The 72089-nt window shown below is 34.6% G+C and overlaps 1 protein-coding gene across 4 annotated transcripts; it reads right to left on the reverse strand.

The window, feature by feature from the left end:
• Window positions 1-9747: 9747 nt before the first annotated feature.
• Window positions 9748-54252, reverse strand: LOC110103309. Of its 4 annotated transcripts, XM_020831970.2 has the most exons (8): window positions 54062-54248; window positions 53687-53871; window positions 39972-40057; window positions 35833-35979; window positions 11582-11705; window positions 10236-10522; window positions 10035-10165; window positions 9748-9923 (listed from the first exon to the last, which is right to left on the reverse strand). In XM_020831970.2, exons 2-7 carry the CDS (start codon window positions 53850-53852, stop codon window positions 10073-10075), a joined length of 903 nt encoding a protein of 300 aa, XP_020687629.1. In that variant the 5' UTR covers window positions 53853-53871; window positions 54062-54248; the 3' UTR covers window positions 9748-9923; window positions 10035-10072. The 4 variants fall into 4 exon arrangements, with proteins under 4 accessions (XP_020687629.1, XP_020687622.1, XP_020687639.1 ...); XM_020831963.2 differs by having other exon boundaries at window positions 9757-10165; XM_020831980.2 differs by lacking the exon at window positions 54062-54248 and adding an exon at window positions 53952-54057 and having other exon boundaries at window positions 9757-10165.
• Between the last annotated feature and the right edge of the window lie 17837 nt (window positions 54253-72089).

The following is a 72089-nucleotide window of genomic DNA, read 5'->3' on the forward strand; positions in this document are numbered from 1 at the left end:
CCTTTTTTAATAAGTTTATCTCTAAAATTCTTATGAGTCAGTTAACTTATATTCTTCCTAAAATTATCTCTCCTTTTCAAATGGACTTTGTCAAGGGGCAGGTTATTGCTGATAATATTCTTTTGGCTTAAGAATTTTGTCATAGCCTAGATGTTAGGGTGAGACGTGGAAACATTATCTTGAAACTTGATATTTCCAAGGCTGATGAAAACATTGATTGGAATTTTCTTTACACTATTCAGCATTTGTTTCATTTTAATTTGGTTTTTATCATTCTTATCAAAAACTGCATTGATAGATCCTATTTCTTTATTATTATTAATGGTAAAAGTACTTGTTTTTTTTTTTAATCCTCTCATGGTTTAAGACAGGATGATCCTATCTCCCCTTCCCTTTTCATTATAGCTGCTGAGTATTTATCTAGAGGCCTTGCCAACCTCTTTGAGAATCATCGTAGCCTCTACTATAGAACCTTGGGTGTTTTTCCTTTTTTCTCATTTATGTTTTGTTGATGATTTTATTGTTTTTACTAATGCTTCTTAAAATAAGATTAATAGACTTATGGGTTTCTTTCATAATTTTGAAATTGTTAGTGGTCTCTCTCTAACAAGTATAAGTGTTATTTTATTGCCACCAACAAAGTACCTAATTATAATATTTTGGCTATCAAATGTCTGACTGGTTTTATGCAAGGTTATTTGCCTATTAAGTACCTTAGGGTTCCTATTTTTAAAGGTAGAAAGAAAAGTTCTATTTTGATTATTTAATTATTTTCTATACAGAATAAGCTTTTGTCCTCTGATTCTAATTTTCTGATTTTTTGGGGTAGATTAATTCTCATTAGAAGTATTATTTGCTCTCTTCCAGTTTATATTTTCCAAACTCTTCAACCTACTCATACGATTTGCAACATAATTGTAAACTTTTCTTCTTCTTCTTTTTTGAAAAGGGGCTAATAGTAATTCCAAAAATATCTAGTCTTCTTGGGACAAGTGTTGTGGTGTGTTAGATGAGGGTGCCTTGGGGTGCAAGAGTATATATGACTTGGCCTATACTTTTTCTTTCAAGTTGTGCTACAACTTTCATGTTAAAGTGAGCCTCTGGGCTAAGTTTATGTTTGTTAAGTATTGTGTGGGTAAGCACCCTATTAATTACTTTTTTAACAAAGGTGACTCTAAAGTGTGGTAAATACTTTCCAAGGAAAAATGGATTATTGAGCCCCATATTTCATGGGGGCTTGGTGGTGGGAACATTTTCTTTTGGCAAGATAATTGATTAGGTGCTCATTCTATTTATTCCATCAATAACACCTCTTCCTCTACGGTGGTTAAGGTGAACTATTTCATTACTAAAAACTATTGGGATGATGATAAACTTGCTAATATTATTCCTGACTCTATTATTCAATAATTTTGAACCTCCCCCTAAACACTAACTCTGATGATTTATTATTATGCAATTTGTCCAAAGATAGGAGTTTTAGATTAAAGGATTCTTGGCATGCTTTTAGATCCAAGAATGATGTTACTAATATTTTTTCTATGATTTGGCATAAAAGTATTTCTTCTACTATAACTATTTTCATCTGGAGAATTTTGCATAAGTATATTCCTACCGATGATAACATAATTAAAAAAGGCTTTATTTTTCCATCTAAGTGCCAATGTTGTTATCAAGTAGAGAATATACATCATGTTTTTCTCTCAGGCCCTTTGGCTACTAAAACTTGGACTTAATTTGATGATATTTTCAAAGTAAATTTTTTTAATGCTAAACTATTTATTAATGCTAAGCTTAACTCTTGGTTTATTAAGTCTAAAGGCTATATCAGAAATGTTAATCCTTCTCTCATTTTTTGGTACTTATGGTTGGAGATAAATAATTCCCTTTTTAATGGTGTAGATATGTCCCATCATCAGATTATTAAGAGTGTGAAAGACAAGGTTTTGGGACTATTTTCTATTAATCTGCTCTCTGTCAAGAATTTTAAGAGTTACTTCTTTATGGCATCTAATTTAGGTCTCAAGTTGGAGGACAGTCATCTTTCCACTGAACCTAGGTTTGTTTACTTGATCAAACCTTCTCATAACTCTTATAATGGTGCTATTATTAGGGACAGTCATGGGAGATTATTATGGCTTTTGCGGGTCCCTTATTGAATTGTGATGTGAACTTTATCGAGCTCAGCTATTCTTCATGGGATTAGATTATGCATTTATCTTGATATTTCTAACGTTGGTATTGAAGTTGATTCCAATTATATTATTGACTTTTTAAATAATGTTGATGATATTGTATGTAATCCTTCTCTTTTTTATTTAGTGAGGGATATTAGCATTTATTGATCTTTGTTAACTACTCCTCTCATGTGTATAGGGAGGGGAATGCTTGTGCCGAGTATGAAATTACTAGATGCGCCAAGAGGGGGGTGAATTGGATGATTAAAAACTTCTTTAATGAAAAGAAATATCTTGTTATGACTTTATGCGAAAGCGAATTTCATTCACAATAAAAATATAGATAATCAATTTCATCCACGCAATAAATCGCAATAAAAAATATATGCGGAAATAAAGTGCAGGAAAAATAAGGGAAAGAACACACCAATTTATAGTGGTTCGGTCAAACCATGACCTACGTCCACTCCCTGGAGGCACCCTCCGAGTATTACACTAAACTTTTAGTGATTCTTCTTTAGCCCCCACAGCTAGGCGGAGAAGCCCTTACACAATCACTTCCACCTTCCCCGGTGCGGCGAAGGAGGCGAATCATTTGACACCAATGAGATCTTCTTCTTACCAAAACTTCCTTCAAGAAGAACCTTGAATCCGATGGTACTGAGGTGCAAGCTCGCCGGAGCAACCGTGTGAAATCTCCTTCACACTCCCTTAAAACCCCCTCCAAGGTTCTTCTCCCTCTCTCAAACTCCACCCTTTCCTCTCTCCCTTTCAAGTCCTCTCTTCAAGTTTTCTCTAGAAAAATGAAGCCACAATGGCTGCCAAAAGACTTTTATAAAGTCTTATGAGAGTGCTTAAATAGAGGGCTCAAAAAACCCTAAAAGAACTCAATTCGAGCATCAAATATCGTACCGTACGATCGCAAGATCGTCCAGTATGATGTCAAGAAATTGACCTGTTAGTACTGTATGATGTCCAGTTAGTACTGTACGAACAGTTCAATAAACGGGCAGTTCGCCAAAATTGTCTCTATTGATCGTCCAGTACGATCTAGTTCGTACAGTACGATCAATACATCAAAATTAAGCCGTTTTTATTGAATAATTATTGGATTAAATTAGGAAATATTTTAAACATCGTATAGTACAATCATTATCGTATAGTACGAGCAGAACAACTTTAAAATACAAATTCTTGCCTAATTTAATGGACGGCAAATAGATCATACAGTATTATGTGGTGATCGTACAGTACGATTAGTTATACTCAAAAATAATCTTTTCAGAAAAAATAAAATATTTTAATTTATTTCTGTTACATCAGATCGTACAGTACGAAATAAATTCGTAGTACGATGAACAAAAAAGTTAAAATATTTATAATCATTTTTTGCTCCCTCTGTGTGTGTGCATGATCAACAAACTAACATACATCATTACAAGACTTGACTCAATAAATGAAAATTATAGACTCATTTAATACGACCAATTCTATGCAATCTTGAGCCTTGAATCTTCAAAGAACGGTGCAGATATACCTGAAATATTAGTCAACATAGAAAGAAATATGCACTGCAAATACCAGGAGAAATAAAAGATTAATAAATATTATTTGTTATCATCAAAAATCATAAACTCGGAAGCCCGAGTTGCAACATAGTAGCTTGCCAATTTGGGGTGTGAGTTAAATTATTTTACTGATTTTTTTGCTCTTAACTTACCTCCCACCTTAAAAGGGCTTTTAAGATTAGATAAAATTTGTGTTTCCTATGTTAGAATTTAATGTGGTTTGGTGGCTGGAGCTTGAGGTTCTTACTTTTGTTGGTTGGGGGAGGCCTCTTAGTTGGTGCGCTGGAGGTTATCCATGTTGTCTTGTTTCCTGTTTCTACTCTGGTTCTATTTGGGTGCTAGCAATGCTATTTTGTGATGCTCTGTGTTACCCAAAATTCTTTGTTCCTATAAGTTTCTCCTGGGTGTTGTTAGAGCTTTACGGCTGGGCGTTTCCTAGAGCATTTCTGGGATTTTTTTTTTTTTTTTTGCTGGGTTTAGTGGCTTCATTTCTATAGCTTTGACCTTTGTGTCTTTAGGGATCTTGTTTTTTCTGTGATGTTAGCTGGACCGTCTAACTGTGTAATATGGTCCTTTGGAGATATATTTCTTTCATAAGCTTAGTTCATTTATGCCTTGTTGGGGTTGGCTTTAACCTAGTGTAAGTTGGGGTATTTTTTAGCTGTCAAATGTTCTTCTATTTGTTCTGGTTTGGCCTTCTACTTTATTCTTATGCTAGGATGTTGTGGTGCAGTTTTTTTAATGTTGGTATGGCTAGCTATCCTAAGTTGGTGGTTAACGAGTTTTTTAACATGCCTAGTTTTTCCTGTGTCTATGCCAATGTTGGTTGTGGGGTTGTTGTGGATTACATTGGCTGGTTTGCTATTACTGGTTTAGTGCTTGTTAATACCTTGTGCTGCCTCCTTAGTTTTTGTTTTGGGGATAAATTTGGGACTATCAACAAGTTAGCCTTTGATTTTATGTGTGCTTTTTCTTTCTTGGGCATCACTTTTTTTTGCAGAATTTTCTTAGTGCAGGTATTCATTATGGAGTCATTTTGGATGGGAAGATGGATATGGATGCTACTTTTTGGTTTCTTCCTCCTTTTTGTGTGCTTGTTCTTGTGCACCGTAGATAGTACCTAGGTTATCTTATATTTTTTCTTAGGAGGGATCTCAAGCTCTTAGAATGTTTTTTGCTTTCTTTTTGTAGCTCTTATGAGCATTAGTGAGCTTGAGGTCCCTTTAAGGACAGTGTAATTTTTTTCTAAATTAATGTGTAGGCCCCTCTATGAATTTCCCCATAATAATAATAATTTTCAGTTGGGTTTTTAGAATGTTATTAGGCATTCTTGTATTTGTGCTTAGTGGGGATTTTTGGCTCTCAGGTTTTTTTCTTTCTTTTTTTGTAGCTCTTTTGAGTATTGGCGAGTTAGAAATCCCTTAAGAACTTGTAATCCTTTTTTATATTAACACATAGGCCCCTTCGGTGGATTTCAACCAAATAATAATAATAAACAAACAAATAAATAAATAATAATAATAAAAGGTAAACATTGGATCTATCAAAATAGTTTACATCCTTTTTAAATATCTCTATCAATTTCAAAGGGGTATTGGCTTAATTTTTAACCCCTTGAAGAGTTATTTTCTTTCTTTAAAGTCTATTTATGATCATAGAATCAATGTGATTCATAACAAGTTTGGTTTTTCTCATAAGAGATCACCTTTAAAGTATTTAGGCACTCCACTTTTCAATGGTAAGAAGAAATCTCACTTATTTGGTGACATCTTCACTTTTATTCAAAATAAGCTTTCCACTTGGGCTTTTAATTTTCTTTCTTTGATGGTAAATTGGTCTTAATTAAACATGTCCTTTGTCCTATTCCTATTTAAATGTTTTATACCTTATATCCCACTATGAATGTTTGTAGCATAATAGAAAGGTTATTCATTTTTTTTTTTTTTTGGAGCACAGGAGAGTCAGTCGGCCATCATGTGGGATTTTTTGAACTAATTGCTATCAGTTTAAAAAGGATGGGAGACTTGGTTTTAAAAGTATGTGTGACATGGTTAAGGCCTTCTCCTATAAACTTTTGTTTTCTTTAAGAACCAAGAGAAGTTTGTGGGCTAATTTTATGATTGTTAAGTACTGTGCTAGTAGACACCCCCTCATTTGTCATTTTAGATAAGGGGGGTTCTTAAATTTGGAGAAGGCTTTTTTCTATCAAGTGGGAGGTTGAGCAATTTATTCAATTGTGTATGGGGGTTGGCAACATTTTCTTTTGGCAAGATAATGGTTGGAGAATTTTTCTATTGATAACTTATTGAATACTCATTCCACTTCTACTTGCAAAGTTAATCATTTTATTTTGAATGGTGTTTTGAATGTGGATTTACTCATTAATATTCTTCCTCATAATATTTTTAATCTTATTACCAAAATTCCCCTTCAATTGTAAAAACAGGATTGCATTTTGTTAACTCATGTTGATGATGGTAAGTTTGCTATTAAACAAGTTTAGAATTTTATTATGCATTCTTACCCTAATTCTATACGTTATTTGGGTTTATGGCACTGTGTTATTCCTTCGTCTTATTTTATCTTGGTGTGGAGCATTTTTCATAATTATTTGCTTGTTGATTCTATTTTACTGAAAAAACGTTTTTATATAGTTTCTAAGTGCCAATGTTGTTATCACACTGAAAACCTTAATCATGTTTTTGCTCAAGGTCCTATCTCTCTTCAAGCTTGGTTATATTTTCATAACCTATTTAATGCTCATTTTTGTACTAATAATAACTCTATAGCTAATATTTTACAAGCTTGGTTTACTCATACCAAAGTTAATATTCATAATGTTTTACCTTTCACTATTGGTTGGTTTCTATGGAGAAGTAGGAATGAAGCTAAGCATGAGCATATTTGTTTGAATGCTAAGAGTATTATTGCAAAAGTTAAGGATAAAGTGATGAAACAATTTTGGGCTAATATTATTTAGGTCAATTCTTTCAAAGATTATTATCATATTATTGCTGATTTTGGTATTTCTCTCTAATTTTCTTCCCCTTTTGTTAATGAGAGAATTGTGAGATGGCTTAAACCTAATCTTGGTTGGTTTAAACTTAAGATTGATGGCTCTCTCAAAAACTCTAATATGAGTTGTGTGGATCTTATTCGAGATTCTAATGGCCAAGTTGTTGTTACCTTTGCGGGTCCTAGTGCTTCTACTACTGTAATCATGGCTGAGATTCAAGCTCTTCAATATGGTTTGCAATTTTTTTATATGTTCAGGTATCACTAAAGTTTGAATTGAAATTGATTCTAACCTTCTTATTTCTTATATTGAGGGTTACATGATTCCCAATCCATCTAATTTTTATATGATCAGAGATATTAAGCAATGGCTTTCTTTCATTTCTTTTTCTATTTTTCATTTTTACTTGAAGGGAATGTTGTTGTTGATTATCTGGCTAAGATTGGTTGTAATTTACTTGGTTTTACTAAATATTTTGAGACTTCCTTACCAAATAAACTAATGGGGTTAGTTAGGATGGACCATTCTGAGATGCCTTATGTTCAACTAACAATTAATTTTTCTGTCTTTAATTCTGCTGGTTGTGCTTATCTCTTGAAGCTCTCTTGTCTGATTGGTTTACCCTTTTTACTTGTTGGGTTTTTGTTAGTTGGTGTGAGCTTATCCCTTTATTTCTTTTTGTTGGGTTTGATATTTCCATGACTATGCTGGAGGTTTGGACAATGGATTGTTTGTCTATTATGTATGCTTTCAGGTTTTCTTGAACCGTGCTATCATGTCTTTTTGGGGGGGTTTCTTTCTTTAATTTTTTTATGTTTTCTGGGGGGGGGGGTTCTTTCTTTAATTTTTTTATGTTTTCTTTTGTTCCTCTCTTACATTCCTGACAGCTGTTGCATTTTTACTCTCTCAATCTGTTGGCCCGATTTGAAGTTATTAATGTTGTTGGTTGAGGTGATGGGGGGTCGTTCGGTCGTTCTTTTTTCTCTCTTTTGCCCCATGCTGATTTAAATTATATTATTATTCTTTTTGATTATATGATTGATATTGTGCCTATTTATGGGGACTGGTGGAATCATTTTAGTATTCTTATTCCCTTGTTTGGTTTTCTCATGCATGGTATCAATCTTATATGTGGGAATATGCTCGCAAATGGCTGCTCTCTATGCCAACTGGCTGATTTTCTCTGGAGACATTTGTTTTATTCTAGAGAAAACAACTAGATGGCATGGATACACTCATTTAAGATGGATGATGTGAATCTTTTCATTAATGCTTTTTCTCTTATCTTTGTTGTTATTTTATTATTGTCATCTGTTTTTATCAATATCTTTACAGATTTTTTGTGCAGGTTTTTGGAGACTTCTCTTATGTGCAGGCCTCTTTTTAGGGTGAAAAGACTGTGCTGAATGGATCTAGAAGATCTAGAATGTTATTAGGTTTCTTTGTACTTGTGCTTAGTGGGGAACTCTAGCTCAAAGGTTCTTTATTGGCTTTTTTGTAGCTCCTTCGAGTAATAGAGAGATGGAGGTCCCCTTAAAGACCTTGTACTTTTATTTTGATATTAATGCATAAGCCGGTCAGTGGGTTTTATCCAAAATAATAATAATAATAATAATAATAATAATGATGATGATGATGATGAAGGTAAACCCTATATCATCTAATTTTTTTTATGGATGAAATTTCTAAAGATCCTATGGTTAAGATCATTACTTGTGTCCTCACAAATGAGAAGAAGGATGATGGTTTCACTAAGGTTGAAAAAAAGAAGAATATATGTAATAGGAATATTCCCCACTTATACCCCTCAAGTCATTATAGCTCATAACTCTCTGAATAGTTTTAATGGTTAATGTTATTATATAGAATGTGAGGGGTACGAGTGGCTCTATTTCTAAAGCTAGGGTGAGGAATTTGTGTAAGATTCATAATATTTATGTTCTTGTGTAACTATAATCTTTTATTTCTGCTTCTAAGATTTCTTCTACTAGTAAGTGTCTTGGTTTTAGTTTGGCTTTTACTAATTGCACTAACAAGATTTGGAATTTCTAGAATTTATCGGTGAAGTTGGACATTATTTCTAATTTCCTCAAATTGTTCATTGCCAAATAGGTTTTCATCAATTCAATTATTATGGGTCTTTTATTTATGCTTCATGTTCTCAGCTTGATAGAGAGTCTTTGGAAGCAGTCGTGTATTTTTTTTTTTTTTTTTTTATATATATATTTTATTGTTGATGTTCCTTGTTTGGTTGGTGGTATTGCAATACCATTTCTAATTCGTCTGAAAGCTTCCACAAATAAAAGATTAAGACGTGTTTTGAAACTTCTTACTACCTTCTAAAAGAGCTTTTGAATTAGAATTTTTAACACTAAAATTTTTTTTTACAAAACAGTAATAAAACTATCCCAAATGAAAAAAGAAAAAAAAAGCTTCTTATTTGCAATGTAGTAGATAATTGACAAAATTTAAATCATTTTCATATATTTTTATATGCTTATCACATGATAATTTTATATTTTTTATAAAAAATTTAAGGTATATGATAATGAAAATTTTAAAATTAATTTTTTTTATAAATCAAATGATAATACAATCATCAAACTATAATACTATAATGATTTTCTTTAGAACATCCAAATAATAATTTTATTAATTTAACGAATTTAATGCCATTTTATTTAAAACACGAGTACATAATGCATTCTCTTATGTCAAAATGTTCTAGTATGTTTTTAAAATGACTTTAAAATTCTTACAACCTTAATAAAGTTTAATAAATTAACTATTTTCTATTTTTCATTTCACCTCCACAAGAAGATTTTATATGAATACTTCAAAAAATTATAGCAAATGTCAAAAAAAAAAATTGTCAGTATTTTCTATAAATATAATAAAATTACATGAATATCATCAATATCTAATAATTTACCTTCAAAATAATTACAAAAATCATAATTTTAGATTCAGCATAAAAAAGTAAAAAAAAAAAAAATACAAAATCACCATTTTCAATTATACATTTGCTAAACGAACAACCGGATGATCCATAAATCACATTCGTATGGAACTTTGAAAAGATGATTGCCAATCAAGGTTGAATTGCCTGATGAACTTCATACAACCCTTGAAAAATGATAATCAAATTTGACAACATTGCAACTGTGCAAAAAAAAAAAAACTAATTACATTACAGATACAAACTGGTACCTCGTCTCACGACAATAACTATCCATATTTACCAATTCATATACAAAAACATAAACAACTTACGCATCCAACCACTGATTTGTAAGTTTTTACCACTGAGCTCACAGAAGCTTAAGCAGTTTCAGCCGTTCTTCATGTTCTGGGTCCATCTTTGGAGGTGTATAACACCCACGCAGATCCTCCACGAGATATTCCTGAAATGCAGAATATATCAGACTATCTGAATGACATGAAATAAAGATGGTATCAAGGTGAGTTCAATGCCTTGGTAAGCTCCCTCTTTGTTAGGATGTGATAATGCCTTTGCCAGATCCTTTGGATGGCCATGGTTGCTGCAAGAAAACCATAAGCAATTCCGAGGATAGCAAAGACAATAACAAATATGACTACTAAGGCAAAACAAGCCTCCATTGATGCTGGAAAGCAATCCAGTATGCCCCAGCCGTAGCAGCAATTGCGGCAACCAGCCATGCATGGATCATTGCTACCGAAGGATGAACAGTGCAGGATCAGGCCGAAAAATCCCAGTAGCACCAAGAAAATTAGCACTCCTGTTAGCAAGATGGCAGTCAATTCTCTGAAAAAACTGTTCCCAACCAGAACAACTTATCAAAACTATAGGACATGTTACAACAATCAAAAGTAAACACTGTTGACCAAGGTTTCCGGCACCCAATCAAACTTCTCTTAAAATTTTATAATCATAATGGCATTTTAGCTAACCAGCACGCCAGCATTAGCAAAAGAAAGTTCAGTTTCCACAACACTTCATCGCATGGATAAATTTGGTATTTCTTGGTATATGAATGCAGCTAAAGGAATGGTAAGTTGTGCAACAAGTAAAAGAGTGCCTGTACTAGATCAGGCGTATTTATACTTACATTCAAAATACGATGCTGGAAACTTACTCGGGTGATTCAAATATAAAATCAGGCAAATTAAGACCAGTTTTCCATCATATGTACTGCAATGGCGAATGACGATATAATGCAGAAAGATTTCTCATTCGTAGAGATTAATATCAATGGACACACATACTCATATGCAGTCATAATTAGCATCAGTAAATTTTGGGGTGAACCTACTTTGTTTTTAATTGGTGTAAAGTGTTGTATTAAGTTTAACAATTGTTTAAATATCTGTTCGTGCACACTATTTTTTATAATTTTATCTTTGATAGATGCTGCTCTTTCACTATCCAGCCTTTCATTCCATATGAAATGAGGATCATTTAATCTAACTCATGAAAAACCTAAATACTTTAAAGGTCAATTCATGATTCTAGATTGGTGGCGATTCATGCCAACAAAAAATAATAAAAAATACAACAACAACATCAAGCCTTTATCCTCCAATTACTTGGGATCAGCTACATGAATCCTTTTTCTCTGTTGTGTCCTATTAAGTGCCAAATTCTCATTTAAATCTAATAAAAAAAAGTCATTTTTAATATTTTCTAACTAAATCTTTTTAAGTCTACCTCTATCCAAAAACAATAATAACAAAGAAAGAAAAATCCAGATTCTAGTTACACAAGATTCAAGATAAAGCAAGAACAAAAAAGCCTTAACTAAAACTTATATTTTCTTTCTCACAGCAACTGAAAATACCTAAGCAATAATAGAAGGGTATTGGATGCTTAGACAAAATGTGATCCCAACCATCAGTAAAAGAGTTCCTGAAATTTCCATTTCTGTCCAAGAAATATGCAAAACCACTAAGTAAAGCAATTACCTGCAGAACAAAAGACCAAAATAAAGAAAACAATTGCAAAACAAATGGTATTGAAAGTATTCTAGGTACAAACCCCCAACATAAGAGAGAACATAGGGCTTCGACAATGAACATCAAAATAAGGAGAACTAAATTACAGTAGATGCTTCAAGAAAAATAAAAAATTGCATAATACTAACAACAATAAGGTAGGAAATTAGCATATCAAACATTTCAACGAACAAAAAAAGGTAATTTCCTCTCATTTTAAAAAAAATTCAATATACATAGCACAAATGAACTGACATATCAAAATATAGATTTTCTCATGGAACAATAAATGCCAAAGAATATTTGAATTTAACTTAGTTTATGGAGCAATAAACACAAACCAGTTTCATTGGAAAAAAGTAAGGTTGTCTCAATGAAACAGCATCCAGATTACCATCTTTATTCTTTGAAGTAGAAACAGGAAAGTAAAACAAAATAGAAAAGAACCTCATCTGTCAAAAAATATATGATCTTAGAGGCCATCTCACATAGTACACTAATTTTAAACTGCTATTGTAAAAAAGTGCTAAGTTTGCTTCTTACATCCTGATAATTGAGGATATTCTCCTAGTAATCTTCTTTTTGTATTTGACCTATATGCCTATAGGCACCTGTAATCAATCAATAAAAAGTTAGTTCTCTCTGACATTATATCAAAAGCAGTTTTAGTCCTAACCCTAGCTGTCATTACTCTTCTATCATTCCCATAATGATCCCACATGCTCCCACACCCCCAACTCACCCCACACTCACCTATGATACTGCACTTGTGCATGCATCCTGTATCACCCAAATAGCATCATGGCCTCACAATCATACCTCAACAAATTGAAACCCTTCTCTGATATTAGTACTAACATAAAATTCAATTGTAACAATTATGCTCTATGATTGAGGGCCTCTCATTTTCTTATTGGTTCTCACAAGTGCATCATCATCTTGATGCCTTTTCTCCGAATAATATTGATACCATCAAGTTGTCCAAGCTATGATGCACAGACACGGACACGGCAACACAGATACGAGGCACGTCAATTATTGAAAATTTAGGATACGGATACGGATTGGATATGGTATTATAATTTTTATATTTTAAAAATAGTATATAAAAATTGAATAAGTATAATATTAAAAAAAATTAGAAATAATAAGTCATTTAACAATAATTTATGCTTAAAATGATTAATATTAGGATGTCGAGAGTCGGGCATTAGACGATAATGTTGTTAAGAGTCGGACATCGATGTTATGCATTGGGAGTCGATATCAAGAGGGCGTCTGTTGTCAATGTTGAGAGGTCGTTGGTTGTCGATGCTAAGATGACGTCGAACAAAGATGAGCTGTAAAGTTGTCGGTGTAGAAAATTATAGTATCAAGCATCAATGTCAAGACAATGTCAGATTTTGATGTTCATAGTTTTGAAATATTGATGTTGTGATGACGTCATACGTCGATGTCATCAGGTATTGTTGTGAAACTAAAGTCGCAACCCACCAAAGAGAATATTCGATGAATGGGATATTGAGCGAGGGCGATTGATTTGGTGTTGTGGATGAGAAATAAGAAATTTAGTTTTAATATTTAAATTAATAAAAATTTTAAATACAAGAAATTATATTTAAAAAATTCATAAAATATTTAGGACATGCATATTAAACATGTGTATCCAATTTGTATTTAATTTTTTTTTAATCGGACACATTTTCGACTTATCCAACATGTGTCGGATGCATGTCATGTCAGATACATGTGTCAGACATTGCATGCCTCTTTGAGGAGAAGTGTCGGTGCATCATAGTGTCCAACTAACAAACATCTACCAGTATTGTCCTTAACTGGTTACTTAATAGCCTTAAACCTTATACCATTTCAATTATCACATCTAGGATCCTACCAAAAGAATGCAAGAATTTCTTCTCTCCAAATATTTTCAAGAAAGTAACATCTCTTGCATTTACACTATATTATGAGATTTTTATTTCTCTTCAGCAAAATGAAATGCAAATCCAAGAGTACTATAACACAATAATAAAAACATAGGGCAACTTACTTCACTATCTCCCTTTCACCAATGATACCATTACATAGTAGAAATAAATTGAAGAATTCATCGTCACTATATATTCCCAGCGTACATCTTTTTTGCATAATGTGCAATCTCAGTTTATACATAACTCTACTGTCCCTAATATAGCAAATACTCTCATTCAAGTTCTGTGTCATAGGACTCTCTACTCCCCAACATCATCACTCCTGGACAATCTTCATTGGTTGCTACTTGAAAGGATAGTCGAGGATACTTGGTCGTGATGGTCTTAACAGACCCAAAATCTTCATTGGTTGCTACCAGATCATCAAACCTGTCCATCGTAGCAGACCCAAATTATCTACTTAACATTGTTGGGAGATATTCAACAATTCATCCTCAAATCAACATCTTCAATTACCATTCCAAACCTGCTTATTTTTACATCATGTCCTCTTGATCAATGGAGAAAAATGATCACTTGCTTCAATTATATCAAAAATATATCTCAACCTCAACATTTCATAATGTCTCTTTTTCTAGGTCATCATTGTTTCCTCAACTAATATATCTTGGGTCATAGATTTTGATGCATCTTTTGATATCACAATAAAAATAAATTATTTTTATCCTTTATCATGACCTCTCTTTCACTTGTAATTGTCTTTGTTGGCTGTCCAATGATCTCTAGCAAATGGTCCATCCATCTTTCATCTTCCTTAACGATATATAATATTTTATGTGACTCACAATTTCATGTAAATATTCTACGCACATTATCTAACCAAGACTCACAATTGCTTGATAACCTTTTATACTTCATATGGTGTCCTAAATCTCAACATGAATAAGATAATTGGTGGTGTTGTAGCTCCTACTATTTATCATCTCAATGTTGATGTCCGCATTGTCATATCATCATTTTTCTCCTTATCAATACCATTGTCGCCAAGGTCACCCTCTTCCTCACCATCTTCAAAGCTTCACCCATGCAAAACGCTCTCTATGTGATCAATGTACCACCTTTCATTCATCTTCCTTAACCTTAAACAATATTTTATTCCTCTATATTTCTTATAAATCTTTTATGTTCATTTTCTAACCAAAACTCACATGTACTTGATAACATTTCATCCTTTTCACAATAGGGTTGTTTGGTTTGCTGTAAAGTGAATGCAGTGTAAAGTAAATTCTTTGAGGTTGTTTGGTTATTTGTAAGAATGCAAGAGGATTGTTTTTTCTGTTTGGTTTGGTGTATGCAGAGTAAAGTAAAATGAGCCCATTGCCCCCAATTGATCACCAACTAGTTTAACATTTCCAGAAAAATCAAACACTGAAGACAAACCTTGCAGCTCCAGGTTCCCGCACAAACTGGTCTGGATATCCTGTGGCTCCAAGTTCCCGCGCGAAGTGCCAAATCAACAAGTAGAAAGGCATACCTCATAGCAATAAGCTGCAGCAATTCGTAAGGCTTTCACATGATTGACGATCTCGCAGGCTGCAATCGAGCACGACATCCTGTCCAATCCCAAATTTTGCCTTCGTCTGCGTCCGACCCGACACTAGCCTTCGCCTGCACCGTTCGGCTCCTGCACAAGAGAGCGAACCCACACCACCTCCACCTGATCCATGCACAAACGGCTCCCATCCCGCCTCTACCCATTTCACGCAAACGAGACTTGATGTCATTCCTCCCACAGCTCTTCCCACTCTTGAACCTGTACCATCCGTTTTCCCATTGAACAAAGTCGAACAACAATGGAGAAATGGAAAAGATGAAAATCAAACCCTGGATGCCTCCAAAAGTGATGTCAAGTAGGAACGAAGGGGCCGAAGTAAGCTACTGCCCCGTGAATTCCTTTCTTGCTCGATTTTGAGTGGTTTTACTTTATGCAAAAAATAAACTAAAGAGGAGTTCCGAACACATTACGAATTTATTTTACCTTAATTCGGTGGCCAACCAAGCACCCAAAAGTTAAAAAGCAAACCATTTAATATGCATTGTATATACAATTCCTCCAACCAAATAGCCCCTATGCCCTTAAGGATCTCAACATGAATAAGATAATTAGGGGTGTTGAAGTTCAAGGTATTTATTATCTCAATGTTGCTACTCCCATTGTCCTGTGATCATTCTCTTCTTACCAATGATGTAGTCGTTAGGGTCACCTCCTTGCCATCTTCAGAACTCACTTATGTACCATGAAAAGTTAAAAAGCAAAGCATTTAATATGCATTGTATATACATTTCCTCCAACCAAATAGCCCCTATGCCCTTAAGGATCTCAACATGAATAAGATAATTAGGGGTGTTGAAGTTCAAGGAATTTATTATCTCAGTGTTGCTACTCCCATTGTCATGTGATCATTCTCTTCTTACCAATGATGTAGTCGTTAGGGTCACCTCCTTGCCATCTTCAGAACTCACTTATGTACCATGCTCTATTTTAAATTTGTAAATGATACCTATGAATTTGGCAAAAACCAATATGTTTTATTTTTCCTGCCTTCATCATCCCATAGTAGTGCACCTTTTCATTTGATCCACACCAACATTTGGGGAGCAAATCCTAGGTCTACTCTTTTACAGTTTCAAACTATTTTATCATAACAAAAAAGTATAATTTTCTATATAAATTAAAAATCTTTGCACTGATAATATCCCTTAATTTATGTAGTCTCCTACTTGGTTTTTTTGTGTTGAGAATGATATCAAATATCATTAATCATGCTCACATACATTTCAGCGAAATGAGAATTAAATGTAATCATCATCACCTTCTTGATGTTATTAGCATCTTACTGTTTTAGATGCATATTCATAGCTAATTTTAGGCGGCGATGCAAGTCTTATGAAATCTTTAATTAATTGGATGCCCTTTACAATTACATATGTGCAACCACTCCATTTTCCATTTTTATCCCCATAAAACTCCATTTTCATCTAAACCCTCACATCTTTGGTTGGGTGTGCTTTGTAAATTCTCTTCACGAAGGCTGTGATAAACTTTCTAATCAAGCTATTCATTCAATCTGGTGGACTGAAAAATTGTGTCCCAACCACTTTGCATATTTGATGAGTTTTAATGCATTAAGTTTCGAGTCAAATTTTCAAAGCCAGATTAGATAAGACACTACCTAGAGATTTAACATTCATTATACAAGGATTTTAAAATCTAAGTTCATGTTCCACATAGACGCAAGCATCTATAGTAAATAACTCCTCTCAGTAACGAGAAGAACGCTTTCGATTAAGCTAGTCATTTAAAAAATACTTAGTATTTAACGTATAGTAGAAGAAAATTTAAATTTCTAGGATTAAAAACTTTTCACCTTTCACTTGAAATGGATGGTGCGAAAATGATGACGACCCCAAATAAGATCTCATAGTTTCATCATCTCGGGTTTACATGGACCCTAATCTACTTAGTCAAATGAGAGTTGATTTAACCTGATCAAAAGATCTCTCTCAACATTTATAGGTTACTTCATGCAATGGTACTTTGTAAGCTTGGATTGAGTATTTGTTTTAGAGACAATTCAAATCAAACTTAGCTAATAGAAAACTTGTTCTATCAAGTATACCATATGATTCATTATTCAAGAATTTTAGCCATTGGGGAGCAGCCTATGAGCTTTGATTGTGACCATAAAATAAAGGTGCTTATAAGAGGCAAAATAGTCAACCTTTCGAAGACCTGATTAGGAGAGCAAATGTATTAGACTTGGCATATGTTAAGAAAGATAGATGTAGACATAAAAAGTCTTTGTTAGAAAATATTATATATGACCTTTGTTTATTAGATTTAAATGAGAATTTGACTTTTAACAGAGCATAATGGAGAAAAAGGGTTCATGTAGCTAACCCCACATAGTAAGATAAAGACTTATTGTTATTTTTGCTATTGAATATGTGGTGAAAATCACTCGATCAGAGGTCCTGATCATAGTCGTTTATATGTAGAGCAATTTGGGTCAAACCACTAGTCTTATTGAGTCATTAGGTCCTTCAAACCATCGATTAAAGGACACAAGTCACGCCCTTACAAGCAAGAGATTATTTAATAATGAGTTTTAGGGACATTTTCAATTGGACATTTGCTCATTATGAGCTAAAATTATTCTTGAATTCATTGTCTTCACTAGCGATTGCAGAGGGTCAATATTTGGTTTATGTTTTAAGTAATTAAATTTCACCTTAAATATTTGAATTTTGAAAGAGTGGAATTTTAAAATTTTGATAAAATTTGAAAATTAACTCCTCTAGTTAATATTTTATTTTGTTATTTTAACCTTATCAATTATGTTTGCCCGCCAAAAAAAAACTAGGTTCAACTATTGATCTCTTATATTGTTATAATAACATTAAAATCAAGAGCTTGCATTTATATAATGATTTTTTTAAATAGACTTTGAAGGTCTAATGTAAAATTAAAATCAAATATTTCGATGGATTTTATGATCACGCATTCACTTATTAATCCAAGTAGTGTCGCTCCAGTCCTTTCACCAGGGATTGAACTTGGAATTTAAATTAATGTTTAACCCGCACAGTATTTTCAAGCCTTAAGTTTAGGGATTTAATGCATCGATCCAAACGCATACGGGTGATTAATTTAAAAATAGGATCTTAATTTAGCTTGCTTTTATTGCGGATCTATTTTCATGGATAATAATTTTGATGATAGCAAACATTTTTATTTCTCTACGACTGCCTTATCTTCTGACATTTCAAGTCCACACGATCAGACTGCAATTTGGAACCAGCTCAAGAATGGGTAGACTAGGTCTGAGTCAGTTTGTACATTTTTTCCTTTCTTGAGTCTATTGTATTTGGTGTGACTCCTGATGCTTTATAACTTGGAAGATTTCTAACTGTTTCCTAGAGTTTATTGTTTTGGTAACATCATCCGGGACGATTTTATATCGTCCTGAACGATCGGTTCAAAAGCAGAAACCCTAATTAGGGCATCCTCATTAAATCAGCTGTCATTATGCAAAAAACATCGTCCTGGACGATTTTGTATCGGCCAGGACGATAGGCTCAAAACAGAAAGAATCTGCCGTCAGATCTATTTAGGAATTACTTATTTTTGGACATCGTCCAAGGGATCGTCCAGAACTATAAAATATCGTCCAGGACGATCCAGGACAATTTTTTCCAAAATTAATCTGGCATTTAAAGAAAGCAATTATGACTTGATTGGAGGATCAAATCATCCTGGACGATCTCAGGATCGTCTAAACGATACGTTGGAAAATTGGACATCGGACAACTCTTTTTCAGGGCGATGTTCAGGACGATATTCCACGATTTGTACTGATCGTCCAAGACGATATATTATCATCCTGGATGATATGAACAAATTTCTTCTGATCGTCTCAAATCATCCCGACTAATTGGGCTTATTTTGCACTGATCGTACAGGACGATATTAGTATCGTCCTGGACGATAAAGTCGGCAACTTGCATTAATGAGCTCGTTTTGAGATCTTCTATTTAAGTTATGACATGACACTTGGTAAGTGTCTTTGGCGGCCATTGTAGCTTCGTTCTTTTGTGGAGAACTTGAAGAGAGCTTGAAAGGCAGTGAGGAACGGGTGAAGTCTTAGAGGGAGAAGATCCTGTGAGGGGGGACTCAAGGGAGTGTGGAGGGGGATTCCACACGGTTGCTCCGGCAGGCTTGCACCTTAATACCGTCAGATTCAAGGCTTGTCTTGAGGGAAGTTCACCAAAGAAGAATATCTCTTTGGTGTCAAAGGACCCGGCGACTCCGCCGCACTGGGAAGGTTGAAGTGATTTTGTAAGGACTTCTCTGCCTAACTGTGGGGCCTAAAGGAGAGACACTTTTATAGTGCAATACTTGGATGGTGCCTCTGATGAGTGGGCGTAGGTTAAGGTTTGACCGAACTACTATAAATTCGGTGTGTTCTTTCTTTATTACTTCCGCATTTAATTTCCGCATTTGGTTTTTATTGTGGTGATATTGGTTTTGGTTTGTGTTTTTATTTAAAGATTCTTCTCCACCAATTCACCTCTCTTTATTAGCCTTGGGCCAGTTCATAAGGGGTCTAACATCCCTAACGAACTTTCAAGTGGTATCAGAGCAGTATTCATAAAATTTAGTTTTTAAAAGCTTTTGAATTTTGATCCATGGCTAAATTTTCAAATCATAATATTACGGAAGATTATTCAATCACCAGACCACTTTTGTTTGAAAATATTACATTTGATTTTTGAAAAATTCGCATGTCTATTTTTTTCAATCAATTGATTTTCGCATGTGGCATATGATTTTAACTGGTTATTCATTACCGTCACGTATTTTAGATGGAATTAAAACTGACATTTCTTTTAGTCAATGGAATAGAGATGAACGAATCGATGCTCAATTGAATGCAAAATCTTTAAATTGCTTTTTCTGTGCTTTAAATTCTGAAAATTTTATGTTAGTATCCACGTGCACTACTGGTAAGGAAATTTTGGATAAACTACACACCATATATAAAGGCACTAGTGAAATCAAGCAATCCAAGTTGAATGAGTTAATGTATAATTATGAAATGTTTTCCATTAAAACTTATGAAACGATCTTAGACATCTATACTAGGTTTATTCAAATTGTGACATCATTGCATGCTTCAGATAAAGAATTTTCAAATTTTAAAAAAGTTCATAAAATTCTTCTTTGTCTATTAGATAAATTTGATACTAAAGTTGTTGCTATTTGTGAATCAAAAAATTTGAATGAATATTCTATTAATATTTTGATTGGCTCACTCATTGCCTACGAGCAAAGTTTGGGTCAAAGACTTTTGGATGCAGGTAAAACGATAGTGCTAAAAGCTGAAGATACGGAAAGAGGTAGCTTAATTGGTGACGAAAGCAATAACTGATCAAGCAAATTAAAAAACTCACCAAAGCATAAGCATCAACAAAAGTGGAATAAAGATAAAAATGGTAAAAAAGTCAAGATTTATTCTGATGTTGTTTGCTTTGGATGTAGGAAGCCTGGACATATGAAAAATCAGTGGCCTAATTTGAGAACTCTTCCTACAAAAGAAAAAGCTAAAGCAAAGCAAATTATAAACTGGTCAAATAATGAAAAGTAAAAAAATTTCTTGGATAGATCTGGTCTCTGAAGCATCAGACCAGAAGCAAGATGGTGCTTAAACCTTTGTTTGTATTTTTTTTTTTGCATGTTTTTTTAAATCTTTTGTTTCTGTGATTTTTTATCTTTTTCTTTCTTTCTTTTTTCGTTAAATTTTTTGGGGTTTCTCTCTGATCAACACACACGATCACTTTTCTAAAAAATGAAAAATCTACCTCCTGTATTTTTCTTGAAAGCTATGATTGATTTCTCTAAAAACAGTCAAAGGAAGAGAACTCATGATTTTGTTTCTCTTTCTCTTCTTAAAAAGGTTATTTTACTTTTGATTCAAAATCTTTATCATATTTTAAATTGGATTTTAAAATTAATTTTTTTCATCTCCCTATATTTTTTCTATCGCATAGGAATCTTTTGCAAGATTGTTGAATCCACCTTAAAATTTTCTTAATCAAGTTATTCGTGTTGTCAATAATTTGGGTTTACTTTAGTTTTAAAAATATAAGAAATAAAGCATATTTTTTGAAAATAATAATAAAAAAAATTGGCTAATGATGCCAAACCAAAAGATGTGCAATTACGCCAAATTAAAAAAAATACACAAAGTGTATTAAAAATCAAAAGATGCTCAAAGAGCCATTCAAATGATAAAGGGCATAAAATGAGACCACAAAAAATGCTCATTTTTTCTAATAGTACTAAAAGCCTAAGAAAATCCTTGATATGTTCGAAACTTCTGCTTGAAAATCTTGGTTCCTGATTCAGCAATTCGTGCATTGATCTTCTATTAGATATGTTTTATGAAAGGAGTTTTGAAAAATTAATGTTTCTTTTTCTCGTTTATTCCTTGATTTAGATATTGGATTAAAAAGTTTATTGAGCCTTTAAAAGAACTTGAGCTTGGATTAACAATTTATGAATTTCTTATTTTTTCTGGATTACGCATTGTCAATCCATTCCTCACTAAGTTTTTGAATAAAATCAAGAGGTAACTTTCTCTTTTTAAGAATATTTATTCTGTTCACTAGATCAGGGATTATTTTTATCTTTTAATCGTTTTGTTCTTATTGTTTGTGTCCATTCTCTTTTTGATAATGTCAAAAGGGGGAATACGTATTGTTGTTGTTGTATTTGTATCTTTTTTCATTTTCAAAAAAAAATTAAAAACAAAAATTTTTTATCTCACCTATTTTTAACAGTTTTATTTTAGTGAGGAGAAGATTAGGAGAAAATGTTTCCTGTTTGCAAATTCAAATCATAATGTTTGCCATCATCAAAAAGGGGGAGATTATTGCGGATCTATTTTCATAGATGATGATTTTGATGATAGCAACACTTTTATTTCTCTACGACTCCCTTATCTTCTGACATTTCAGGTCCACACGATCAGATTGCAATTAGGAACCAGCTAAAAATTTGGTAGACTAGATCTGAGTCAGTTTGTACATTTTTTTTCTTTCTTAAGTCTATTGTATTTGATGTGGCTCCTGATGCTTTGTAACTTGAAAGATTTCTGACTGTTCCCAAGAGTTTATTGTTTTTGGTAACATCGTCCGGGACGATGTTATATCGTCCTAGACGATTGGTTCAAAAGCAGAAACCCTAATTAGGGCATCCTCATTAAAGCAGCTGTCATTATGCAAAAAACATCGTCCTTGATGATTTTGTACCGGCCAGGACAATAGGCTCAAAAATAGAAAGAATCTGCTGCCAGATCTATTTAGGAATTACTTATTTTTGGACATCATCCAGGGGATCGTCCAGGACGATCCAGGATATTTTTTTCAAAAATTAATCTAGCATTTAAGGAAAGCAATTATGAAGAGAGAGCTTGAAAGGGAGTGAGGAACGGGTGAAGTCTTAGAGGGAGAAGATCCTATGAGGGGGACTCAAGGGAGTATGGAGGGGGATTCTACATGGTTGCTCCGGCAGGCTTGCACTTTAATACCGTCGGATTCAAGGCATATTTTTTGAAACTACTAAGTGCTTCTTAAGAAAGTGTCATGCTTCTCAAGCGAATGGCACAATTCGCATGCTATTGTATGTTTCCCAAGACTAGTACACGCTACAATTAGTTTACCTGAATTTAAAATTTACATTTTTAATGCGTGCGAGATTTAAAACATTCAAATTTAATTATTTGCATGTGTTCGGCATTAGAATACATGCATTATTTCATTTTTAAATTTTATAATGGATTCTATCCGCTTGGGCATGTATGTATTACAAATCCGGTGATGTTCAAGAGTTATGTTCTTACTCGTGGGCCAACTGTCTTGTTCATTACAAGTCCCATATAATTAGTTTAATTTTCCAAATCTTATTTAATTGTATTTTAAAATTATCTCTTTAAGTTGGATTCATTGCGAGTCAACTCACTCTGAATTTCAGCAACCTCCGAGCTTCTTCCTCATGTAGGGCACATCATTAGGGGGTGCTAGATTTACCCACTACGCTCATGTATAATCGGTGTCATGCAACATCTAAGTTGAAGTCTTCTACCCCACTGTGCCAAGAAAGGTGCATATTGGTCTTCAAATACATGCTTGAAATTATTTAAAATTATGTTTACATTAGGTAGTTAACAACCAGCATAAAACTTGACAAGAATTATTTAATACAATATGTTAATGTTAGAGCGTTCCATGGATGCGACACATTATATGGCGTGAATACAGTGAAAAATGTGCAATGGTTGTTCTTTCAGTACTAGGGTGCAATGTTAAATAAGCAAGAGTTCCGAAATCATAGACAGATGTGGGAAATTAAGTTAATCCATAAAACTAGAATTAGAAAAGAATTTGGAATGTAAGCAATCTTATAAGAAAATTAATGATATTAAGAGATGATATGATTCATATAAAGATAAATATTTCATTTACTCAGGAAACAGAATGTGTTTGCTGCGGCATCTAGGGTTTGGGAGAAAAGATCCTCTCGAAAGAGGATGAATTGTATCTTGCTTCTTGTTATTTGATTTCCTAGCAATAAAATTCTGTTATTTTGTTGAAATTTATTGTTGTTCGCTGATTTTTGTGGTTCAAGACATAAAATTGGTATCATAGCACATTACTAGACCAACATCTAGGTTTTTGTTATTGATTTATGCAAATTGGTATCATAGCACATTACAGGACCAACATCTAGGTTTTTGTTGTTGATTTATGCTACGATCTTCCTTGTTATCTGTTGATTTCTGTTGTTTGGAGGGCATAACCTTATCTAAGTTGTTGTTTTTTGTCAGAAAGAACTTGATCCAGGTACCAATGGCCAGTAAAAAGAGTTGAAGAGTTGAAAGAAAGGTTGGAGGGAGAAGTAAGGCAACCACGAGCGGAAGTAGGATCAATAAAAGAACATATTTTAGCGATAAAAAGGAAGATTTAGGAACATGGAAGAAATGATGAAGCATGTGTTGGAACTTCATACTAAAAAGATTTTGTCGGGAGCAAGAAGAAATCAGGAAGATGACATGCCAAGGAAAGACGAGAAGGTGGAAATTTTAGGGAAGGAGGAAACACAACATCTAGAGCCGATTCCAAGATGGTGGATAGGTAGGGAGTATGTAGGAAAGAGGGAATGGAAAGAAGAGGATAGGCGGGCTGGATTTGGACTAAGAATGGGATATGAACGGTGAAGGGAAGATAGGGAGCCGCGGAGGGACCACCACGCTCATGCCATGGGAGGTATAGGGAAAGGGGACATTGGGTCGGAGGGGATCAGAAAATTAGGAAGCAGAAAATTCCTGTATTTAAATGAGATGACGCACATGGGTGAATATACAGTGTGGAGAGATATTTTATAGTGAAAGGGTTGACAAAAGATGAGAGACTTATGGCCGCCGCCCTATATGTGAAAGGAAAGGCACTGACATGGTACGAATGGCGAGAGGGAAGGTACCCAATCAGTTCGTGGGATGAGTTCAGGGAACGCTTGTTGGAGGGCTTTCAAGTCTAATAGGATAAGGATTATTATATGCAATTATTTGTCTTGACACAGGAGGGTACTATGGAGTATCTGAAAAGATTTGAGCTTCTATCAAAGCGTGTAGGGAGGTTATCAGAGGAAATATTGAAGAGAAATTTCATGAAATGCCTCAAACTAGAGTTGAGGGCAACAGTACGGGTCACAAGACCCCATGTTCTGTGAGAGGCGAGGGAGCTAGCATAGATGATTGAGAATAAGAAGTCACTATAGAAGATTAGTAAATGAGGCAGTGGAGGGGGCTCTTACCGCACAGCAACCGCTTTCCTAGCATTTAGGGTGCAGACCGTACCAATTCAAAGGGAGATGCCAAAGAAGGGCAGTTCGGGAGCCAGATTAAGAGGAGATTTCAAGAGACTAACTGAGACTCAATTACAAGACAATAGAGCAAAAGGGATATGTTTATGATGCAAAGAGAAATTTACACAAGGACATAGGTGTAAAAATTGCACATTGCAGGTTCTCATTGTGTGTGATGGGGAAGAGGTGGATGAAGAAGAGGAATTAAAGGAGGAAGAAGATGAAGAGGAGCCCGTACATTTAGAGGCGGAGGAAGTGTCATTGAACTCTGTAGTAGGATTTACCCCGAATCACACTATAAAGGTAAGGGGGCATATAGGAGGAGAGGTAGTGGCATTGTGGACAATGGGGCTACCCACAATTTCATATCAAATTCGGTGGTAGATAAACTAGGGCTGAAAGTGATAGACATGAGAGGGTTTGGAGTGATGATGGGTATAGGAAAAGTAGAGAGTAGAGAGATATGTCAGGGGTGGTAGAGCTACAAAAGATCCACATCAGGGAGGACTTCCTTCCATTGGAGTTAGGATGTACTGACTTGATCTTGGGCATAAAATGGATACAAAGTTCGGATGGTGAACTGGAAGGCTTTGGCTATAGAGATTCAGGTGGATGGGAGAAGGGTGGTAATTAAGGGAGACACCAGCTTATCAAAGGCAATGGTTTCGTTGAAAATTGTGGTTCGTTCCCTTGAAGGGGAAGGAGGGGGATTCTTGGTGGAGCTCCAGAGTTTGGAGGGAGGAGAGATAGAGGGTGAAGAGGACGTTCCCGACATTGTCCAGCCCTTGCTTCAGTAATTCAAGAAAGTATTCCAGCTTCCCAATGGATTGCCACCCCTACGGGAGCACGAGCACTCTATTGTTCTGAAGTAGAGAGTTTCCCCCAGTAGTATTTGGCCCTATTGATACCCCCAGATCCTTAAGGACGAGATTGAGAAATTGATTTGAGAGATGCTTGAAGCTATTATCATCAGGCCCAGAGCAAGCCACTTCTCAAGTCTTGTATTGTTGGTGAAGAAGAAGAATGGGAGCTAGAGGTTCTACATAAACTATCGTGCTTTAAATAAGGAAACAGTACTAGACAAATTTTCCATAACTATCATCAATGAGCTGTTAGATGAGTTGCATGGATCTGTGATATTTTCCAAGATTAGATTAAAATGCGACCAGGAGACATCTAAGAAATAGCTTTTCGGACGCATAAAGGGCATTATGAGTTTATGGTGATGTCGTTTAACCTCACTAACATACTGGCTACCTTCCAGTCCCTAATGAACAGGGTAATCCAACCCTACTTACGAAGGTTTGTGTTGATTTTTTTTTATGATATATTGGCTTACAGTAGGTACGAAGGGGAGAATTTGGAGCATCTAGGAGCTGTTTTGTCGACCTTAAGGGAGCACTCCTTATATGCCAATAAAAATAAATGTTTGTTTGTCGAACCCAGAGTGCAGTACTTGGGGCATGTAATATCTTAGGAGAGAGTTATAGCGAATCAAAGTAAGATTGAGGCCATGCTCATATGGCCCATACCCAAAAATCTGAATGAAGTGAGAGGATTCTGGGTACTCACCGACTACTATCAAAAATTTTTGAAGGGATACGGATCAATAGCATGTCAGAGGCTGGTGGCCTATTTCAGTCAGGTGTTGACGGCCCAAACCATGCCCAAATCAATTTACGAGAGGGAGCTAATAGCGATTGTGTTGGCCATTCAAAAATTACAAATGTATCTCCTTGGAATACATTTCATCGTCAGAACAAACCAGAGAAGTTTGAAGTATTTTTTGGAGCAAAGAATTGTCACTGAGGAGCATCAGAGGTGGCTTTTCAAGTTATTGGGGATGACTTTGAAATCCAATACCGACCCGGAGTGGAGAACAAAGTAGCAGATGGGTTATCCAGGTGTATGGGGGACCCCAGATGATGGCATTGTCTGTGCCTTTGATGGTTGACTGGGAAGCACTGAGAAGGGAGAGAGAACAGAATGCATGCTTAAAGAAATTTAGGGAGGAGCTAGCAGGAAACAAGTAAAATCATACAACATATTAAGTAGAGGAACAGAAGTTGCATCATGAGGGTGCTTTGTGATTTCAAAGACCTCTTCTTACACTCCTTGTTTACTCTAAGAGTTCAAGGGGACGGCTATTGGGAGGGTATGAAGAAGGATGTCAAGAAGATGATGGCTAGCTATGACATATGTAGAGGCATAAGTATTTAGCAATGTTTCCAAGAGGGCTCCTCCAACCGTTAGCTCTGCCATAAAAGATGTAGGAGGAGATGATTATGGATTTCATTGAAGGGCTGCCCAAGTCAGAAAAAAACACTATGATTATGCTGGTAGTGGATGACTGAGTAAGTATGCCCATTTTATTCCCCTTCGCCACCCGTACTACATTATCAGTAGCGACGATTTTCATGAGGAAGGTGATGAGATTATATGGGATCCCAAAATCGATCATTTTGGATCGAGATAGGATCTTTCTAAGACAGTTCTAGGAGTTGTTCAAGATGTAGGGTACCATTCGAAAAAGAAGCACTGCTTATCATCCTCAGACTGACGGGAAGATAAAGGTGGTCAAACATAGTGTGGAAACTTATTTACGGTGCTTTATATCAGACACACTCAAGTTGTGGGAAAACTGGTTGGCATGGGCAGAATATTGGTATAACTCTTCCTATCATTTAGTAGCTCATGTTATACATAATAGATCCACCACACTTGATATATTATGGATATAGTAGCACACTGGTGACTTCAATAGAGCAGTATTTGGAGGACAGAGATAGAATATTAGTAGAATTGAAAGGTCATTAGTTGAGAGCCCAGCAAATTATGAAAAGGAAAGAAGATGCACTAAGGAGAGGCCTTTAGTTCAAAGTGGGCGATAGGGTATCTTTAAAGCTCTGTCCCTAAAGAAAGAAATCTTTGGCACAAAGACAGAATGATAAGTTATTACCCAGATATTTTGGTCCTTACAAGATAGTAGAGCACATCTGGAGCGTGTTTATCGCCTACAGTTACCACCATCGTTTGCTATACACCTGGTGTTTCATGTGTCCCAGCTGCGGCAGACAATAGGAGAGCATATTCCATCTTCTTTACTTCCCCTAACCTTGACGAACAACATGGATATGTTGTTGGAACCATTAGAGGTCAAAGGAGTCGCTAGGAGTAACAGGAAAAAAGAGGTGTTGATCAGGTAGAAAAACCTACCAGAGCATGAGGCCACGTGAGAGGATTACCTGATTATTCAACAATAGTTTCCTACATTCCACCTTGAGGATAAGGTGGAACTTTGGGGGAAAGGGGGGAGTATTGATACGACAAGGCTGGACAAGGAAAGAAAGGAGGTTAAAGGCTAAGGCCCAGCAAAGAATTAATACATTATATTAGGAGGAAATCAAATAGGAAAATCTTTCCTAATGAGATCCTTTACTAATTGAATTATTTTCAAATTAATGAGAGAGAGATATTAGGAAAGGGGCTAATTTAGGAGGGAGGGAAGAAGCCTATTTTAAGTCCATAGTAGGGTTTATTTTATTCTTATGCAGAATTTTGTCTTGATTGTTGTAGTTTTCTTTTGTGATGAATCCTATCGGCGTCTACGACTTAGGAGAGGAGATCCTCCTCTCGAAAGAGTATCAATTATATCTCGCTTCTTGTTATTTGATTTCCTAGCAAAAAAATTATGTTATTTTTCTGAAATTTACAATTGTTCGCTGATTTTTGTAGTTCAAGATGTATCATGTACTCACCAATTTTCACACCAATAGCTTGGTTCACAACAGGATTAACCGGTTTTATATGTTTATGATGTACTTACTTATCTTTGATGGGTATTTCCGCATTCATCTTCAAGATATTGAAAAAAAAAATTCTTGGAGGATATTTAAATTGACATATTAGTAGAGCGATATAAGATTTTAAAAATAAACATGGTGGCTATGAATTTGGAGTGACTAAAGAAGGTGATAAGATCATATTAAATTCTGATATAGCTTATAATTTTGTAATTGCTAATACTTTTTTTAATAAAAGAAAATAGCATGCCGTAACTTATAAGAATGGATATAATAAATCTTAAATTAATTCTTATAAGAAAAATAGATTATTTAAATTACAAAGACTGTAAATAATTATGAGTAAAAGTTTATGTACACAATATCTCTTATTACATTTAGACTTTAAGATGAAGAGGTGAAATATGAAAAATAAAGTAAATAATTATCCTAAATATTAGATTGGGGTATCTAAAGAATTCTAATAAAAATATATTTTAGAATAAGATTCAAGATCGTAAGATTTAGGTTGTTCATGAGAAAACTAATATTATGCAAAAAAATAAAAAAGAATATGAATGAAAAAGCTGCAAATAATAAAAATAGTAGGTGGAGAAATCAAAATATACGATTCAACAAGATCAAGCCTTTATCCCACTACATGGGATTATTAAAATATACAATTAAAGATTAAAAATAAGAAGCTTTATTATAAAATTGGTTTAGAGGTAAAGCTTGAAAAATTGAAAATGATAGAGAGAGGTCGATATGGATTCTAAAAAAGTAATATGTAATGCTAAAAATTTAGTTTTTAGTGATTTATATAACAAATTAAATACCAAGAAGGTTGAATAATATGTATATAAGTTAGTCAAACAAAGATATCAAAAAAATATGATTTAGTCCAAGTGAAGTTTATTAAGGATGAAGAATAAAAAATACTTTTCTTAGAAGAGGATATTCAAAAATAAGTGGATAAAATATTTCATAAATTTTTCAATGAAGATTGTGAGAATATGACCTTAACACTCATGAAAATAAAAATGTTTATTTTTATCGTCGCATTAATAAAATCAAAGTTGAAAAGGCTTTAAAGAAAATAAAGTATGGGTAAGCAATATGACATAAATGATATTCTAATAAAAGTGTAGAATTGCTTAACAGATTAAGGAATTGACTGGCTTACTAAACTTTATATAATAATTTTCAATACTTCAAAGATGTCAGATGAGTAGAGAAAGGGTGTATTGGTATCTATTTTTTAAGAATAAAGGAGATATAAAAGAGCGTGCGCATTATAGAAGAATTAAATTAATATGTCATACATTAAAATTATGGGAGAAAGTAATTGAGCATAGGTTACAACGTGATACTAATATTTCTTTAAAATAAATTTGGATTCATGCCGAGTAGGCGTACTATGCAAGCTATACATTTGTTTAGAGATTTGATGGAGAAGTACAAAGAGTGTAAGGACCTACATATGATGCTTATTGATTTAGATAAAGCATGAAATTCCAAAAAAGGTGCTATGGAGAGTTCTAAAAAAAAGAGTTCATAATGTTTATATTAAAGTCATTAAGGATATTTATAAAATTGTTATTTGTGTTAAAACACAAGGTGGTTTGACCAAGTATTTTCCTATATCGGTTGGATTACATCAAGTATCAGCTTTAAGCTTATATTTTTTGGTTTAGTCATAGAAGTTCTTTCTAGACATTTGCAAGAGAATATAACTTGGTATATACTTTTTGCTAATAATATTTATCTTGTTGATAAAACTCTAGAGAGTTGAAAAAAATACTTGAATTATGGAGGTCAAACATTAGAGTCTAAAGGCTTTTGCTTGAGTAGAATAAATGGAGTATAATTTTAGACTTTTAGTAATAATTTGGATGACCAAATCATTAAAAAGGGTGCACGTTTTAATTCAAGTTGGATGGTTGAAGTAGAGAAATGCATCGGGCCTATTGTGATGAAAAATATCACTAGAATTTAAGAGAAATTTTTATAAGATAGTGACATCTCCAATGCTTTATGGGGAAAAATGTTGGCCATTAAAAGTGAAGCATAAAATTATGTTCATTGTCACACAGATGAGGAGGCTCATATGGATAAGCATCTTTACCCTTAGAGACAGAATGTGAAATGAGTATATATGTGAAAAGGTCGGAGTAGCTTCATTGGCAGATAAGATTTGAGAATCGCCTTAGATGGTTTGGTCACATAAAGTATCGGCCTTCCAATGACCCGATTAGGAGAATAGATGTATTAAAACCGGCCTATGTTAAGAAATAGAGGTAGACCTAAAAAAACTTGCTTAGAAAATATAAAAATGTCTTTTTTTATTAAATATAAATGAGAATTTAACATAATGAAGATAAATGATTTAATTTCATTAAATCTCCTTTTCACTAAAAAAAATCGACAACATCCCAACATCTTCCCAACATAAAAAAGGGAGAGGGGGCATCATTGAGGGTATTAAGGCCAACCTACCATGCTTATCAATAGCGAGATGGTCGGTGTCATGTAACATTGTGGTCAGGAGTTGTCTACCTATTTGTAACTCACAAATTTCCCACTGCACTAAAAAAGTGCATATATGTAATTAAAGTGTTGACGCCACATTAAAAAAAGCATGTATAGACCTTACGCATACAAGTTTCCCTCACCACACTAGAAAAAGCGCATATACAATCCAGTCGTCATGTCGTACATCATCATCGGGATTTCTAAGAATTTTGAGTTAATAAAGGTTATACATTTGCACGTGCAAGGTGAGAGTGGTGACAATGACAACAAGTTGTGAGGGTAAAATTCAATATTTTTATTTCTCTTTTCTATATATTTTTTCTATCTTTTTTTGTGTTTTTCCTAATTTTTTTAAGTTTTTATTATATGTATATGTATATATATATATATATAAAGAGAGAGTGAGAGTAAAGATAGAGAGCTTAGAGACTGAGAGAGAGAGCAAAGTAGAGTGAGAGTGGGAAGAATATTGTCTATTTTAGAAAGAGAGAACATGAAGGATTTAGAGATAGGGAGAGAATGCTACCTCTCATGAAGAAAGAGAGAGAAAGATAGCTAGAGGGAGAATAGGGTGGACTAGAAGGAGCTAGGGATGTTTATGTGCATGCCAATAGAGAGATGAGTTGGCTGGGAGGCTGTGGCCACCTGGGAGTTGAAGGTTAAGTTGTGCTCAGTAAAAGGAAATTAGTAAGAGGAAGGTCTTCACTTAGAGTCAATCAAAGAAGCTAGAGGTGTGTGAGTGGTGAGCAGGTTGGGTTGCTCAACCTGTGCGTGTAGACCAAAGGTAGAGAGTTGGGAGTGCTAGGCTGAGTGGAACTCCATAGTTTCAATGGGACTAGGAGCAAGAAGTGAAGGGATAGCAAAAAGGAAGAGGGTGCTGTTGGAGTTGTTCCGTTGTTATGTGAGGATAGGGGAAGGAGTGGTCAGCTACAAAAAAATGACGTGCTAGGCCAGTGTGGGTAACTGGCTGCAGGTGGGTTTGGTCAAAGGTACGAGGCAAAGAAATAGGAAGGAAGAGATGAGGAAGCAGCAAGCCATGTAAGAGAAGAGTAGAAAGTTTGGGAGACGGGCTGGGTTCGACACATAGACAAACAAACATAAAGGGCTGCATGTGAGGAAAAATGAAAACGCGAGAGAGCAAACGCATGAAGGATGGGTGATGAATTAGATAGGATATTACTTTTTTCTGGCTGCTGACCTAGCGATGGGATAAGATGCAGAGATTAGGATAGGCAACTAATGCCAAAAATAGGGTAGATAGATATATATATATAGATATAATTTAAATTTTATTTAATAGAAATGTTAATTACCACTTTACATAATTCCTCATTTCTCATGTGCCTCAATTTGTGTGTCACCGACTAGCGCAGGTAAATCCCTATTTTTTGCTTATGCAAATAACTCAGGTAATATTACTGTCATTTCTAAGTGATTTTGACATTCCAAACATGACGAAGTCTATTTCACAAACGAGTGATATTAAGGCGTCGTCGGGCAACATTGCATCCATGGTTCGTCATTTTTTATCGTGGTTGCTCGAGTCATGTGCAAGAGACTCCCCTTAGGTAAACTTGATGTTTCATATGCAACAGTGCAATTCATTTTGTGATCGAACGATTATACAAATTTTACGCAACGTTGCATCAGTCACCATCGTGGTTGTCATAGTTCGATCAAGTTGTGTCAAAGTGTTTCTTTGATAAATTCCGTGTCATGAATACATCGTAGTGTTCCATTTTGCAAACGGATGATGTTTGAGTAGTTTGGATAATGGTCGAGGCATTTCGAACTTGCAACACGTAAAATCGAGGTGTTTCAATTCCGCACTGCACAACGTCATGTAGGTTGGACTTCCTCCCTTTGCATTCTCTCAAAGTAAATTTTATAATGTATATGAGGATCAACACATCTTTTTTGATCTATTCTAAAATTTGAAAGGTTATCAATTTTACATCACTTGTAAAGTAAGATAATATTTTTGTTTATGTTACCTATCATGAAATATCTTATTTTTGTCCCACTGCATCTCTTACCAATAGCCCTTGTCAGCAACTATATTTTTAGCCCCATGCTTGCTTCTCCTCTCTTACAAGCTTATACTTAATGGTCTCACCAAGTACATCCCTCCATCAAGTCTACTATTGTTCAACATCCAATTGACATTGCGGCCTTAGATCAACATCTTCCTATTGCTCTCTACAAAGATAAACACCGACACACTAACCATCCATTACACTAGTTTATATCATTTAATCATCTTTCTCCTTTTCGACGATTTGCATTGTTTTAATCTATTGTCTCTATTCCCTGGGCATAATAGGAGGCACTATATTTTAATTGGAAGCAAGCTATAGATAGAGAAATGAGTGCTCTACTTAATCAACATATCAAAGATTTTGCAAGACCCGCTCCTAAGGTTAAACTCATTTCTTATTGATGCATCTTCAAGTTTATATTTCACATTAATAACTCTATTTATCACAACAAGGCTTGAACAGTGATGAAAAGATATATAATCGATCCATGATATTAACTACTGCATGATATTTTACCCATTGTATGGCTCAATTCATTCGTCTACTTCTCTATATTGCCATTAATCAAGGTTGGCTTATACCCCAAATGGATGACAATGATACTTTCTCTACAAATATCTTATAGAAGTTGCTTATATGGAGCAACCTCCATGATATGTTTCTTAGGGGGAAAACCAAATACATAATCTTCAAATGGCTATATATGACATGAAATAGGTTCCTGATACTTGGTTCAACAAACATTGCAAGGTTCTCGGAGATATTGGACTATAAGGTAGAATTGCTAATCACTCTAGATTAATTCAATATTCTAGTGGCATTTTTATTCATGTTATGTATGTTGACGACACACTATATAATGAGTGTGGCAACTTTTGAATTACTAAAATAAAATAATATCTACTGAAAAAGTTTTCTATTGAAGATTTGAGGAATCCCAAAATACTTTCTTAGTATCGTGTTTGCATATCATATGGAACCAGCCTCTTAAAGAAAATATGCTAGAGCCAGTCTTGAAGAAACCAACCTTCTTGGATGCAAGCCTGCTAAGTCTCTTATAGAAACTCTACAATCACATGAGAATGATAAAAACTATGACAATGCATCTAACTATCGATTCTGCTGATTGGCATAATTATCTATCACTTAATCTGATATATTCTTCACTGTTGGTGTAGTGAGTCGGTATATGCAAAAAAGAAAAAAGGAATCCCAAAATACTTTCTTAGTATCGTGTTTGCATATCATATGGAACCAGCCTCTTAAAGAAAATATGCTAGAGCCACTCTTGAAGAAACCAGCCTTCTTGGATGCAAGCCTGCTAAGTCTCTTATAGAAACTCTACAATCACATGAGAATGATAAAAACTATGACAATTCATCTAACTATCGATGCTGATTGGCATAATTATCTATCACTCAATCTGATATATTCTTCACTGTTGGTGTAGTGAGTCGGTATATGCAAAAAAGAAAAAAGAAATACAAGGATATTGTCCTAAAAATTCCAAAATATATTAAGAAATCTTCAAGAAATAGTTTAGTCTATCAAAAATATAATCATTTAATGATTGAAACTTCATTATGTGAATTATGCTCCTCTATTTAGGATCTAAAATCTACTTTAGAATATTGTGCATTTGAGGGTAAAAATATCTTGTCTTCTGAAAAAGAAAGGATGCTGTTATATAGCTAGATCTATTGCTAAAGCAAAATACAGGGATATAGCTCTTCTGCGGACAAAATGATGTGGATAAAACTTTGACTTTCTTTTACACATCTATGATCCATGGTTATGATAATCAGACAATCATCTATAATAAGCAATCCTATCTTTCAAGAAAGAACCAAACAATTGAAGTGGATTGTCAATTAGGCATACAGAGGACTCCACATGTCTCCAATGAAAAACAGCTATGTGATATCTTTACCAAAACTCTAGAACCATTATATTTTTTTCAATATTTGTAATAAGCTTGAATTCATCGATTTATATGCGCCAACTTGAGCGCTATCACAAACTGTTAAACTGAAAAGTGTTATTGTAGGAATGCACTAGATTAAAATATATATTATTTATAAATGTTTTATATATTTGTAATTGAGAATATTCTTTTATATTTCTTTTGTATTCATCATGTAGTCCAACATATAAGCACACTATATCCAGTTAATAACAAGTTATTTTTCCGTCTCTAATATAAACAAATTCAAACAATGAACAATTTTATAAATTATCACTTTTAGAAAAACATGATTCAACTCAAATAGTAAACTTGCAACAAACATGCAAAAATAAATTTGAATATCAAAAAATTTTCCTCACAGTTTGAACAGCCAGAAATACAAGGAAAACATCTCTGGCCACAAAGATGCGGAATTTCATTTTCCGCCAAGAATTGTCCTCCAATAACGCTATTCGAAGATGAAACTGTGCCTTGCATGTTGTACAATGAGAGAAAGCGAACCCTTCCTGTAAATTATATTTGGTTTAAATTATATTTGATTAGTTGCAGTCTAAATTTTATCGTATAAATAAAGACTAATTATTTGGATGTTACACAAGCGGATGAAAACATTAGAATGATATTTATAAATAGTCACTCCAAATCAGCAATATGGTACTGAAGAGCAATGTAGATAGAAAAGAAGTTCTAGAAAAAATAATTTCATTTTCCCTCATTTTAAGTACTAATATAAAATCATGACGTTCAAGTGATTTTCGAGAAGATTCGTGGTGTTTAAAGTTAATGTTGGTTTATAACTCTGTTTAAAATTGCGCAATTAGAGGCGCGCCTCTGCGCAATTCCTCCCAAAAACGCCTCGGAACCTACGCAATTCCACCTCTGTAAGAGGCGTACGCCTCACTGGGACTGAGGCGCGCCTCAGAGGTGCAATTGCGCAATTCCTGGTGAGGCGTACGCCTCATTGGGATAGGGCCCACTAACTTAAATTGAATCCTTTTCTCCCCCTATACCAGAAGGCACCCGATTTTTCCCCCTTCAGTTGGCTAAACAGAGCTCCCGCACGCTCCAGTTCGCGAAACAGAGCCTCCTGCACGCCATCGGCCTCCTTCCCGCCGCTCCTCCCGCCGGCGCCACCTCTCTCCGGCGAAGTTGAAACTTCCGGCCGCCCTCTAGGAGTACTCCACATTGGATTTTAGGTATTTTTATTAAGTTTAGGGTTATACTTTTCAAGTTTAACTTAAACTAGGGTTTAATTTTTTTTTATTGTTTTTTTGTGTATTTGGTTTTTTGCTTTAGGAGACATGGTTAGAGGTAAAGAAAAGGCGAATACGTCATTGCGGCGTGACCCTTCTTGGAAATATAGCGTGCAAGTTGACGTAGGAGGGGGCGAGAAAACGTATGTCTATTTAAAATGTAATTTTTGTGAGAAAGTGGTGAAGGGCGGAGTAACCCACATGAAAGAGCACTTATCATGCTCTCACAAGAACGTAGCACCGTGTGCAAAAGTGACGGACAATGTGAAGGAAGAAATAAGTGCTTACATGAAGAAAACTACCACTGCTAAACACTTACAACATGAGCAATTTGATGAAAGGATCGAGCATGGTGCTTATTTTGGGAGCGAGAGTGGAAAGGGCTCTTTCTCCACTATACATAGTAGATGTGCACGGAGTCCTATGGATCAGTATATGACTACTCCAGGAGTGGATAGAGGAGAAGCAGAGATGATGCCTGCAGCTGGTACTAGAGAGGGTCGGCGACAGGTTTGCATGGACATTGGGAGGTTTTTTTTTAGAATGCAATACCATTTAATGTTGCTACATCGCCTGCCTACTTCAATATGTTGCGGTCTGTAGGATTGTATGGAAGAGGGTTGAAGGCACCTTCTATGTATGAGTTGTGCACTTGGATTTTAAAAGAGGAGTTGCAGAACACCGAGCGAACCATTGATGAGATTAAAAGGACATGGATTGAGACTGGTGTGACTATTATGTCAGATGGATGGTCTGATATGAAGAGCAGGAGCTTGATTAACATCCTTGTCAACAATCCCTACAGCACGGTGTTCTTACGATCCGTTCATGCTTCAGAGGAGGTGAAAAATGCCACATTCATTTTCAATTTACTTGATGGTGTTATTGAGGAGATTGGGGAGCAATTGGTTGTCCAGGTAGTGACTGATAATGCCAGTGCATACAAAGCAGCTGGTCAGATGTTGATGGAGAAGAGGACACACCTATATTGAACACCATGCGCAGCACATTGTATCGATCTCATTTTGGAGGATCTTGGTGACTTACCTCAGCACAAGAGTGCTCTTGTTAGGGCGAAGAAGATTACAAAATTCATCTACAATCACTCTTGGGTCTTAAGCTTAATGAGAAAATTTTCAAAGAAAGAAATCATTCGACCTGCAACCATTAGGTATGTTCATAATTTTTTACATTGTAAATCATTCCTACTATATGTTCATAGTTTTAACATTTGGGCACTGTGAATCTATAGGTTTGCCACCTCCTATTTGACACTGCAGAGCTTGATGAAGGTGAGGCAACCTTTGGAAGCCATGTTTACATCAACTGAATGGCTAAACTCTGCTTGGGGGAAGAAGAGTGAGGGAAAGGAGATAAGAAAGATAATTCTGAATGATAAATTTTGGGCTACTGTGACCTATGCCATTTTGAGCACGAGACCCTTAGTGCAAGTTCTACGCTTAGTGGATGCAGAGAAGAAACCAGCTATGGGTTTTATTTATAATGCTATGGATGAGGCCAAGGAGTTGATTGCACAAAACTTGGGAGGAGAGGAGGCAAGTTATAGGGAGATTTGGGATATCGTTGATGCTCGGTGGGAGGTGCAGTTACACCGACATCTACATGCAGCTGCATATTATCTTAACCCTCAATTTCAATATTCAGAGAAAAAATCTTCAAATCCGGAGATTAAGCTAGGTCTATATCACTGTATGGAGAGATTAATACCGGAGCAGGCAGATAGGGAGCTTGCAGATTTACAGCTTGTTCTGTTCCGAAATAAAAAGGGTTTTTTTGGATTGAATGCAGCAAAAGCAACCATTTTGAGGAATAAGGGGTTGAAGGATGATGAGGACCCGTTGGTGTGTGATGATGTGTCGTCTGATAATGAGTGGTTCATAGATGATGAGGCAGATTTGCCATTATCAGACTTACAGATAGAAGATCTAAATGTGGATGTACTGAGGAGCGAAGCAGATCAAGTGGGTACATCCACTAGTACCACACCACACACATCCACTAGCTTTGCAGCACAACAATCAAGTAAAGGTATTCCACAATATTTATATGTTATTGCATTACATTTATATCAAGTGAGCAATTAACATGCTAATGATCTTTTCTTTTATTGAACAGGGAAGAGAAAAGTGAGTCATATTGAAGATGATTATGACATGGCATTCATAGATACAATTGAAGAAGAAGATTCACTTGAAGACCCATTTAGTGATGGGATATGATTGCATTTTATATGTTTTTGGAACTTTGGAAGTTTTGTTGAACTAATATTTTGTGATTTTGTACTTTGTGACATGATTTTATTGCATCTACTTTCTTATTTTCCACTATTTTCATATATCATTTAGATGTTTTTATTGTAAGGTACAATATTGCTATTATTTTTCTGTTAAAACCCTTAATTTTTCATTTACGCAATTCTGTGTCCGTGAGGCTTACGCCTCAGACCGCCTCGAGGCTTACGCCTCGCCTCACGGACGAAAACCGCCTCGAGGCTTAATTACGCAATTTTAAACCTTGGTTTATAATTACATCCTCCGTAATGGACTTAACAAACTTCATCATTTCCGAGAACGTATTTTCATCTCTAAGCAGCCAAGTGAGCCTTAAAACAAGTTTACACTAAAGAAAGACTAACTATAGAAATAGTTCCAAGAAGATAAGGGAATTATTAGCCACGAAGTGCACGGATAAATAAAGGGAGACCTTGCTCATGTAGAGGCAATCAGAGAATTTAAGTTGTAGTACTTTTTATCCAGCATAGCATGTTAGAACTTGATAATGATGTTTTAATTTATAAAACGTTAAATTAATAAAACACATGGATATAGCAAGCGTATACACAATTACACCACTGCCACCACGCCATTCAAGCATTGTGTTTGTTTAGGTAAGTCACTACCATGATTGGCAAAGAACAAAAAATAACCATCTTTCCAATGACTGAGAAGTCAATCTAAAAGGAAATTGCTTACAAATTATCTTGCATATGGAACCAAGCCATTGGTTTTCCTAAGTTGAGGAAAGGTTACATTTCACATAAAAATATATAACAAATGGATATCTCCTTTAGTAATTTATAATATCAATCATCAATGCATGCTCCTAAACAAGCAGATTTATAATGTTAGCATTACTTCATGGACATAGACTACATATTTGTGCACAAGCAATTAAGTTCAAACAACAGAATCAGGGAATGAGGGGATCAGACAAAATAAACTCACCTTTACAGCGCGCCAATGATCGAGACAAAAGCGATGAACAAATTGCTGGGTGCCTTTGCACATGCAAGGGGAAATCAATTCTTCACCTGCAACAAATGGGAATTCAGCCAATAACCAAGGGTGAATTTGCACAATTAACGAAAAACATGGCCCCCCTAGCTTGAAGAATAGAACATCATCATGATAGCAGCAAATGATAAAATCTAAGGGTGTATTAGTTTCTTATTTATCAAATTAGTTCAAAAAGAAAAAAAAAGAATTATTTTGCTAATCCCAACAAATAAGTACACTAGTTTGAAATTACTATTTCTCCTTTGATGTGTGCCACAAGATTTACATGGAAAGCAGTTCTCCTATGAGACCCTTCAACATGGAATGTTTTTCAACTGCTTTGCAATGCAAAAGCCCAACATATCACAATTTTGATTTGTGCTGGAAACAGATAAAAATAGATATTGTATTGTAAGTGAAATTATTCTATGGTTTGAAAATCATAGGGAACGGATGTAGAGCAAATTGTTCAAATTTTTAAGAGAAACGATGACTTAATTTCATAATGTATATTATAGCAGCAACACATTATGAAATAAAGACTTACAATGTCTACTTTAAATGTATAGCCCTTAAAAAATAGTATGCGGAACCATCACCTAGATTGGATGAAATAACAGATCTTGAACTTCAGGTTAAGATCTACAGAGATAAATAACTACACCTACCTCCACTCTGGCATTGAACTTTTTGACAATGACTAGAAATGAAAACCCATTTGAATATAGACAGCCAAGATGGTTAGTTCTTTAACATTTATTTTTTTCAAGAAACCAAACCTTTAGCATTCACTAGGACCTCTTATGTGTCAGTTTTACCCCAAACTCGCCTCTTCTGAACGAAAGAAGGATTTTTATGGTAAATCATTCATGTTCCTATTTCACCTTAGTTTGATAAAGTTATATCATAACTTACGGTAAGAAATTAAATCACAAATCATATAGAAATAGACAAGTTGCTTTAAGAGTGTTTCCCAAGATTATGAAACCATGAAGATAGTGCAGTTGCAATGTAGAAGAATTGATTTGATGTCAATTTGATAACAGGCCCTCATTGTAGATCTCCTTGAAGATTCTTTTCTTTTACCTTCTATTGAATGTTACCAATTTCATTCCTTGAGTTAAAAGGATTTGAGAAGAGAAAGAATTGGAACTTGTCTATTTAAAGAATTTGTCTATCATAGATTGATTTTAAGGAAATTTTTTTAAGAAATTTTGAATGTCGCACAAATTTGATCTACTCGCTTGTAAACCAAAAATATTTGGGTTTTAATAATTTGAATATGTCCACCCAATATGAACTACTGTCATTTACTAGTTTTATCTACCTTTCATACATGTTTTATTGCTATCATGTCTACATGTATATCCCTACCATGCAAGACCATAGGTGATTTTGTGATGACGTTTAGGTCATAGAATTAAATTTTGTTCCACTTAAAACATCCAAATTCAACCAAAATTTCAAAATCAGAATAAAAAAAATGCATGATCGATCTTTAACCGGATTTCAAAATAAATGAAAATTTTCTCACACATCTCAATATTGGCGCATCAACAACAAACATGGTTGATTCATATAATGTCATGCCAGTGAGTCTACTTATAGCAAAGAGTTTACACCAAGAAAAAATGGAAACAAGAAAAATATCATTGCATGTCATGTCCATACAAAAACATGGTAGAGCTAGAAGAGTCTTTCTTATTCCATCATCAGACTTAACCTCATCACTTTTCAAAAAATTCTTAGTTGGGTTAATGGCATTCCATCCTCATATATGAAGCAAAACCCAGTCGTTGGGCATCTTGATCTTTTCGTCAAGACTATAACTCTCAATTGTAGACATTTTCTACCACTAGGTAGAAGAGGTAAGTCATACAAACCCTACTGGTCATAGAGTCTAAGGCTTCGTTTGGAAAAGCTTTCTTACTGCTCTTAAAGCAGTTTTTTAGTATAAGAAAATTTTAAACTTAAAATGTTTATATTAGAAAGCCGTTTTAAAAAGTAATAAGAAAGTTGACTCAAATGAAGATTAAGAATAGCATCAATCGTAATATTTACGACTTACTACCCCTTGAGTCTAAAAGATACCCTTGGATAGGGCAAATCATAATTGTTAATAATGATCCTTAAGTCATTGCTCGACTAGAAAATCAAAATGAATTGGGATTTAATAATTTGAATATGTCCACCCAAATATGAACTGTCGTCATTTACTACTCACTTTATCTACTTTACATACATGTTTTATATTTCTATCATGGCTACATGAATATTCCTACAATGCAAAACCAGGGGTGATTTGTGATGATGCTTAGGTCATAGAATTAAATTTTGTACCCATTAAAATATCCAAACTAAGATCAAACAAAATTTCAAAATAAAAAAAAATGCATGATCGATCTTTATCTAGTTTTCAAAATAAATGAACTTTTCATGTCTCAATAATGGCGCATCAATAACAAATATGGTTGATTCATATAAAGTCGTGCCAATGATCTTTATATGGATTTTTATCCAGATAATAAAAATCCAAAACTTCACCGACTATTCCGTTTGCTAACTCTAACCAAGATTTAATCAGGATTCCATGGGCTGAATCTAAGGGAAAAGGGATCGGATGAGTGAAATAGGGTCTGCGTGGGGAGGGGGAGTTTTGTGGTAGAGGCGGTGAGCTGAACGACCACTATGTGGGGCCTTCGGGCAAGGGGAATGGACAATCGGAGGAGGGGGACGAGCCGAGCCATGGGCAACGGGTCATGCAAGATGAATGGAAGAAAGATGGGACTCCCACCCTCAATATACTGCGAAAATATGGAGGGATCACGACAACCACTACACTAGATGAGGAAGAAGCTATTGGGGCAATGGCGATCCTAAGGTGAAAAAGTTGAAAATGCGAATGATTAAGAACAAAGAAAAGGAGAAACTCATACCTTTCAACAAACAAATTGAAGAGGATTAAAAAGTAACCATCTCAACGAATAATCTTCTTGAGCTGCATAAGATTCTTGAAGAGAGCAGTCTTTAATGTCTAGAGATTTTACATTTGAAGACATTGCATTTTTTTGACAAAGCAAAAAGTAGAGAAAGTTCTAGGGTGGGCTAGAAATCGCTACTTGTCCTACGTCAGTGTTCCTTCTGTTAGTAATGGTAGATTGTTGATACCCTGTGAAAGCCTAGAGATTGCTATTTCAAAGTTATGGGAACAAGAATCAATTTCAACGAAGGCCTTAGAGAGCATAAAGAATCTTGTGAAAAATGAGTATGAAAGCAATTTTGGTTTCAACAGTTGTGCACTCAAATGAAATAGGGTCAAGTTTGAAGATATTGGTGCTCTAGAAGATATGAAGCGAACTTTAAATGAACTTGTCACGCTTCCTTTGAGAAGGCCTAAGCTTTTTCCACAAGGAATTTTGCTTTTTGGCCCACTGGGAATAGGTAAACCTCTTCTTGCAAAAGCCCTTGCAACTGAAGCTAGATCAAATTTTATCAATATAACCTTATCTACTTTTACATCAAAGTGCTTTGGAGAGGCTGAGAAGCTCACCGCGGCGCTCTTTTCTTTCACATCTCGTCTAGCGCCTATCATTATTTTCATAAATGAGGTCGAAAACTTACTTGGTGCACGTGGTGGTGCTTTTGAACATAAAGCAACAAGAATGCAAATTGAATTTATGGCAACATGGGATGGTTTAAGGACCAAGGATAATAGATCATTTGATTTGAACAATGATGTAATACGCCGTCTTCCAAGAAGGATATATGTAGACCTTCCGGATGTTGAAAACCGCATGAAAATCATAAAGATATTTCTTTCCAAATAAAACCTTGGCCCTAACTTTAGATTTGACGAGTTCGCTAATGCAACAGAAGGTTATTCTAGAAGTGATTTGAAGAATCTTTGCATTGTTGATGCATACAGAAAAGACCAGAAACTTCTTGATAAAGAGAAGTTCGATGAATTTACTAAGTAGAAATCTACATTAGCTGACACTTTTCATATTTGAAGAGCAGCTTCTAGTGTGGAAGCTAATATTGTGGGAGCGTCTAGTTTAAATTGTCATTTCTTGCCAAAGCAGGAGTCCTCAACAGCTTCTTCAAAAAATTGCACATTCAACGAAGGTGATAGAGTAAAATATGTAGGTACGATGCATTCTTCTAGACTACCTTTTCCAGCTCAGAGAGGTCCACATTATAGCTTTCGTGCTAAAATAATTCTAACATTTGAAGAAAATGGATCATAAAAATTTGGTGTAAGATTTGACAAATAGATAGTTGAAGGTAATGATCTTGGTGGTCTATTTGAAGAGGATCACGGGTTCTTCTATAGAGCTGACTTGCTTCGTATAGATTGTTTTGGCCCAGATGATTCTAAAAGGATTAGTATCACTGAGTTAATAGAGGTTGTGACTGAAGAAACTAAGGAAAAAAAAAACCAGGAGAAACATGCAGGCTAGAGATACTAGAGAGCTCTTTTACAACTTCCATCGAGATGATGTCGCAACCGAGTCTATTATGCACAAGTGCATAGTATATGTTGTTCTCTTTAGCAAAAAACTGTCAATTCGTTCTCAACATCCAAGGTTTATTGTTCGAAAGGAACTTATCAAGTGGAAGGATTTTCCAAAATACAACATCACATGAGAGCCATATGAGATGATCAAAAGACCGTTTCCCCTCATTTCACCTTGAGGACAACATTATTTTTTTAGGGTAAGTATTGACACGCTAGGGAGGCCCACCTTTTGGGGCTCAACGAGGTTAACATTTACAATGTAAGAAGGAGAAATAAGGGGAGAAATAATTAGAAAAGTTTATTTAGCGAAAGATGATTTATTTGAATTTAGATTGGGGAGGAAATTAAGAAATGTTTATTTAAGTAAAGATGACAGATTTTGATTCAAATTTAAGAGGAAATTAGAAATATTTTATTAAGGGAAAGAGGGCTGATTTGGATTCAAATTTAAGAGGGAATTAGGAATGTCTTATTCAGGGTTAGAGGGCTTATTTGAATTTAGATTTGAAAGGGAATTAGGAATGTTTTATTAAGGAAAAGAGGGTTAATTTGAATTCAAATTTGGGAGGGAAATATGATAGTTTATTTGAAGGTGATTAGGATGTTTTATTTTTATTATGTGAATTATGTTTATTGTAGTTTTCTAGGAGTTGTTCTTAGCCACGTCTAATGTTTGTGGGAGAGATGATCCATCTCTTGACTAGAATATGACTAGTATCTTTCTTTCCGTATTGAAGTGATAATACAAAATCAGTCATTGTTTTAAGTATTCTTGCAATTTCTACATGTTTCTTTCATTGTTTTTACTTCCAATACGTATCAGTATATCCCTACCATGCAAGACTGTGAAGACGCTTAGGTCATAGAATTAAATTTTGTACTCATTATAACATCCAAAAACTAAGATAAACTGAAATTTCAAAATAAAAAAAATGCATGATCGATCTTTAACCGTATTTCAAAATAAATGAACTTTTATTATATGTCTCAACAATGGCGTATCAAGAATCAAATATGGTTGATTCATATAATGTCATACCAATGAGTCTACTTTATAGCAAAGAGTTCGCACCAAGAAAAAATGGAAACAACAAAAATATCATTGCATGTCATGTCCCTACGTAAATGTTGGAGCTAGAAGATTTTTTTCTTATTCCAAATTATGACTTAAAATCATCACTTTTCCAAAATAAACTTAGTTCAGTTAATGGCATTCCATCCTCATATATGATGTATTGCTTAAAATTTTGCAAAATGAGGCCCGCCTCAGTACAATTCCAATGAGAAACATGTCGAGCTTTTTTTATGAGACCCACCTTAAGGCATGCCTCACCTTACTAGCGTGAGGCGTATATCTCACCCAATATATATATATATATATATATATATCCTAAACTAAAACCTCGAATAAATCATGTCTTCATGCACCCCCAAGCCGCAACAACTTCCTCTCAACCGCCTCGACCTCTAGCCCACTGCCTTTGTCGTAGCCACCGCCAAGAATCACTTAAAAGCCGCACATCACCACCTCCTCCTCTAAAAATTTTGAAGTATTATTCTTATTTTTATTTATGACAAATATTTACGAAAGAAAAGGATGATTGAAATAAATGAAGAATAAACAAATTGAGAGGCATTGAACTCCACAGGATGAGGCAGGGGAGAGACAAATTTGTTATGACGACGACTCAAATAAAGACCCCTTAGTGATGATAGTGCAAATGATTTCTGAGTTGTTGCCAATTATGTCAGCTTTTTTTAGAATTGAATGTGGATGAGCAGGGAAATAAGAAAGAAGGAATTTGGAGTTGAACTTGATGTTATGAGATACGTTTACGTTATTCATATATTTCATGTTGTTTTGCTCTCGTAATATTTGAATTTCAATTCTATTTCAGGTAATTTAGCACTTGTCACTTTACATCTTGTACAATTTTTTTTCTTATATGTATGTCAATTTGTTACTTCAGAGTTCAATAGAAAGTTAATTATCAGACCGGTCCAGCGGGGGCCGGCCCAGGCGCAAATGTCTATGCCTCCTGCGTTGGCCGATCAAGGCGTAAGGTTCACAAGAGCCCATTTGGAAGGTTTTTTTAGGGAAATGGGAAGGAAAATTGAATGAAGGGATTGTTTAGGGATTTCCTTTTGATTTGTATGCATTAAATAGTTTGTTTTCCTAGGGTTATGGCATGTTGAATTTGGCTTAATTTGGGATCTCTTAGGTTTAGGTTTTGGGCTCTAGATTCGTTTAGAGATTGGGAGAGATCGATCCTCCTCTTGAATAGAGGATCACTTGTATCTTGTTATTTCTTCCGTTCTATTTTATCGTTGCAATAAAATTACTATTTTTATGGTTTTCTTTTGAAGTGTAGAAGAGCTTTCTCGCTGATTTTCTGAAATTGATAGGATTTACTTGAAATCTACAAGAGTTTCCTATCAAATTGGTATCAGAGCTAGTCTTGGGACCGTTAGTGGGCTGATTTTGGCAAATTTTAGAGGCTGAACTTTTGTTGGTGAAGGAGAAAGCTGTTGTTTTTGTGATACAAAATCAATTTTTTTTAATCTACCAAAAATCTAGGGATTAATGGTAGTCAAGAAAGTGGATGCACCAGAAGAGAGACTTGAAGGAGAGATAAGTCGAATAAAAGCAACGGTAGAGGACCGAATTTCATCCGTGGAAGACAATATTTTCGATCTTCATACGATGATAAAGCTCTTGAAAAATCAAATTCAAACGACGACATCGAAGACAAAGGGGCCGGTGGGAAGAACAACGAATTCTGAATTTCGTATGAGGGAAAATGATGTGATGATCATGGAGGTGATGTTAAGAAGGCTCTTGGAGATGCAAACAAAAACTTCAAGAGTAGTTCCAATGGCTTACCCTAACCAAGATTTGACCTGGATTCCCTTGGTCAAATCAAAAGGAAAGGAGATCAAAACAAGAGGAGTTTGATGAAGAGAGTTTCTTTCATAAAAAGCCACCTCTTGTGGCTCCGATAAGGGGTGGATCAGGGTTTCTGGATGAGGGAACAACAAAGATGAAATCTTTTGATGGAGGTGGTATGGCGTTCCACCACTATGAGAGGCATTTTGGGCAAGGGGAGCCATTCATCGGAGAAGGAAGGGGTCAAGAGCCACCTTTGAGGACTCCGATAAGGGGTGGAATAGGGTTATCGGATGGGGGTACAGCAGGAAGGGCATTTCATGGTGAAGGTAGTGGGGTGATTGACTCCCATGGGAGGTCTATTACGCAAGAGAAGTGGACGACCGAAGGAGGTGGATGGGCCGAACCATGGGGATCTCATGGGAGGCAAAGGGAATGAAGGTGGAATTCCCACCCACGATACAGGTGGGAAATATGAAGGGATCACGACAACCGCTATACTGAAGGAGTAAGAAGCTATTGGGTTGGTAGTGATCCTATGGTGAGGAAGTTGGGGATGTCAGTATTTAAAAGGGAGGATACTTATGAGTGGTTGTACCGGGTGGAGATGTATCTCATGGTGAATGGGGTGATGGAGGATAAGAGACTGATGGCAGCGGCCCTATGTTTGGAAGGGAGAGCTATAGTTTGGTTCTAGTGCACGATTGCATGGCCATTAACAAAGCAGCTGAAGAAAGCTATCAACAACATCCCATCCTTCCACCTTTAGGACAAGGTGGATCTTTGAGAGGGGACTATTGTTAGACTGGTACAGCTGGTCTATGCGGGACCGGCCCAAGCACAAATGAGGCGGAACTTCTCCACCTCCATCATTGGCCGATCAAGCCGCCAGGTTCACGGGAGCCCATTTGGAAGGTTTTTTTAGGGAATTGGGAGGGAAAATTGAATGTAGGGACTGTTTAGGGAGTTCCTTTTGATTTGTAAGCATTAAGTAGTTTGTTTTCCTATGGTTAGCTCATGTTGAATTTGGCTGAATTTGGGATCTCTTAGGTTTAGGTTTTGGGCTCTAGGGATGATGGGTAAGCCTTGGGATGGGTTGGGATAGAATAGCGTTCAAGCATTAAATGCAAAGATGATATACATTGATGCTTGAATTCTGGCAGAATTCTGACAAGTGAGATGTAGGCTTTTAGGGCTTTAATTGGTAGGCATTTCAGAAGTTTTAAATATTTAGAGATGACAGAGTGTCTTCAGACCAATTTTAGAAAATTTCAACAAATTCCAAAGAGTTTTGGTAGGTCAAATGAGAGTAAGAATCCAACTAAGTCAAATTCTGCCAAATTTTAGGTGACAGCTTTAAGAAGGGTTTGGGATGTGATTTGTGGGGACAATGCAAGGAAATAGATATGAGATTGTGAGAAAATGATTGTAATATAGTTTTACAGTAAAAGAAAATTTTTTTAACTAGGAAGGTCATAGACTTGCTACTCATCAAAATAGCAAGGTTGAAGAAATTATAAATTATCTTTAAGTAATGATCGACCACCAAGCCTCCAACTCCTCTTCTTGGATGAAACTCCAATTCTTGTAAATGCAATAGCAATCATTTGTTCTTCCTTCCATAGCATTTAACTAGTAACAAAGTTACATTTGAAATGAACACAAAGAAAACAAAATGAGAGTGAGAAGCCAGCCAACCTAGTACAGGTGAGAGTGTAACTAACCCTAATTGCTCCCTCCATCTTGCCTTGGCCAACCAACCAAGCATGGGCCCTAGTTTAATTGAATTTATTCATTCAATTAAATATGTGCACCTACATAATTAACCATTCTCTAAAATATTTCAACTCCAAAATTTCAAATTTCAAAATTTTCACCTTCACTTTCTAGTCACTACTATAACTCAAAATCACAATGGCATAATCTCTTACAATATTTAACATAGACATAAACATAACAATAAAGTTCTACTAAATTGTTTTTGCTCCTAATCCTTGGTCTTGGTATTTTTTTAACTTCCTTCTTGGTTTGAGCTTGGGTGATTAATCAATCACTTCTTTGATAGGCATCTTACGCCACATCTTTCATCCTTCCATCTTTTACTGCATGAACATCTAATATGAATAAATTTAAGTTGTTGGTATAAAACCAAAAGGTTCGCATTATCCCCTCATATTTCTTAAATTGAGATGTTGGGTCCCACCTGTCATGTTAGCTCTAATCAAAGGCATACATGTCAATGACGCAAAATGGCTCGCGGCAGGGCTCACATACTATGATATTCGTTTGACGCGGCATGTCGCATCAAAATAGTATGCGCTATTTGTGTCATTCATGAGCAATGGCGCAAATAGCGCACGCAATTTTGTTAATATGTTATAAATTTTAAATTATAAAATGTAACTAATATTTTAAGGTTCATATATTAAAATCACAAATAATTATTAATTAATTAAACATCAATTAATAAAATATCAAAAAAATGAAGGATTTAACATTTTCTAAGATTTTTAGTTGTCATTTTTGTTATTTGACATGATTTGGGCTAAATTTAAAGTTGTCATTTATCTTGTTTGGTAGAATACTTATATTTAAATTTTGCTCAAATCAACATATTTTTTTGTTATTTAATAGTGTATATATATCTATATATATATATTGTGTGTCATGTTTAAACCTTGTGCAATGTGCTATACACCATGACTCCAAAGGAAACTTTGCGCTATGGTGCGTCATTCGTTGTTCATAAATATGGTTGCACGTGAGCAAATTTGTAAGGGTTGTAAAACTTACTAGCTTATTGTTGATGTTTAGACATTTAAGCCAATATTTGCATATTATATGAACCAAAACCACATATGCTCTCAAAATTTGCTTTAGAAGGAGCTTAGTGGCATTATTCTTAGGCAATATAAGGCCAGTTGTCGAGCATCCTAGCCTTTCAGAGATAGGTGGTAAGCCTTATCATAAGCCACTTCCAAATAGTGGAAGTAACAATGCTACATGAACCCTTAATATTAAACTTACAACAAGATAGTATTATTGATAATATTGTAATAACTTCTAGTTATTGTGGAGTTATATTTCTCTTATCTTTGGGCAATCTTTTAATATGTAGTTTTCTCAAGCATCGAGTAATAGGATATAATTAATTATAAGAATTTACACTTGTGAGAAATCCTAATACCCCATAAATAAATAAACCCTAATTAGCTTCTCATACTAATTAGATAAAACTTCAAGGGTACAAATACTAGGCCTATCTTTCAAAAAAACTTATGTAATTTTCTCATCATTAGGACATCAAACATGGGGCTTTTTGAACCCCCTGATAGGAAGTCGACTCGATATGCAAGTAAAATCTTATCCCCGATTACAATTGGCCCAATTTCATCTTGATAGGGTTTTAGGTCCTAACAGTCACATCCAAGCTATTTGTATGATACCTAAATGGCTTCATCATAAGATTTATGTGATACTTTAATAAACATCATAAAATATGTATTATACTACTCAGTATAATAAATGAAGTACAAGACTAATAATGATGTGGAATCTATATCTCGCGCATATCAAACCATATACTTAATAATGCTCCATACTTAGAGTCTTATGAATGTGATGAAAGATCTCAATGAATTTTTTTAACATTGATTCCAAAGTGAACAAGGAGAATTTTTAAGCTGCATATGAGAGTTTATGTTTGTGATGTACCTTTTAGGCATAATCTATGTATCTTACACAAGAGTACTTCCTTGACTTTAATATGTCATGCCAAGTTGGAATAAGTTTTTTATTGCTTAAAGCAATGTTTAGTTGTAGTTACCACAAGAAAATTCTCCTATAATACAAATTGATGTAGAATACAAATTGGTTTGATGCCAATTTGATAATAGATCCTTGTTATAGATCTCCTCATTGATTCTCTTTTTATTTTTCTATTTTTTTCCTTTTGACTGCTGTTAATTTCAACCCTTGATTGCAAAGGATATGAGATAGGAAGAATTGTAAAGAGAAACGCTCTTGATTCTTTTAGCAAGGAGTTTAAGCATTGGTTACAATCGATAGAAGAGATAGAAATTGCAATTGGAGAAGGAATCCCAAGATAGTCCTCAAGAAGGGAGAGAGATATGAAGAAGTCACGAGTTAAGGGAACCAGAAGGCGAAAGAAGTGCAAAGGTAATCTTGAAAATTCAATAATCAAAAAAACCTTTCAACTTCTCCTTATAGAAATTGGGTTTATAAGGTAAAATTAACTAATTTTAATTGAAATATAGAAAATACCTGAGATGAATTTCATGTACTTAAATAAAGATACTATCTAATTTAAATACAATAAAGTTTAGATTAAATATTAATTAATAAAAATTTACTAGAAAATGCAAAAAAAAAAAAATTGATGCATTTTAAAGTATAAAAAAATTCCATAATCAAAGAAAAATGCATGTCTTAAGCATTAATAGTGCATTCTTACAAATCAAAATTGTGATATGTCTAATTTTTTAAGAAAAAAATAACTAAGAAGCATTACCAAACAAGACCTTAGGCATTGTTTGGTACAGTTGTGCCATTGTTGTGGTTTTGTTATGTTGCATTTTACATATTATGAACTATTCCATATAAGTGTGTTCCCTGTAGTAGGGATTTTTGAGACACATTCCAACAAAACCAACACTATTTTTTTAGATGTAAATTACTAGAAACTTTGACCAAATGAAGCTCTCATCATGAAATTTGATGCATTTTTTTTTTCTCCTCTATTTTCCCCCTTATTAACACATAAATAGAACTTTTCTTGTTCTATAATATCATCCATCCATTAGAAAAAGATCATATGTTTTTGACAAGCTTTGCAGTCTCATTCTCATCATTGCATAACTGCAATTTCAAATACATTTAAAATTTGAGATGCTATAATGAGCGAAGCAACAGAATATGCCACCCATTGGAGCACGCTTGTAACTTTAATAGACATTTATATGTTACCAGATTCAACTAGTTTCACTGAGCAAAATTAAATTATTCTGAATTGTAGTGTAGGTGATGTAAGAGAACCCAAAAGGGTAATTCTTGGGGCTTGTCATGCTTTCCATGCACTGACCCAAGATTGTTTATAACTTTTTTGACGGAAGTGAAATTATAGGAAATGATGGCATTAGCAATGACTAACACGGACGAGTGCCCACAATGTTTGCAACTATAAATCAAATTATCTAACTAGCTCATATCATTCTAAATATAGAATAAATCAGATAGAGGAGAAAAGATTCTCTAGTTATGAAAAAAATGAACTGACCCAATGAAAACCATAGAGTGCATAATGTCTTAAAAAGGGGTACCCATTGAACATGGATAAGATCCAACATGATATTAGTAATCATAACCTTACTTATTGAATAGTGCCGAGAGTAGAATTATATGTTAATAGTGAAAGCATGACATTTTTTCAGAGGTAACGTTATTTGTGAAATGAAAAATCAATATAAACATACCATAAACCATCATACGATTAGGAAAAAAATATCAAAAAAGAACTATACCCCAGTAAAAGGAACACTTTAAAATTCAAGTATAAGGAATGCACATGTTAAATTTCTACCATGATTACAGTCCCTCCAATTTATAGTAGTTAGAAACATTGGCATCTGATGGAACTTGAAAGACTATAGCTCTTAAGAACAGATCTGCAAGTCTGAAAAGCATGCATGAACAATGTTGACAAAAATTACACTGTTTTTGATTGCATGCTAATACGAATATACTGTTCTCTCTTGTTCCCTTCTGCAGCTCCAATAAATATCCAAAGCTAATGGATAACTGCAATTCCCATCTAAATGCATTTTAGCTAACAAATGCTAAACCTAGATGTAAAGAATGTGGAAATGTTCGGTATATTCCCATAATAGACTGATCAAAATGTCATGTGCGGGTAATAGTGATTGGCAGTCAACAATAACTTTAAATTTTGGTTCAACCAGCGATCCACACTTTCGAACTGTGAACTTGAGTTAAAAAAAAAGAGCACATAAACAAGTCTTGACCTAAACGAACTTCCTAACAAACATCATTTAGCAATGACTCTTATCTATAATAATGGCTAACAATCAATTTAGGCGTGAAAGCAGGTTCTAACTTTTAGCATGGAATAAGCAAGTCGTTCCAGGGATAAGCAATAAACAATTTAAGAGTTGCAGCCTATGAAATTAACAAAAGAAAACAACGCAATCATACTAAAAGGGGGAAACTCAGCAGGCTCACCATCAGACTCAAGGCAGATGCGGCAGCATGCTTGAGAGGCCGCTTCGATGTCCTCATCATTTACATCATCAGAGCTGTCCTCAGAAGGCGCGGCCTGATTATTAAGGAGAGGGTCGGAATCCTTAGGACTCTTCTCCCCATCGTATTCCATGTGGCTTTCCTCCATCAGAGCTAGGTCAAAAGCCCTAAGTGAAGTCAAAAAAAAAAAAATCATCGTCTACCACCGGCAAAAGGGAAATAAGAAATTTGCTTCAAAATACGTGACCAGAAGGTGGAGGATCCCCGTTCACGAAAAATTCATTACTTGGCGGGAAGAAAAAGAAGAAATGCAGTACAATAGAAAGATAATAGAACGAAAACGGCGAGAAAACGTACTAAATGGAACGAAAACCTCCGAGGATCCGATTCTTTGAAGGTGGTCCAGCGCAGATTCAATAACTCAGAAGATTGATCGAATGGTAAACCCGAGAGAAGTTTCCCTGCTTTTGTTTGCTAGGGAAAGACCTACCAGGAGGAGAAACGTGGCTCGTGAGCACTACCGAGCCGGAGGTTGAACCGGAGATAATACGGAGTCTTCCGTTGCTGACCAGCACGCACATGGTAATGGATGATGTGGACCTGTCAAACGCTCAGCTTATATAAGTCCTCTATTAATAAAATATTATTTTAAATTAAGCACATCAAAATTGCAGTCAAAACGCACCTAAAGTGCAGTCATAGTGCAGGCGACATGGCAAGTGTTAATTGGATGTACGGACCTATTTTTAGGTTCAGTGATCGGACCTAAAAATTAACCCAGCTTATCACCTGACCCCGATGAATATATCTCAAAGCAGCCCATCCCTTTCACCAGAGAAAATCTTTCCAAATGAGGTCAAGATTAGAACTTGTGTTGGGGATTGTTATTTAATTGGCTGGAAGACGATTTCCAAAGCTCTTTTCGGCATTATTAAAAAACTTTGGACTTTAAAAAGTTCGCTTTAGTTACTCTCTTAGTGATAATTTCTTCTAACTGCATTTCTCTTCTGCGGATTACGATATGGCTTGGACTAGAGGGGTCTGATTTTTCCTTGGAAAGCGTTTCATCCTGCAATAATGGACTCCCCATTTTCGCCCTAAGAGAGAAAACTTTACATTTGTCCCTATATGGATAAACATCCATGGCTTACCCCAATTTTGCTAGAATTCCAAGGGGAACTCCTGGATTGCAAGCAACATCGGCATTTCCCTAGCGGTTGACGCCCTGACAGCACAAAGGATATGTCTCACCTTCGCCCGCGTTTGCATGCAAGTTAGCAACACTGCCTCATATCCTAAAGAAATACTATCTCACTTGATGGAGATGTTTTTAACCTGAATGTTCAAAATGAATGGCATCCAAACCCCTGTGAGTTTCGCAACTCACTGGCCCTTACTCGTCTCTCTATCCTTCAAAGCCTATTAAACCCTCTAAATCGACCAATCACCTTATGTTAGAGTGTCCTCTTCTCGTGGTATAAGCTTAAGTAAAAAGCCTAAAAGTTGCAAACCTACTGTATCTCCCAAATCCTCCCTAATCAGTAATATTTCTACGCATCAGCCCAGCTACCCTCATTCATTACAAAAAATTCAAGATTCTACTGCCGTTCCCTCATCTTCCAATGCATCAACAATAGTTCCAGTCCCTCATACTACCCAAATGCATAATTCACTAAAGCTCTCAGTCATTCCAAATGCTTAGACTTCCCTTCACGTTTCTCAGGGAACTGAGCCTTCTATATAGGTGCCTTCTATTGAGATTCCAACAAACCCCTCCACCTCAAAAGACCCTACATTCACCTTAGCTCCCAACCTAAATTCTCCCACAGAAGATGACAACACTTCTTCTAATAGTATTAATGCTCTTGTTGGAGTCATCTCATTTAATAAGTTTGATATCCCACAAGACCAAGAGGAAAACCCTAACGCAGCTATCACACCTAAATATGTTTGGAGCTGATTTTACACAAAAGGCCCCAAAACCCTATTCTTCCTACTAAATCTGCTAGGATGGAGCAAGGGAAAAAGCCCCCTCAACATCCAAAATAGTGATACATGTGTCTTTTATTGCTTTTTGGAATATGAGGAGGTTCAATAGCCCTGATGAAGCTGTTTGTTGTAGATGTATGATTAGCACTTTTAAGCTGGATATGCTTTGCTTATTAGAGAATATGATTCAGGGGACATCCCTCAAAGACCCTTTTTCACTTCTACCCACTTTGGTTTTTTTTTTTTTTAATTTATTTTTAAGATAGTTGCAATAACTTCAACCATTCTAAGTCTTGCTGTATTTGAATTAAATGGAATCCTTATATGTTGAACATCTCACTTGCATTCATTTCATCTCAGTTAATTTTAGGTACTGTGACATTGATATATTATATTTTTGCACGTGATAAAATATATCCTTGCAATAAAATTGTACATTTAAGTTATTTTATTACTTATTTTATTGAAGAAAATTCTTCAAGAATAGTATGATAATATATATTTTTTGATTTAATGTTTGACGTGTTGTTATTTAATAAAATTAAACTATAAGATAATATAATTAAATTATTATATAAATATAATTAAATTGTTAGAAATATAAGCAAATTATTAGATATTTATAAATATAATTATGATAAAATATATTGTGATTGTCAAATAGTTTAATAGATGTCTAGTAGCATAAGTGTGTTTGTCTTTCAAATTGATTGATATTTTATAATAATTTAATTGTATTAGCATGTGATGTGGAAAATAGACTATTTTTACAAAGGAGCATCGAACATCATGATTTTAGCCCAAGGAGCATAAATTAGGCGACATTTAGATCAGAGCTAATTCGCCTAATTTTTTTGGCCCATTCAAAATACGCTGAACAATACGACACATTTTGAACCTGCCAAACTAGTCGGCATTTTTGGTTGGTTCCAAAATTTCGTGCCATTCTGTTGGATAGTGTGAGATTAATGCACAGTAAGTAACCTAGTATGAGATTAATGCACAATAATTTAGTTTGAGAGGTGTGAGAGGCTAATGCAAAGTAATTTAGTGTGAGAGGTTAATACACAATAATTTTAATTTTAATTTGTCTGCTAATTTTTAATTATATGATAATTAGTTATGAGAATAATTATATAATAAATAATTTAGATTTATAATTATGTGTTACTTAGTTTGTAATTATATAATAAATTATTAAAGTATGTACTTATATGAGAATTAATTTATAATTATATTATAATAAATTTAATTATATAATAATGTAATAGTTAATTTAAATTAACCTAAATAATTAATTTAATTAATGATGTCATATAATTATAATTATATCTTAATATTTGATTACTTAATAAATTATTAATTAATTTGGTATAGTATATATCAAATAAGAGTTATTAGTATTTTTAGTTATTGTGGACTTTGAATTTCTCTTTCAAAATTTTATTCAGAGCATTGAAATCTTTTAAATTTATCTCATTATTCATTGATAGGATGTTTCTTGTAAGAAACCATCAGATCAAATAACCTATAAAGATGTAAGGTTCAATCAATCAATATTATAATTTCAAGTTTCATGTAAATGTGAGATATGCACAAACTTTATTATTTAAAGGGGTTGAATTCACATGTCAAGTAGACTTGTGATTGACATGTGAAGATTTAAGTTTACACCTTTAAAATATTTTGGTCATGTATGGAAGGGGTTCGAGGAATCCCCAATAAAGAAAGGTTTGATGATGCAAGAAAAAGAATACATGCTTGTAGAGCACGTGCCAGTGACAGTCCATTGGAGCAAAATGCTAATACGAATGAGATATTTATGTGTTTCATCTATGAATGGTCAAAAGATGAGGATGATGCCCTTTGGAGTGTGCTTGCTGAGGTAATGAGAATAAAAATTAATAATACGAGAGATTTTCAAAATGTCATCGATTGAAAATATGTTCAGATGAGGTTATTAGAAGAAAATAGTTATCTCACCAATCCTCATTTCTTGCAAATGTGAAATCATGAAATGAAACATGAGAGAGAAGGTGGCATTCGCTAGACGTTGACTGCAACAACCTTTACATTGAGCATGTGATTTTATATCATTAATGGTATTATGCTTTTGATGAGTTCATTTTGGATTTCTATAACAATAGGATAAAAGAGCTATTACTTGAATGTAAGCCTAGAAATTTTTTTAATGGTAATGACTAGCAAGACATTTAGTATGAGTTTAAGTTTCATCTCAAGTACTGTCCAACTTAAATCCAACTCTAAGCATGTTTGCTTATGATGTTTATGAAATAATAAAGCTATGTAGTACTATGAATGTTTGCTTCAGTTTTTTTTTTTTTTTTTTTTTTTTTTTTTTTTTTTTTTTTTTTTTTTTGTATGCTTAGTAAAGATATTATCTTAGTGGAGATCAATTTGAGTTATGGTTATTTTTTCCGACATGCAAAGAGGAACAAGAGTTATATATTTTTAAAACCAACTTTATTTTAAACTACAACATAAGTACTTCATACATTTATACATATGTGATAACAAAAATAGAAAATAACGGTACATCTATCGATGACATGGAAGAGCACCACTCCCGATTGTATATCAAAGTGGGCTTTTCCTCTTCACCTCTAAAGTTTTGGCTCCTCAATCACCTCCTCCTCTTGCTCATGAACCTGTGCGTACTGTTACGATGGATGTCCTCCTAGTAAGAGTATGTCTTACTGTGAGAGGAAAGATGGAAACCCAATATATGACATCCACTCTAGAATAGCCATGGGAAATAACAAGTATGTAAGGGCTGGTGGGATTGGCTACCATAGTACACATCTGCTAGCTCACTAATCTGCACACCATACATGCTCCAGTGCTGAAAGGAAGGTCCCAAGCCTATCATGTCATAATCAGTAGAGGGTGTGTATATAAAATGTCTAGTTGGATCGCTCTCCATAATCTGTTTCCCTAAACACCTTCCAAGATTTAATCCAGTTGGTTGACGGAGGTGGTGTGGTTGCCTATCGATCTGGAGGGAGCATTGAAGATTGAACGTATGCCCCCCTGAATTCTATTTAAACATATAGCATCTTACTTGGAATGGGCTTGCTCCTCCGTGATGGTGATAAATTAAAGTAGTGCAATATTTGTAAATTGATCTCTGAACTTTGGTTGAAAGCTTCGTAACCTAGCCAAATGCCAACTGCAACGAACTTGCATTCTCCCCGTGCCCCCAGCTAGTGGCATGAGAATGGCAGTTGATAATATGTAATAGTTGTCTTTGAAGGTATGGACAATTAGTTGGATACGAGGTTAGCAATTATTTAATACCAAATGTAATATAGTAACTGTATAGAATGTAAATGATTTACATACCACTAATTTCTTGCAAAGAGATCTTGGTAAAAATTTCTTTTGGTGGCTCTATTTATGGATGTAATAAATAAATTGATGCCTAAGACATATACCACCATAATTTCTAACTCCCCCAAAAGTATAACATCAATCGCAACAAGCTACCAAAAAAGGGAACTTTTATTACATCCAGTGAACGTACGCTCCTCTACGTTCGGTTTTAGACCAAAACAGTGGAATACCGAGTTTTTTTAAAAAACTCGGTACAACTCGGTACTCGGTATTGCGTTTTTTTTCCTAGATCCGAACGTAGAGGAGCGTACGTTCACTGGATAAAATAAAAGTTCCAAAAAAGGAGGACAAACATAAATCCTTTACTTATCTTAAAGGAAACAAATTTATCATGATAACTCGCTAATTATTAATTCCAGTATTCAATTAATATTTGGATTACACTAATAACATTATCTTTTATTTAGGACATATCTTCTTCAAAATAATATTGTCTTAAAATGTTATTTCAAAATTTTATAAAAATTACAAATCTAGAAAAAATGTCCAAATTTAAAAATTAATTTATAATCATTACATAAAAAACATCAATTTCCGGCACCAATTTTTTGTCGAAAAATGCAAAAATCCGTCTGAAATACTTATTTCTGACGGATTTCAGGCGGAAATATTTACTCCGGTAATACGTGCATCGAAAAAGTGCTATCGGCGTAAAAGTTTCAGCCGAAAAAATTCTCGACAAACTTCCGGCGAAATATCCGTCGAAATATTTCCGGCGAATATAAAATATGTCGGAAATATAAAAAAATGAAAAAATAAATAAAAAATAAACCCGCAAGCCAAAGCCCAATCGTAACCAACTGAAGCCAACTAGGCTCACCCGCCCGAGCGAAGCCCGCGACCCCGCCCTGGCTAGCTTCGTAATCTAGCCAACTGCCAACTGCCAACTGCAACGAACTTGCATTCTCCCCGAGCCCCCAACTAGTGGCTCGAGAATGGCAGTTGATAGTATATAATAGTCGTCTTTGAAGGTATGCACAATTGGTTGCAGTTTATCATTATCTTTTATTTAGGACATATCTTCTTCAAAATAATATTGTCTTAAAATGTTATTTCAAAATTTTATATAAATTACAAATCTAGAAAAAAATGTCCAAATTTAAAAATAAATTTATAATTAGTACAGGAAAAAAGTCAATTTTCGGCGCAAATTTTTCGTCGAAAAATGGCCAAAATCCGCAGTAAATAAGTATTTCTGACGGATTTCCGGCGGAAATATTTACGCTGGTAATACGTGCGTCGGAAAAGTGATATCGGTGTAAAAGTTTATGCCGGAAAAATTTTCGACGAACTTCCGGTGAAATATCCTTCGAAAATATTTCCGGCAAATATAAAGTACGTCGGAAATATAAAAAAATGAAAAAAAAACTCGTTGAAGTCAAAGCCCAATCGTGACCAATTGAAGCCAACTAGGCTCACCCGCTCGAGCTAAGCCCGCAACCCGAATCCCTCAAAACGTGACCCAGCCCTGGCTCAACCCCAACCGACCCGAGAGCCTACCCAATGGGACTTCCCGACCCGCGCAACGAACCGCCTTCGACGGGATTTGAACCCACGCATCAAAAATGTAAGCCCCTATCCACCGAACTTTTATTCTATCCAGTGAACGTAGGCAGAGAAAGGTTCGGTTTTAGGCAAAAAAGCGCATGTACCGAGGTGTACCGAGTTGTACAAGCGTTTTTTTGCCTAAAACCGAACCTTCCTCTGCCTACGTTCACTGGATAGAATAAAAGTTCCTATCCATCACGCCACAATGAATCATCTGTATAGTGTTGTTTGTTTTATTCTATTTAAACTAAAACTGAATATCAATTTAATCTATTTCTCAATGTAATTTAATTTAATAAATTTATTTTTACAATGATTAATTAATTAATTTTTTTTCGCTGGAATTTGTGACAAATTTATTTCCTCCGGAAATTCTGTCGGAAATGAGCTGTTTCCCGTAGTGAATTACAAGGTGAATTTTATCTTTAACTACTGAATTATCAAAGCTATATTATAAATTTAATTATAAAATAAGATAAAATTACTTCTGAATTTTATATTACCATAGTGACTAACAAATTCTTAAAAAACTTTTAAATTAAAAACCTAGAAAAAAATTAATTATATAACATAGAAATAAATGTGAATTTTATTATGTCTTTCTAAATAATAATTTCAAGTTATAAATATCCATCTAGTTAATGTAAAACATATAACTATTTTTATTTCGAAATTTTGATTTTTTTTTATTCTTCTCTGGCTGGAAATTATTAATTTATTTAAAAGCACATAAAAGTGAAATAATATTTACATTGTATTTTCTCTATTTTTATACCACCAATCTGAACATTTAAATTATAAGATTGCTCAAAATATAATTAATCTTTATGTCACAAAAATCTTTTGTCAAATATCAGCAATTTTTTTAATATATACAATAGATTGATTTCGTTGAAATATTCTTTTAAGAAAGAGTTCAATAGGAGCAAATGAGAAAAATTGGAAACCTGTTCAAGCAAGATCGACCACATTAGGCATTATTAACGGTTTAATTATATTAGGATTTATTAGAATTTCTTCTTGTCTCTAATCTCAGGAAAAATAAAACACTTATATGTATCTTCCTCTTTGAGAGAATTCTCTCTCTCTCTCTCTCTCTCTCTCTCTGCTCAACTACTCTCCTACACGAACTTTTATTTGGTCCGGTCATAGGACATAGCTCTACGTTTGGCTGCCAGTAGAATCGCGCCACGCGTTCTCACTATTTACCATGCGCCCCGACAACCAGACCCGGAACGGACCCAGGATGGCTCGGTATTTCTCAATTTTGCTCGGTATTACTCGATATTACTAGGTATTGGTCGATTTTGCTTGATAATAACCAATACCGAGCAAATACCGAGCAATACCGAGCAAATACCGAGTTGTACTGAGTTGTACCGAGTTTTTCTAGAAAAACTCGATACAACTCGGTATTACTCGATATTTGCTCGGTATTGCTCTTCACAGAGCGGTATTTCTCGTTATTGCCATGCAATACCTAGCAATACCGAGCAAATACCGAGTAATACCTCGCAATACGCGAACATAGCATTCTTGGGTTTTTGTCCGGGTCAAGTCGTCGGGCTGCATGGTAGAGAGTAAGAGCACGTGGCGTCATGTTATTGGCGGCCGAACGTAGCTCTACGTCCGGTCAGAGGACGTAATAATTGTTCCTCCTACACGTCTCTATTTTCTACTCTCGTATTAAAAACTAAATATGTATATCGTATTAACAACTATTTATTTTAGCTTATTTAAAATAATCTTTTTTTTTCTTACAGTATTTGAGTGAAATGTAAAATACTATATAAGTTAAAATTTAAAACTATTTTTAAAAACTATTATACAATTTAAGTCAAATGTAAAATAATATATAAGTTAAAATTGAAAACTATTATATAATTTAAAACTATTTTTCTTCTTACAGTATACTTATAATTTCAATTTCCATTTGCTCGTATGTAAATTATTAACATCAACAGATAAAATAACACTAACCTCATAAGCTTAATAAAAAATGAAAACTTAGGAGAACAGCTTCAAATTGAAATAAAATTTACCATTACAAAATTTAAAATAAGAATTAAAAGCAAATATCATAAATAAATTCAATCTACATAAATATTTCAACTAAAAAACACAACCCATAATAACTAACAGTACTAACCTCACAAGCTTAATCGCCCTCTTGATTTAGCTGATATCAAAACTTGCAAGTTGAATGGATTTATATAACTAACCAAAACACAACCATGGCTTGCTACCCGGCCCCGACAACGCATTTCCCTCATGTACGCATAAAGGCATGTGGACACCCGCGAAAAAGCACCCAGGAAAATCAGATCTGGTCGAGGTGGCTGAAGAATGCGTTGAAGGCATTGGCGCATTCTGATTGCGCCAAAACTGTTAGCACATTCATGGCATGAGTAGAAACATATGGCTTGTTCTGACTTTGCCAATTACTTTAGTGCAGCTGTTCTGTCTTAAATTTTTCTTTGTTCGTTCTTCTCCCACTAAATTACGTTGCTTGCAAGCTCCATCTTAAAAATTATCCAAAAATAAATTGCATGTATAATAAAAATAATTTCACCTACATAGTTCATCTCGGTCTGTTGGTTGGGAGCTGTGACTATTAACTAAGATTTCTTGAGTACAAGTTATTAATACTTAAATTCAAACTCAAACCCTTTAAACCTTTAACAAACGAAAACATTAGACAACTTTAAAAAATTATATGGTCTTTAATATATCCAAGCCACACAGCCTTCTGCACACACTTTAGATGGTTTGCTAGGACAAATGACTCTAGATTTAGGCTAGGCCGATGTTTACTTTTTTGTTATTGTGTACCGAGTTTCCTATGATTTTCATTGTATATTGGTTGAAAATTGATTGATTGATGTAATTATTTATTTTTTCTGTAATCTGTGAGTTAAATGTGATGAGCGATATAATACCCTTAGAATGATCTGGATGCTCACAAAATTTTCTACAGGTGACCATGCTCATGGAAGGCTAAACTAAAGGGGAAAAAATAAAGTTTAAATTAATATTTTTTTTGTAGGTTCGAATCACTAAAGTCTCCTTAAAATTTAAAAGAGCATGGTCAAGTGTGTCTAATAATTTAATTTAATGCAAATTATATAACTTCTTGTGATGATTTTAATTTTATTTGCTTAGGATAACCATATAAGGTGTCTAGAATTTTTTTTTTGATGTGATGTAATTTAATTAAATTGAATTATATTGTGAAAGTGATTCTTTGAGTTAAGATACTACATCCAACTTGGAATACAAATAGGATAGAAAATCCTTTAGGGGAGAGTTGTCTTCCATTTAGAGGTCCAAGTTATGATGATTTTGAGAATCCAAAGAGAAAAAAAAAACACCCCTTCGGGAAGGAGTTTCTTTTCATTTGGATATCCAGGCCTGACGAATCCAAGGAGCTCTTAGAAGGACAAAGATGTGAAGTCAAAAAAGTATCCCACTCAAAATCACTTGGGCAGTCATAGGATTAGAATCTAGGTTGTTGTTAATAGTGTTGCGAATCTGATTTCAAGAATTTTAGTTTTGATGATAACAAACATTTCTGATACTTCTGCTTCTCTATGTCTGCCTTGCCTACTCACATTTCAGGTCCACAAGATCGATTGCAACTTAAGCCAGCTCAAGATTTGGTAGATTAGGTCTGAGTCAGTTTGTAATCTTTTATCTTTTCTTGAGTCAATTGTAAACAATGTAGTTCCTGATGCTAAGTAACCTTGCATACAGACACTTGGGGGAAATTTTTTTGACTATTTTTAGTCCCATCATCCGGGACGATACATAAATAGGCATGGACAATCAGTTACAAATAAAAACCCTAATTATGACATCTTGGTTAAGGTAACCATTATTAAGCACATCATCTTGGAAAATATTCGAGTTCTAGATGATATGTGCTGAATTGAAATAATCGTTCGGGTCGATCGTGAGATCGGCATGAAAATTAAGTTATTTTTATATCGTCCAGACACTCATTCAGGGCGATGTTCTGGACGATATTCTTCGATTTGTACTAATCATACAGGATGATATGAATAAAAACCTTCTGATCATCCCAAACCATCCGAGCTGATTGAGCAAAATTTGCGTTGATCGTCCAAGATGATATTTATATCATCCTGAACGATAAAGTCGGTTTGTTGCAATTAAGAGCTATTCCAAAGCTCTTCCATACAAGACCACTTGTTCTACCCAAGAGAGTATTTTTTGCTACTATCTTGACCTAAGATAGCCTATAGGAGAGGGAGAGAAAGGGAGAGAGAGAGAGAGAGAGAGAGAGAGAGAGAGAGGATCTTATGAGGGGGAGTTTATGAGCGGTTTCACAAAGGTTGCTCCAAACAAGGATCCAAGTCGTCTTCTCTGATCATCATCCCTTGTTCTTGGAGGTTCGAGAGAGGTCCACTTCAGCAATCGATCAACGTTCTCTGCCTGCTTCAGGAGGAAGCAAAAGGAGTTAGGTTCTTTTCCTCATCGGTGTCGGTGGAAAGGAGGTTTTGTGAAGGCTTCTCCGCCTTATTGTGGGAGCAAAAGGAGAGTCACTGAGTTTAGTAGAATACTCGGAGGGCACCTCTATGGAGTGGACGTAGGTCAAGTTGACCAAACCACTATAAATTTATGTGTTCTTTATAACTACTTTTTTCTAATTTAATTTTCGCACTTTAAATTTCTTTGTGGTGAATTTTGATTTATTTTGAGTTTATATTTTTGATTGAAAGATTTTTAAAATACTAATTCACCCCTCTCTCAGTTAACTTGGGCTAGTTCATAAGGGCTTAACATCCCTAATTAGATTTTAAGTGGTATCAAAGCGGGTTTCATAAAATCGAGTTTTTGAAAACTTTTAAATTTTAATCCATGGCTAACTCTGGTAATCATAATACTATGGAAGGGTATTCTATTACCTGACCACTTTTGTTTGACAATATTCCTTTTGATTTTTAGAAAACTCGCATGTCTACATTTTTACAATCGATTAACTTTCGCAAATGGATGCTTGTTAAAGATGGTTATACACCTTTGACTGGTAAACTTAATGACATTACTGTTCCACTTCCTTTCATTGAATGGACTCATGATGATAGGAATTTAGCACAACTTAATACAAAATGTTTGAACTATTTTTTTTTTGTGCTTTAAAATTTGAAGATTACAAGCATGTTTCAACTTGTGCTACTCGTAAAGAAATTTGGAATAAATTATGTATAACTTATGAAAGAACCAAAGAAGTCAAACAATCAAGGATGAATATTTTATTGCATGACTACAAACTTTTTTGTATGAAACATAATGAATTAATTTCTGACATGTATACTAAATTTACTCAAATTGTCACCTCACTGTATGCTTTAGGAAGAGAACTCACAAATTTTGAAATAGTTAATAAAAATTTGGATGTTTTCCTTCTTCCTTTATTGCAAAAATTACTGTAATTTTTGAATCTAACGATTTAAATACCTATTCAATTGATAATTTACTTGGATCACTCATTGCTTACGAGCAAGGGGTGAATAAAAAAAACCTTGATGTAGGTAAGAAAAAGAATGAGAAAACTGTGGTGCTAAAGGCCAACGATATGGACACTGACTCTTCCGGGTTTAAAAGCGATGATGTTACCTTAATCACGAGGCAATTTAAAAGCTTTCTAAGGAAGAAGCATAAGAACCATCAGAAGTATGAGAAAGGTAAGTGTAGCAAAAATTTTAAGAATTCTAATGATATAATCTTCTTTGAATGCAGGAAGCCGTGACACCTTAAAGCTGATTGTCCTACACTTCAAGCTCACTCAAGCAAGGAGAAGGGTGAGGAGAAACTCAAGTTCAAAAAAAAGAAAGAAAAGGTTCCAAAAGATGTTCTAGGCGGATTCAATATCAGACTTCTCTATGACTGAAACTGAAGAGGAGACTACAAACTTGTGCTTGATGGCGGACAGTCATCTTGGTCAGTCTGAACAAGAAGAGGTATGCGAACTAACCTATGAATAATTACTTAAACTTTCTGAACCAATTCATGCATCATATAGAAAATTTAAGAAATCACATGCTAGTTTGAAATTGAAGTTTTTAAATTATCAAAAAAGCATAAAATTTTACTTAAAGATCATTTTATAATCGATAGCAATCACATGACATTACTTGATGAGTTTGATGCATTAAACAAAAAATATACAAAAAATATACTGAATTATCTGATACATATGATTCCTTGAAGTCATCACATATTGAGTTAAAAAAAGAGTTTAAGAAATTAGAAAATATCAAAACTTTTGAAAATAACAAACCAACATTGCATGCATCACATAACTTTAAAAGGAAGCATTACTACCTGAATAAATTAGTAAATCATTTTCCTAGTGTTAGATATTTTTCATGTGACATGTCAGGACACATTTCACACACTTGCACTTTTCACCGTAGTACACATTGGGTGTGGAGACTAAAATTGCATGATTCATAGCATAACATACATGCATTACATTCTTCTTTCCATAAGAAGGGACCTAAATATGTTTGGGTTCCTAAATTTGATGTTTGATGATTTTGTAAGCTTACTCTCACAAAAGGCCTTGTGAGAGCATGTGGTACATGGACAATGAATGCTCATGACACATAACTGGAAATGGTAATTAATTCATTTTGTTGGAGGCCAGGGCTGGAGGCAAGGTTACTCTTGGATATAATACCACCAAAAAAGTGGTGGGCGTAGGTATAATCGGAAACTCTAAGAACCTTTTGATTGAAAATGTTTTGATTATAGTGGATTGAAATACAACTTATTCAGCATCAGTCAGCTTTGCAATAAATGCTTAATCATAAAATTCTTGTCAAATACTTGTATTATAAGCTTAAATAACAATACTGTTTTGTAGGGAAAGAGGATCAATAATATTTACGTGCTTGATTTAAATAATATTGAATGTGTTACTTCATTTTACTTAAAAATTGCTGCTGATGATTCATGGTTGTGGCACAAGAGGTTATGTCATGTCATTATGAAAATCTTTAAGAGAGTAACCCAGAAAGACCTAGTTAGAGGTATCCCCAAGCTTAAATTCTATAAAAACCATCTTTGTGATGCCTGCCAACTAGGGAAGCAAGTCCAATCCTCTTTTCACTCCATTAAGGATATTAGCACCTCTAGACCTTTAGAAGTCCTTCACAAGGATTTGTTTGGACCCATTAGCACTACCAGCTTAGGGGGAAAAGTCTACAGATTTGTGATTGTCGATGACTACTCGAGGTTTACTTGGATTAGATTTCTGTCACATAAGAATGAGTGTTTTGATAAGTTTAGATCCTTCTTCACTTGGATTAAGAAAAAGTTAGGTTGTGAGATTTTGACCATCTATAGTGACCATGGGGGAGAGTTTGAAAATAAGAGATTTGAAGACTTCTATGAGAATAAGGGGATTAGTCTCAACTTCTAAGCTCTTAGGACCACTCAACAGAATGAGAAAGTTGAAAGAAAGAACTGGACTTTAGTTGAAGCCGCTAGAGCCATGCTTGCTGAGCATTAACTTTCAAAATACTTTTGGGCTAAAGCGGTAAACACATCTTGTTATGTGTTGAATAGGGTGAATGTTAGAGCCAAACTTGATAAGACATCTTATTAGATCCTTAAGGGTAGGACACCCAACCTTTCCCACCTCCACATCTTTAGTTGCAAGGTTTTCATTCTTAATAATGGGAAGTCACACTTAGGAAAATTTGACCCAAAATTTAATGAAAGTGTGTTCTTAGGACATTCAAGTTTGGGAAAATTATTTAGGGTGTTTAATAAGAGGACTTTGGTGGTGGAGGAGACTACTCACGTAGTGTTTGATAAATCTTGATCCTAAGAAGTCTAGAGTTAAGGATGAAGATAAAGTTGGAGAGATTACCACAGGAGTTAAAAATTTGGAGAAGAGGGTAGAAACCCAAAACATTGAAGGAGTAGGTGAGATTACCCAAGGAGTAGAAAATGAAAATTTGGAGGAAAGGGATGAACCTACACACACCTTTGCCCCTGTAGCTAGATAGAAAGCCATTAGAGTGTTACTAGCCTTTGTATGTTATAAAGAATTTAAGCTTTTCTAAATGGACATTAAGAGTGCCTTTTTAAATGGGGTAATAAAAGAGGATGTGTTTGTAGAGCAACCCCCCGGTTTTGAGAGTTTCCAATTTCCTAATCATGTTTTCAAATTAAAAAAGGCCTTATATGGATTAAAGAAGGCACCCAGAGCTTGATATAAGAGGTTTAACACATTCTTACCATAGAGAGAGTTTGTTAAGGGGAGCATAGACACAACCCTTTTTCTGAGGCAAGTAGGAGATGAATTACTCATTGTTCAAATCTATGTCAATGATATACTTTTTGGATTTTTTGATAAAAGGCTATGTGATGATTTTTCTAAAATAATGAGTAGAGAATTTGAGATGAGTATGATGGGAGAGTTTTCCTACTTTTTGGATTTTAGTATAAGACAACTAGATGATGGAACCTTTCTAAATCAACCAAAGTCCATAAAGGATATCTTGAAGAAATATGAAATTGATAAAGCTAAGCCAATTAATACTCCCTTGCCCTCCAGTATTCAGTTGGACAAGGACCCAAATAGAAAACCAGTTGATCAAAATAAGTATAGAGGGATGATTGGATATTTACTTTACCTAACTGCTAGTTGACCTGATATAATATTTAGTATTTATCTCTGTGCTAGATTTCAAGCTGATCTTAAAGAATCTCACCTGACTGTTGTTAAAAGAATTTTTAGATACCTCTTAAGGACCCAAAACTTAGAAATATGATATCCTAGGCACATCGCTTCTTTTGAGATTATTGGATTTTTTATTTTGATTTTATAGGATGTAAGGTGGATAGAAAGAGCACTTGTCAGACTTGCCAATTTATAGGATAGTCTTTAGTCCCCTAATCTAGTAGAAAGCAAAATTTTGTTGTACTTTCCACTTTTGAAGTTAAGTATATTGCTTTAGGAGTTATGTGGCCCAAGTCCTTTAGTTGAAGCAGCAAGTTGTTGATTTAGGATTACCTGTAGGCATAATTTTAATCCTTTGTGACAATATTAGTGTTGCGAATCTATTTTCATGGATTATGATTTTAATGATAGAAAAACACTCTTGTTTCTCTATTACTGCTTTGCCTACTAATATTTCAGGTCCACAAGATCAGACATAAATTGGAACCAACTCAATATTGGGTAGACTAGGTCTGAGTCACTTTGTACACTTTCCCTTTCTGAGTCTATTATAAAAGGTGTGGCTCCTAATGCTAAGTAACCTTACACACACACCTTGGGAGAATTTCTGACTGTTTCTTAGAGTTTATTATTTTTGGTAATATCATCTGGGATGATATTTATATCGGCTTGGACGATCGGTTCAAAAATAGAAACCCTAATCAGGGCATCATGGTTAAGGCAGCCGTCATTAAGCTGATCGTCTTAGACGATATTGTATCGGCCGGGATGATAGGCTAAAATAAAAAAGAATTAGCTTCCAGATCTATTTAGGCATTAGTTATTTTTGGACATCATCCAGGACATCATCCTGGACGATGCAGCACAATTATCCCTAAATTAATTAGGTGATTAATGAAAGCAATTAAGGTTGATTATATGATCACATCGGCCGGGCCGATCGCAGGATTGGCCAGGATGATGTTGTGGACGATTGACATCGGCCGGCTTCTATTCAGGGTGATGTTCAGGATGATTTTTCTCAAATTTGAACTAATCATCGAGGACGATATTCTATCGATCTGGATGATATGATCATAAATTATCTAATCATCCCAAACCAACCAGACTGATTGAGTGAAATTTATGCTGATCGGCCAGGCCGATACCCCTATCGGCCATGATGATAAAGTCGGTTTGTATAAAATAAGAGCTATTCTGAAGCTCTTCTATTTAAGTTCTATTGTTCTACTTTAGAGGTAATCTTTTATTGCTGTCTTGACCTGAGAAAGCCTAAAGGAGGGGGAGAGAGAGGGAGAGTGAGAAGATTTTGTGAGGGGGAGCTTGTGAGGGAGTTTCACAAGGGTTGCTCCAAGCATTATTCTACTTCTTCTTCTTCCACTATAATCTCTTATCCTTGGAGGGTTGAGAGGTCTTCTTCATCAATCAATCAAGGTTCTCTGCCTGCTTCAGGAGGAATCAAAAGGAGTTGGGCTCTCTGCCTCGCCGGGCTCAACGGAAAGGAGTTTTTGTAAGGGCTTCTTTGCCTTACTGCAGGAGCAAAAGGAGAGTCACTGTATTTTAGTGTAATACCTAGAGGGCGCCTCTGATGAGTGGACGTAGGTCGAGTTGACCGAACCACTATAAATTTATATGTTTTTTTCTTATTAATCTTCCGCATTTATTTCTTCCGCACTTTAATTTTCATTGTGGTGATTTTGGTTTGTGATTGTGTTTTGATTTAAGAAATTTTTAAAATACCAATTCACCCCCCCTCTTAGTTAGAATTGGGCTAGTTCATAAGGGCTTAACATCCCTAACAAACTTTTAATTAGTTCCATCTGCATTTTTAAGAATCATATCCAACATTCAAGGATCGAGCACATAGACATAAGGCATCACTTTATTAGAGACCATATGAGCAAAGGAGACATTGAGTTACACCATATGATAAATGAGAATTAACTGGCTGACATCTTTACTAAACAACTGACTTTCGACACTTTTAGCAATTTAAGGACAAGATTGGATGTGATTGACATAAATGCATGAACTTGATTTTTACTAATTTCTAATCTTTTATATGTTGTTTGTTGTTTTCTTTTTATATTTTTTTTCTTGCTTATTTTTATACTTTTCATCTATTTCATTTTTGTTGATTAATTTTTTTCATTATTTTATTTTTCTTTTAATCACTGCTGAATTGATATCTTATGTTGTGTTTTATTTTTGAAAATTTGTAGTAAATGATTGGCATCTCTAAATCAGTTAAAGGGGGAAATACTGTTGATTATTTTCTTCTCTCTAACTTCTTTTAGTGGTGTAATTTTCTTTTCTAAATAAAAATCTTTCTCACATTAACAATTGTACTTTGAAACTGAGATCTTTCCAATCTTGCTACAGCAATCTATCTTATATATATAATGTTCAAAGTCTTTATTTTACTTTCAGATTTTTGTAATCTTGTCGTTGAATTTATTAAATAATTTTTTATTATATTTTATGATTCATTCTTTCTTATATTAGAGAGTAAGTTTTTTTTCTCTAATATCTGGAAGATATAATCACAACTAAGAATATTTTAAAATTTTGAAAAAAGAATCTATCTTACAAAAAATAAATGAAAAAATGACCAATGATGCCAAAATAAAAAGATAAGCAATGATGCCAAGTTGAAAAAAAAATACATAAAGTGTATCAAAAATCAAAAGATGTGTAAAGAGCGCCAATCAAATT

This window comes from Dendrobium catenatum, unplaced genomic scaffold, assembly GCF_001605985.2.
Source record: "Dendrobium catenatum unplaced genomic scaffold, ASM160598v2 fragScaff_scaffold_1548, whole genome shotgun sequence".
Lineage (NCBI taxonomy): Eukaryota > Viridiplantae > Streptophyta > Magnoliopsida > Asparagales > Orchidaceae > Dendrobium > Dendrobium catenatum.

Coding starts and splice junctions, on each gene's coding strand:
- LOC110103309 (XM_020831970.2), bottom strand. CDS start 53,852: ATGGAGGAAAGCCACATGGAATACGATGGGGAGAAGAGTCCTAAGGAT. Junction 35,980..39,971: donor ATCATTGGCGCGCTGTAAAG/GTGAGTTTATTT, acceptor TATAATTTACAG/GAAGGGTTCGCTTTCTCTCA. Junction 10,166..10,235: donor CAAAGAGGGAGCTTACCAAG/GCATTGAACTCA, acceptor TCTGCATTTCAG/GAATATCTCGTGGAGGATCT.